The 68715-nt window shown below is 43.0% G+C and overlaps 1 protein-coding gene across 1 annotated transcript; it reads right to left on the bottom strand.

The window, feature by feature from the left end:
* Positions 1-20216: 20216 nt before the first annotated feature.
* Positions 20217-47611, bottom strand: LOC138752443 (alpha-1A adrenergic receptor-like). The gene is made up of 2 exons (XM_069915291.1): positions 46592-47611; positions 20217-21140 (listed from the first exon to the last, which is right to left on the bottom strand). Exons 1-2 carry the CDS (start codon positions 47502-47504, stop codon positions 20674-20676), a joined length of 1380 nt encoding a protein of 459 aa, XP_069771392.1. The 5' UTR covers positions 47505-47611; the 3' UTR covers positions 20217-20673.
* Positions 47612-68715: the final 21104 nt, after the last annotated feature.

Here is a 68715-nt window from a genome sequence, read left to right as displayed (position 1 = left end):
CTTTTTAGTTTAGGTCACATACAAACACTTCAAAACAGATCTCATTTAAAATAATGGAGTTCTGCTCAAGCCAGACAGGGCAGCTCCTGGGGGCCTTTGCAAAAAACTTTGGGGAGTGCCCAAGATACTTCACTAATGGATTGTTGTTTTGAAAAGCAACAAATGAAAGAGATCAGAGGAGTAGTTCAGAGCTGCAGGCTGTCTGAGGGCAGCTTTCTGTTCTAAAAGGGTCATGTGGTTTTGCAAGTAGAGAGAGTCAAACAGGCTTTTTCTCAGAGTGAGAGAGAAAGAGAGCAGTTCTGCAGTCAGCAGCAGTCTAGAACAGGACAAGCTGGAAAGCTTGTGGAAAACCCCATTTGGAAGACGGGTTGTGAGTGCTTAGTTCAGCCTGGCCAAAGCCCTTGTGGATCATGCAAGAGGAAAGGACTGGCTGCCTAATGTTTCATTTGAAATATGAGAAACAAAAAGGAACTCTGAAAGAAAGAGGTAATCATCTGGAAAACCCTGATGGGGCAAGTTTCTTCAGCAAGACACTTTTAGAAGGGATCAGTTTGTGTCCAGGAACAACAAATCTCCCTCTGAAAACTGACAAGAACCTTCCTAAGGGGTAACCATTTACCTTTCAAGCACCAAAGACTGGTGAATTTCATAAATGTTAAATTCTGTGCACAGAATAAGAATTGCCTGCAACCAATGAACTTGGAGGAATGAAAAGTGAGATTGGACTGTGAAAGAACTTTTCTAAACTTACACACACATCACATACACGTGTGCTTAGAATTAGAAGTTACGTTAGTTAAGTTAATAGTGATAAGTTAGTGTGATCCTGTTTTCATGTTTAAAGATAATTAAAAGCAACTTTTTTTAAAGTAACTATTTGTCTTGGTGAATATCTACTCCTGCTGAGTTTTGGGGTCGTTTGGGCTCATAAAACCACCCACTTAAGCTTTGGATCTTGATATTTCAATTCAGCATGTAATTTACTGTGAGAATATTGCTGGACTGAAGATCACATGATCTCAGAGATAAGGTTAAATTCCTGAGCTACTTTGCCCAAACGCTTAATGATTTATGTGAAACACAAATGCCTGCAGACACTGCAATTGTAGGAAACACAAAAATGCTGGAGGAACTCAGCCACTGCAGCAGCATCCTTAGGAGGTGAAGATAGATAACCAATATTTTGTGTCTGGCCTCTTCTTCAAGGTATGATGAATAAGTCAGCCTCTTCAAAAAAAAAGTGCCTATTACTTGATTCAGACTTACTCTGAGGTAATTGAGTTGAGCTTTAGAACAGTTTGTTTATTTGAATTTATTTATTTTCCTCAATTTTTATTTAACCAGTTGCTTGAGGCTGCCGGTCACTTGAGTTTTGGTTTTACTCTGTTTTGCTTTTGCATCCATTTAACCTGGGTGGATTGAACTTCAGCACTCGGTTGAACACCACTGGTTGGAGATGAGGGCAACTCCCTCACACAAGACTTGGGCTGAGGATGGCCTCAGTACCACACCCAGTGACAGAAGAAGGTAAAGCAGCCTTTGCTTTGAACCCAGTAAAACTAGGTCAGTCAGTTCCCACCCCCCGCCCCCCCCGCGCACAAAAACTGTCAACATCCCCCACTCCACTCTATTGAACATTCTTCCACCAGATAATTTCACAAGTAGTTTCTCCAGAAGGGTTTGTAAATAAAACTAATTAGTTGTAAGTTTCCTACTCACTGCATGAACTCCAGTCAATGATACCATCTCCATAGACTGCTGAACTGAAGTGAATTAACACCACGCTGTGTCACAAGACCACTTGATCTCTTTTTGCCCAATCAGTTTCCTGCTGATCTGAGCTTTTCAACACTAGTGCCTGAGTCCCCAAAGTCCAATTGCCAGGTGCAGCCTTCAGTTAAATTCTGCTGAAAGTTCAAGGCAACATAAAGTCATGATTTGCGTTTGCTTTTAGCTTTGTGCTAATATTGCAAATTTTGTGCTTTGTAATTAAATTAGCTGAAGGTATAACTGTTAACTGTACCGCTCCATTTACAAGGTGATTTGACCTAAGCTCCATTTTCTCGCCTAATCTCCATAATCACCTAAAATCAGACAACACCTGAGCTCAGGATTGAACCCAGGTCTATGGAGCTGTGAGACAGTGTCTCTTCCCCCGTCACCTTTCCCCTAGCTCTGTCTCTCTTCCCTTTTCCCTCTGTCTCCTATCTTCATAATACCTGTTATCTGTTGGCCTGGACTCCTTCCCCTGCCATTCTCATTCTCCAGTCTTAATTCAGATGCCTTCCTGCTTTTTGCTCACACCTTGAAGAGGGACTCAGGCCTGAAACGTCAGTAATGTATCTTGACTTTCGATGGTCGCTGTGAGACTGGCTGAGTTCCTCCACCATCTCTGTGTGTTTTTACTACAATCACAGCATCTGCAGACTTTCGTGATTCACTCCTGCAGAATCTTGTCAATGGAATCTCCGATGAATTCATTTGGCCCATTCAGCCAAATTCTGAATCTATACTTTCAAGTGTGGAAATCTGGACGTGCTGAATGATAGGTGGTGTTGCGTCTGTCACTGTGATGTGTTGGTGGACTCCTTGTGGAATTGCCTCTTGGATTCTGCTCCTGGCCAGGTCAAGCCCACTGTGGTAGGCTCACATCCTGCAGATTAGGAATTTAATTTAAAAAAAAATGTAGACATATAGCATTAGTAACAGGACAGTCAGGCCCGCCAGTGCTGCCCAATTTACTCCCAATTAACCTACAGCCTGGTACATTTCAAACAGTAGGAGGAAACCTTGATGATTGCTGACGCTCTCTGATGGTAGCGTTCCCTGTAGATGTTCTTGATGGTGGAGAGAGTTTTACCTTTGATGTGTGGGAGCACCATACAGCTGCATTCTTAGTCCCCTGCTCTACTCACTTTACACCTACGACCGTGTGGCTTGGTACGACAATAATATCATCTACAAATTTGCCGACGGTAGTGGATTGTGTAAAGGAAGGGGATGAGTCAGTGAACAGGATGGAGATTGAAAACTTGGCTGAATGGTGCACCAACAACAACCTCACACTCAATGGAGCTGATTGTTGACTTCAGGAAGGGAAAATGAGAGGTGTATGATCCAATGATCTTTGGGAGATCAGAGGTGGGGAGGGTGAGCAAATTTAAGTTCTTGGAAGTCACTATCTTGGAGGATCTTTCCTGGACTCAATGCACTGATGGCATCGTGAAGAAAACACGTCAGCACCTCCACTCCTTCAGGGGTTTGCGGAGGTTTGGTATGACATCAGAAGCCCCAGCAATTTTCGACAGTTGTGTGGCAGAAAGTGTGCTGACCGGCTGCATCACGGTTATACCTGAGGGTAAAGCCCTCCAAAAAGGTAGTGGACACAGCCCAGGACATCACAGGCAAAACCCTCCCCACTATCGAGAACATCTACAGGGAACACTGCTATTGGAGAGCAGCAGCGATCATCAAGGATCCACACCACCCAGGACACGCTCTGTTCTCGCTGCTGCCATCAGGAAGGAGGTATTGGTGCCACAAGTCTTGAACCACCAGGTTCAGGAACAGCTGCTCCCCCATCACCATCAGAATCCTCAACAACAAACTCAAACAGGGACTCATTTAAAGACTCTTATGTGCACTTTATTGTTTATTCCCTCTGTATTGCACAGTCATTTTTTCACATTTCTTTATTTGTTTACATGTGTACAGTGTGTTCAGTTTTTTTAGCACTACCAATAAGTGGGAGTTCTGCCTTGTCTGCAGGTAAAAGAATCTCAGGGTTGTATATGATGTTTTCTGACAATAAATTATTGATTAGGATTATAGCTTGCAAGTCAGCTGAATAGATCAAAATCAAATGTTTCATTGGGCCAAATGGCAATAACGAACTAATGGTGCCATTATCACACTGAGAATCATAGAATTGCTACAGCAACTGGAGATGATCGACTTAGCAGAGTGAAACATGCAAGCCTGCAGATTGTAGTAAAAACACACAGAAATGCTGGAGGAACTCAGCCAATCTCGCAGCATCCACAGGAGGTAAAGATAGATTACCGACGTTTCAGGCCTGAGCCCTTATTCAAGGTATAAGCAAAGAACAGGAAGGCATAAGAATAAAGACTGAAGGCTGGGAGGGGGAGGAGTCCAGACCAACTAAAGGTGTGGATTGGATCTGATAAGAGGAAAGGTGAGAATTGATTTTGGCTCTGTGAAAGGAGACAGAAGGAAAAGGGGATGGGGAGAGAGAGAGAGAGAGAGAGAGAGAGAGAGAGAGAGAGAGAGAGAGAGCTGGAAAAAGCTGACGGGGGATGAAGAAGGGGTAGGAGATTTAATGGGAACCAGAGAAGTCAATGTTAATCCATCAGGGTGGATGGTGCCCAGATGGAAGATAAGGTGTTGTTTCAATTTGCGAGTGGTCTCAGTTTGGCAGTGCATGAGTCTGTGGACCGACATGTCAGCAAGGAAATAGGATGGGGAATTGAAATGGGTGTTAGTAGGCAATTTCAATCCATTCAATTCTGTTTCTGACAAACCGTCTCTTTGGACCATCACGTTTGTACAGACGATCATGTATCTACCACATATTATCATGTAATAGTTGATCCCATGTAATAGTCGACTCCCCTCTTTTTTTTTGGCTCCGACCACCTGCCTATCTGAGCTCCTGATGCCCTGACCGTGGATCATTGACCTGGTTTTCCACTCACTGAATCTCCCGATGCCCTGAACGCAGACATACCACCCAGTCGTGGCCATCTGAGCTCCTGACACCTAGAACATCAAAGTACTAAGCAGAGTCAAAAGTATGACCCATGTAAAAGTCGACCCCTCAAATTTAACCTGAAAAATTGGTCCAAAAAAACTAGACTATTACACAAGTATATATGGTACATATTTATTTAATTTCCCAGTATGTGGCCCAGGTCCTGTCAACTCACCTGAGACCTTCTCATTTTTATGAAGTTCTTTTCTGAAAGCCTCAACAAACCTTGCCTGTGGCACTTCCTTGCAGGGCATTCTGGACCACAACTACCTGCTGTATGGGAAAGGTTCTTCCCTGCCTTTGCCCAGGCCCTTTACCACACAAGATGACAAGGGCTCAGCCACATCATTGACTGAAAGTATCCTGGTCTCAGAAGGGGGCGCTGGAAGTGATTGGCTTGGAGCCCCCAGCAGAAGTGTTGGGTCCACACCCGAAACAGTGACTGACCATTTCTCCCCATGGACATTCAGTTATTCTTTGTTTGCAGAAGCTTTAATCTGCTTTGCGTCTCTGCCCTACAGAGAGCATTTCTATTCAGGTTTAATGAATATACTATAATTTCCTCTCTAATATTTAAATAGCAGCAGGGATTTCTAGTTCCCTGGACTAGGTTTGTACCAACTAGCACCTTGAATACAAATAAACAGCCTTCTTCACTGCACATTCTTTTGTGGGGTTACTGTGCTAAGTTCACAGTAATTGTGAATGAAGTCATTTGCAAGTGAAGCCTCGAGATATATTTCTGGTTGGCAAAGCTGGCCCATCATCATATTGGTGTTCTGTCTCCTGCTCAATTGCTCATGTCAGTGATGATAAACGGTCAGCTTGTCACACAGAGCTCATCAAGCAGCTCACTTTTATTTCTGCTCCAAGTTCTAGTGCCTGCAGCCTCTTGTGTTGCCATGTCTCCTGCCCATTCTTTGATTGCTACATCTAATTCTTTTCTTATTTACTTTGGAGAATGCTTAGTGACGTGACGTGGGCACTAATGGAAGTGCGCTGATGCAATGGTGTCATTTTTTTCCTTTGCTTTGTGGCCTTTGACTGAACATTAACAACACAACCACGTTGGACAAGTATGAGACTTCTGTCAAAAATTGACATGAGCGGCACAGTTAGTGGAACGCTATTACAGCGCCAACAGCCTGGGTTCGAATCCGACGCGGTCTCTAAGGTGTTTGGACATTCTCCCCATGTCTGCATGGATTTCCTCCGTGGCTCTAGTTTTCTCCCACCTTTTAAAATGAACAGGGGTTGGAAGTCATATAGGAGCACAAGGAGGCTAATCAGCCCATCAAGTCTGCTCCACCATTCTGATCATGAGCTGATCCATCCTCTCACTCAGCCCCACTCCCCGGCTTTCTCCGTAATCCTTGATGCCCTGCCTCATCAAGTACCTGTCAATCTCTGCTTTAAATTCAATCAATGACCTAATTTCCTCAGCCACCTGTGGTAACAAGTTCCATAGACTCACGGCCCTCTGGCTAAAGAAATTTTTCTGCATCTCTGTTTCAAATTGACGTCCTTTTATCCTGAAGTTATGCCCACTTGTCCAAGAATCCCCTACCATGGGAAACAACCTTGCCATATCTACTCTGTCCAAGCCTTGTCCAATTTAAATTTTTAAACAAAAAGAATAAAATGGACAGGAGTGAGAAGGGACTTGAAGTGAAGATTTCTATAACAGGAGTCACAGTGTATCATCTATATCTCTACTTCCAAATGATATGACTTGACCTGTTGAGTTCCCTGGCAGGTTTGTGTGCTGCAGATGCTGGAATTCGTAGCTAAACACAAATTGCGCAATCGTCGTAAATCTTTTTTGAGCCCTTTCCAATTTTAGGCCTAATTCTTTGTCTTTTATGTTGTTTAACAGGAAGATTTCTGGATCTTTTGGTATCTTATTTTTTGTAATTCTATTTAATATTAAGTTTAAATCCTCCCAAAAAGTTTTCACTTTTGTACATGTCGTGTAACGTTTTTCCAATTTCTTGTATACAACGGAAACATTCGTCTGATATTGTTGGATTTTAACTTTTGTGGTGTCACATATAATCTATGTAGCCAATTGTATTGTATCATACGAAAATGGAGGCAACCTTAAAAATACAACAATGGTACATAGAAACGAACAGATGTATTCCATTGGAAAAAATTACCTACAATCTAAAAGACAAAGATACTTTATTTGAACAAATTTGGGAGCCATACATAGAGTATATTAGAAACCACTGATTTCAGACCCCCATCAATTAAAGTGATAATACAAATTTGAAAGTACTTAAATATGGAATTTTGGATGATAAGATTTCTATTTTTTTCTTTTGTGTTCTTTTATTGTTTATTTTTATTCTTACTATTATTCTTGCTTTATGTTATGGGGGTGGGGAGGATGAGGGGAAGGGGGGAAAATGTCACTGTGTATATTTTAATGATGAATGTTTGTATATATTGTTATTGACAAGGTTCTCGGTGAAGTATTAAATGGAAAATTATTAAAAAATAAACACAAGTTGTTGGAGGAACTCAATGGGTTAAACACCATTTGTGGGAGAACAAGATTGGTTGACGTATCAGGCTGGCACGTGAGATCTTTCCTTATTGCTATTTGCTGGGCCATCCGTTGAACAACAGAGGGGTGTGGTGGGAGGAGAAAGGAGGTGGTGCTGATGTGCATTCGGGTCACTACCAGAAAGTGACGTGGTTCCCGAGGATCATTGTGAGGATCATTGTGAGGGCCAAGGAGGGATGTTTGAGGATCGCAAAAGGAAGAGGAAGGATTGGAACTGGGCAAGGGCGGTCCCAGTAAAAATACAATGCTGGAGAAACTCAGCAGGCCAAAGTATGTACTTTATACAGCATAATCAACGTTTTGGGCTTGAGCTCTTCATCAAGGTTTGAGCCAAATGTGGGCAGGCACCTGAATAAGATGGTGGGGGGGGGGGGCAGAGGGAGGAGAACAGGCCCATAGGCAGGAGGTTATAGGTGGATAAGGGAGGGAGGGAACATCAGCAAACAGGGGGAGGGTCCAGTGAATGGAGAGAGAAGGGAGTGGAGAGCTGGAGAAAAAAAATAGAGGGATAGGGTAGAGAGAGAGAATGGGGAGTGGTGTACCAGAAACCAGAGAGGTCCTCCAATTTATGGGTGGTCTTGGTAGGACAGTACATGAGACCATGGACAGACATGCCAGTGTGGGAGTGGGGCACGGAGTTGAAATGGTTGCCCACTGAGAGATTCCTATCACTGACATGAACAGAATGAAGATGCTCAGTGAGACGAACTCCCAGTCTGAGTCCAGGGTCTCCGACTTAGAGAAGGCCACAACGCAAAAACCGGCTTAAGCCAGCCTAGTTACTGCCTGGAAATCACCAAGCCGTGGCAGGATTTGAACCAATTTCTCGGTGAATAGTCCAGACAGAGCTGGGGACAAATTCAATAACCTATCACAAAGAACAAATGACATAGCAGTGGGTACAAGAACGAGACTTTTTAAGTCTAGGTTTTTATCTCTAAGGGACAATGGTATTCCTGTCAGCCACTTAGTTGAAATGTGATATTTTCACATCCCTTGATATATTCCCAGTTAATAAAACCCATCCATCATCTCCACTGATGGCTGCATTTGGACCTTGTATCATTTTCACAGAAGTTTTTATATTAGTTGAAAATCCAGAAATTCACTTTTTTAAAAATCAAATGTGGAATGCAGTAGAAACACACTAAAACTCAAAAACTCCGAATGCCTGAAATTGGGACCACCAGAGAATTCGAAACTCTCAAACTTTTAAAATTTAGCGGGTTTTTGCTTGTGTGTGTGTGTGTGTGTGTGTGTGTGTGTGTGTGTGTGTGTGTGTGTGTGTGTGTGTGTGTGTGTGTGTGTGTGTGTGTGTGTGTGTGTGTGTGTGTGTGTGTGTGCGCGCGCGCGCGTGTTGTGTGTGTTGTGTGTGTGTGTGTGTAGATGCACCAAAGTCATGGAAATGAATGAATATTTTTTTTTGTACTCTCTTATTTTATCCAAAAAATGCTTTGTTAATAAACTATCAAAATTTAACTGCTCATCTCTTCTTTATTCTCCTCAAATTTGAATTTGCCCAAAAATCCATAAAATCAGTTCCAACCCAATCCGCAAGTTGTCCGGATTTTAGGACTTTTACTCTAGTAAAAGAAACATCCCCACATTCCAAACATAATCACTTAGGAAAGGGAGACAAGGTCAAAGTTACAATTTCTTTATATATTCCTGTGAAAATACCAGAAGAATCCATTAATTAAATAAAACCTTCTTTCCCAGTGGTAGCTGCCTCCAGTTGTCCTAAAATGTCAAAGTATAGTTCATGGGATCCTGCAGGCCTCTGAAGTTTCATCCTCCACCCACAGATGTCTTCAGTGAGCTGACATTCCCCACGTGATTTCATTCAGGAAGCGCCAGAGGGCATTAAATCAGAGATCAAATCTGGTATTCATTGCTGGGAAGCTGGCTTCAGAAGAGTGGGTGGGGGGGGGGGGGGGGCGAGAGAACACAGGGGTTTTGATGAAGAGTGAAGTCAAAGTCACCATAAAAGGCCCTCCAACTGAAAACCATTTACTGGTCCCAATGTACACGGTGGAGCCATTATTCAGCGCAGAAGAAGCCGTTCAGCCCACTGCCTTCATGCTGACCATGAAATACTACCCATACTGATTGTAGTTACCAGCATGTTGTCTGTAATCTTCTATCTCCTAGTGATTCAAATACTTTTCTGGATACTTTTTTAAATCTTGCAAGGAGGCAACTGGGGGCACCAACTTTTCAGGCAGTGTGTTCAAGATCACCTCTAAGAAGAATGCAGGCTCAAGTTCACACTGCTGAATGGAAATCCCTCACAGTGATAAACATCTAATAAGGTTACTTTGAAACCCATTAACGTTGCTAGAAAAACTGGGAACCATAGTAGAAATTGAATGCAACTATAATTATACTGGACAATGGGGATTTTTCTTCCTGAACACTTTTGGGTGTATTTTATGGATTTTGAGCTGCTAATCACAAAAAATCACCTTACAATTTTCCTATCACATACTGTTTTTTAGATGTAACCAAGTTGTGTGATTTCCTGTCATAATTTAGGTCTACTTCAAGCATACAGAACCACAAAGTGGAACATGCCATTGAAAATTCATGTTCTGCATTCGCACTTGGGCTTCTTCCCTGCTGATCCTGGTGGAGTCAGTGACGGACACGGTGAAGGGTTTCACCAGGACATTGTGACCATGGAAATGCAGGATCAGGGCCACTGGAATCCATCTTTGCTGGCAGACTATTTTTTTTTGAATATTTTATTTAATCAACATATACAAGATCAAATAATTACGAATAATATACCAAATTACCCAATAATGTTAACAAATATTTGTTGAAAAAAGAAACTAAAACTAAAACTAAAAGCTAAACCCCTCCCACACTCCCCCCAAAAACTACTATAATCCCAAAACTAAAATACCAAGTATTTAATTAAACAAACGATCACAGTTAATTAATTCGGATTGGATCAGTTGGCACTAAGAGACCTCAAATCATAATATTATTTCTTCTAGGAAAACTTCATGGAACAGGAAAAATATAAAAAATAAGTTTTATAATTTTAATTTCATAAATCTAGCATACGGACCCCAAAATTAGAAAAAAATAAAGAATATTTGTTCCTCAAATGATACATAATTTTCCCCAATGGAATACAACTTTGAATTTCAGCATGCCTCCTCTCTAAAGGTAATGAGACATCAGATTTCCATGTTCCAGTGACACATTTCCTTCCTATTACTAAAGCCAACTTAATACATTTCAGTTCAGAATCTGACGATGACATTTCAAGGGTGATACTTTCAAAGTTACCTAACACTGGCTCAAGAGGCATCAGATGCTGAGTACAAATGAAAATCAGTGCAGAATATTTTTAGGCCAGTTGAACTAACGCAATGTGTCAGCATCATTATGTGATTAAACACACTAAATTCAATCAAAGTTAATTTAATGTTTCTCCAACTTCCTATGTGATACAGAAAATCTGAAATAATCTTTGTGTTCAGCTTGAAGTTGCCTATCAAAATCCCCAATTTTTTTTCAGGAAGCAAACCTTTTGAAAAGCATTTGTTGTCCAGTTATGATGACCTACAACCAGAATTAAGTTTGGTGCAGATGCTGGAATCTGGAATAAAAGTCATATGCTAACCCTGTCATTCCTGGCAGTAAATCTTCTCTGAATCCCCTCCAATGCCAGCACATTTTTCGTCAAATAAGGTGTCCAAAACTGCACACAGTTCCCCAAGTGAGGCCTCACCAGTGCTTTATGGAGTCTCAGCATTACATGAAAAGGTGGGAAAGATCCAGCATTTAAGCCCACATTGTTGCTTTTCTCTCCCTCTACCCCCCCCCCCCCCCCCCACCCTCACTTTGGTCTCTCTATCTACTTGTTTCTACACTTTCACCCTCCCTACCTTTCTTTCCCCTTCATATAAATAATATCACCCCCATTTTACATAATGTGTTGGGTTCTGGGGCTTGATCTGAACTACTGACTTACCTTACCTGCCCATGGATGTTGTTTAACCCATGTCCCATTGCTTGCTGAAAGACACTGCCTGAGATCAGCCAGCAGAAGCCTGCCTTTCCCTGAGAAGGCGTGAAATACACACACAGGCAAGAAGAAAAGGGAAGGGTTAGCTTCCAGGGAGGATTCAGAGGCAGAACTTATAGATGCTTTTGGGTCTGATAAAAGATCGACATGTAAACAACTAGTAGCATGGTGAGGTGGATAGCCACTGATGTGATCTTGCATTGAAGGAGAAACAAATATTAAGCACATTGACAAAAGAAGATCAATTAATATTCAATTTCGCAGGTCAATTGCATTCAAAGACAAATCTTAAGCATGCTTTAGCAGTGGTTTTCCAACTGCCCTCCCCCCCCCCAACTCAAGTAATCCCTATGCCATCAGTCCTCTGTGATGAGTAAGGGATTGCTTAAGGTGGGATGTGAGTTGGAAGGGAAGGTTGAGAATCACTGCCCTAGACACAATCATTACTAAAATACTTTGCTTGAGAAACATTGTCATTGGAGTGATGAAACGGTGCACATAACGAGTCAATTAGGGACGATTAAAACAGAAGTTTTCAAACTTTTTCTTTCCACCCACATCCTACCTTAAGCAATCCCTTACTCATCACAGAGCACCTATGGCATAGGGAATACTTAAAGTGGAATGTGAGTTTAGGGGGGCAGTTTAAAAACCACTGCTTTATAGCAATAAGACTTGGTATCTTGTCCTTAGTAGACATAAGTACTCCATAAAATCTAAAATGTGCAAGTGGCTTCTTTCTGTTCCTCAGCCAAAAATAACCAGTATTACAACCCAGGCAAGTCATCCCATCACTTGTCAAAGTTCCGTAGAACATGCAAGCACTTCACCAGTCAAACCAATGCTCAGTTACAGGGATGCAATGTCATCATGGAAGGAATACAGGCACACTTTGGGCAGACTGGAACTTGCTGGTCATCCAGTGTAAGGGGCTGTCCACACAGCATGACTGACACAGTGCACGGTTAATGATAAAGGATGAGCTGAAGGCCTGTATGGAGGAAGGCCACATTTACGGTTGCCCTACCCTAGCACTGAGTGGGGCTGGACCCTGTGGTTCTTGCAACATATATAGGTGGCACAGTTAGTGTAGAGGTTACCGGAATGCTGTTATAGCACCAGTAACCTGTTCTGTCTGTAAGGGGTTTGTATGTTCTCCCTGTGTTTGCATGGCTTTCCTCCAGGTGCTCCAGTTTCCTCCCACCCTTCAAAACCTACCAAGGGTTGTCGATTGATTAGGTGGTATAGGTGCATGGACCAGAAGGGCCTATTACTGTTCTGTATGTCTAACTTAAATTTTTTAATTCCTTTAAAAAAATGAATTAGTTTTAATATTTTTTTGTATTTAAATATTTACGTATTTCCAGGGGTTGTAAACTGGGCGGCATGGACCTGTGGGCCAAAATGATCTGTTACCGTGGTGTATGTTTAAATTAAAATGAAATCACATTCTCCTAATGTTTTGATTAAAGTTTTGCAGCGAGGAAACGAGTACTTTGGGCGAGATTGTCTACCTACTGTAAGCTCATCTCATTTACCTGCATTCGGGCCTTTAGGACACAATACTCCAATACCCCTTCACTCTTTCCTCATCGTGCACCTGGAACAATACCAAATGTGCTAGAGTAGGTCAGGAAGCATACATGGAAAGAAAGAGATGGTCGACGTTTAGGGCTGGAACCTTTCATCAGGAATTGGAATGAATCTCGCAATGTAACTGACAGGCATTGGAGAACAGATTTGTTATCTATTTAGCATGTCTCAAAAAATTAATACGGCATTAATGAAAAAATCTCCAGTTATTCAGTGGCTCTAAATTATCAGGTGAATATTATTTCTATAGGACAGTTATTGTCATGGTTCAGAATAGCAAGCAGTGCAATGATGACATGTACTCTCCATGTAGCTGTCTCAATGCCTTTTAAATATAACCATATAACAGGCCATCTCGACCCTTCAAGTCCACGCCGGTTCAGTCAAACAACTCTGCTAGATTCCCCTGCCTATTCTCCGCCCAAAATCCTTCAACCCCCTCCTATCCATGTATATATTCAGCCTCCGCTTAAATGAAAGAATTGACTCTGCCTCGACTATTTCCTCCGGAAGATTATTCCATTCAGCCGCCACTCTCTGAATGAAGAACCATCCTCTAATGTTTCTCCTAAAATTTTGCCCCTTTTCCCTCAACTTGTGTCCTCTTGTTTGTTTCAAACTCCCCTGCTCTCAGGGGGAAGAGTCTACTTGCATCTCGTCTACCTATTCCCTTCATAATTTTAAACACCTCTATCAAATCCCCTTTCAACCGTCTGCGTTCCAATGAATAAAGTCCCAGTCTCCTTAATCTTTCTCTGTACTCTAGGTATTTTAAGCCAGGCAACATTTTTGTAAATCTTCTCTGCACCCTCTCCACCTTATCTGTATCCTTCCTATAATTTGGAGACCAGACTGAACACAATACTCAAAACTTGGTCTCACCATGCCTTAAACAGTTGCAGCATCACTTCCCAGCTCCAATACTCTATGCTATGATTTATGAAGGCTAACATATCAAATGCTTTCTTTACCACCCTGTCAATATGGGAATCCACCATCAAGGAACCCTGCACCATAAATCCAAGATCTCTTTGTACTTGTCCATTCCCCAATGTCCTCCCCTTTACTACACATGTCCTATTTTGATTATTTTTTTCCGAAATGAAGCACCTCACACTTCTCTACATTAAATTCCATTTGCCATCTTTCAGCCCAATTTTCCAGACACACCAAATCCCTCTGTAATCCCTGAAAACCTTCCTCGCTATCCACCACTCCCCCTATTTTTGTATCGTCTGCATATTTACTTACCCAGTTAACCACCCCATCATCCAAATCATTAATATAAATTATGAACAACAGGGGATCCTTGAGACATGCTGCTCACCACAGGCTTCCATCCTGACAGACAGTTGTCCACCATGACCCTCTTCTGTCTCTCCTCCAGCCACCTCTGGACCCATCTTACTATTTCTCTATTAATCCCTAGTGACTGAACTTTCCTTACTAACCTTTCATGTGGAACCTTATCAAAAGCTTTGCTAAAATCCAGATCGACTACATCAACTGCCCTACCTTCATCCACCTTTCTTGTCACTTATTCGAAAAACTCAACAAGGTTCGACAAACATGACTTCCCCTTCACAAACTCATGCTGGGTGCACCTGATCAATCCCTGCCTATCCAGATATTTATACACACCATCTCTAAGGATACCCTCCATAACTTTCCCTACCACCAAAGTCAAACTTACAGGCCTATAATTACTTGGCCGACACCTCGTGCCTTCTTTTTAAACAATGGAACTACATTAGCAACCCTCCAATCCCAAGGCACCATACCCTCATCCAGTGATCATTAAAAAATCACTGACAATGCCTTCGCTATTTGCTCCCTGACCTCCCTTAACATCCTGGGGAAAATCCCATCAGGACCAGGAGACATCCACTTTTACTGACTCTAGAAGCTCCAAAACCCTTTCTTTACTAATCCCTATCTTTTCCATAGCTAACCCATTTGCCTCACTTATCTCACATAGTCCAATGTCCTTTTTCTTTGTGAAAACAGATGAGAAAAAAATCATTTAATAACTCACTGGTTTTATTCCTGGTGAAGGCTGACCCCTTCAGCGCATTTCGAGGATCTGAACGAACACCGGGTCTGAGAGCTGGAATGAGGAGGTTGTCTCAGGAGTTCTTTATAGGCTAGCATAAGCATGATGGGCAGAATCTCCACCTCCTATGATCTACATTACTCTGAATCTACATTTTCCAGGGAAGAAGGCTGCACAGAGGGGCATCACTTGCCATGGCTCTAGAAGCCATTAAGTCATCCAGCGATGACTTAAGTGTATAAGTACCTGCTTTCGCTTCCCAATGTCCAGAATAAAATCATTTGATTTATGTCTCTTTTTTTCAGGAGTGATCCAAAAATTAATCCCATAAACCTGTCTCCCCTTACTTCCCTTTATCTCCTCTACTTCAAATATTTATGAAGTTTTAGCCACTTTAACCCGTATTTACATTTTGACTGTTGAGTGAATTGATATAAATATTTTCATCTGTTTCCTACTGAAGTTCAATTTTCTGCTGTGTATGACCTGTTGGGGAAAGCAATTTTATGTGGAGTTTCCACTTTTGCGATTGATATTTCAACCGGATCCTTCTCTGAACTTCAAATAAAAGAAACATTTGGCAGTGATTTATTCAGATCTGTTTCAGATCACGGTGGCATTGTCGGAAATCTGGCAGCCAGCGTGTGCACAGCAAGGAGCCACTAACGGTAATGTGATAATGAGCAGATACTTGCTTTACTGATGTAGAATAAGGGATAAATATTGGCCAGGACAATCTGTGTTTCTTCAAAACTTTTAGCTACACATGAAAGGGCAGATGATGCCTGGGCTGAACAACTTATTTGTAAACGACATCCCTGGTAGTGTCGCACAACTTCAGCACAGTCTAGATTTTTATACTTAATTCCCTTGATGTCAGACTTGAATCCACATCCTTTGGAAAAAAGCATCCATCACTATTTGATGATGGTTTGTCCATCCTGTTGATCAGAATTCTTAACGGTACAACACTTAAATGTCCGTCACCACAGTACACTAATTCAGGTGGAGCTTAACCCTTTGGACTCTGTGTCCTAGTTTTCAGGGACTACAACATTCACATATACTCCATGTCCCGGTTTCTGGGATTGGTTTTATACCCAACCACCAGCTGGCTCATACAGTGTTCATACTGTAGTTTACCCAGAGAAAATATTATGAAAGGTTAAAAATGGCCAGAGTCCAAAGGGTTAATGTAAAATACAAAATCTGAAGCCAGAACTTGTCTTACTTGACAATTACATAATTTTATAAACCTGAATACTTCTTTGTTGACCTCACATCTGCTGGCAATTTGATGCCCACCATTTCCTTGAGTGAGTTGTCCATTATTGAATGTCGTCTCCTCCCGGCCCACACATTTGACTCCTACTTGTTCCTTCTCCATCCCTCAGATAAGCTGATTGTTAGTTAATTGATTGTTTGTTGGCTGCTTCATCAGGGCACACAGTTAATGGTGCAGTTTTGTTCACACTGGAATTCCAAATTCATCTCATCAGGATCCCACTGAACCAGAAAATTTGCAATCCATTGCACTTGCACTGGTTCTGAGAGAGATTACCTTTGTTTAAGAAGGCTACCTCAACCTCTGGGACCTCTTTTAGAATCATTGCAGAGATAAATCATCAAGTGTGAAGCAATGCATAATAAGTTTGAGAAAAATAAATTTCAGTTGGATGTGTAGATTGGTGCTCCAGGGGGCAGGATATCACCTGAGTACTTCTTTAAATCGACTTCACATCTGCTGCTATTTTGATGTATCAATTGTCTCCATTTGGTAAACTAATAGTCTCAGGAGATGGCTGGTTTTGTTCTCTATTGATCCAGGAAACAATTCAATCAACCACTGTCCTGTTGGCTTCAGATTAAAGTTGGAACATCTCCATCACTGAGTTTCAAAACGCTCACTGACAAAGCAAATACCATTTAAAAAAAATCTTGAATGAGCATGTCAACTCCGCTTAATCATTCACGTTATTTTGACAGGATGAGCTGCAGGATCTCAGCCCATGGTGTGCCTAAAACCTTGGCCCAGAGAGCTTGAAGTGTGTTCCAGAAATAGAGGCAGACACAGAGGTTTGGGGATGGACCTGCAGTCCTTAGGATTTCAGAAGGAGCAAAAATGGTGACCAGCTAGAATGAGTAGAATACAGAGATTTCAGAAAACGAATGAAGCTGTGGAGGAATTGGCAATGATGTGTGGAAAAACTTTATAGTACTGCTTAACTGTCAGTCACTAATTCAGTGAGCATTACTCCCTACCGACGTTTTGCCTTCGATCTAGACCAATGTTTGGTTCCCACACTGCAATCTCTTGATCTCTGTTGCAAATGTAACTTTCTTTGACAAGGTTTATTTGTTCCCTTAGACGCCTGATGTGCACAATGCGATGAAGGTTTATTTTATAGACCTGTGGCATACCTGGCATTGCCGTATTTAAGACAGTGTGTAGTTACCTCCTTTCATTTTTCATCTGGCTCCAGTCATCAGTTATCCCTTAATCAGCTCACTCTTGGAATAAGGTGGGCAAAGCAACAAGGAATTGGCATGGGTAAAAAAAAAGCCCGACACACAATCTGCCAGAGGAGTTCAGAGGGTCAAGCAGCATGAGTGGGAGAAATAGAGTGGTCGATGTTGCATGTCAAAACCCTTCAGCGAGTCTCACTGAAAGGTTCCCACCAAAATTGTTGGCAATCAATGTGCGGCACAGGGTTGGAATGAAGAGGTGCTGCCTCACAGGATAGGCAACCTGACCTTGAGCACCATCTGTGGAGTTTGTATGCTTTCTACGTGACTCACTGTGTGGGTTTCCTCCCACTTTGCAAAGTCATGTGGATTGGTACATTAATTGGCCTTAGTGAGTGGTCCAGTGGCCATCATAAATCAAAGTATTGAGTAGAGGAGTTGGGATGTTATGGTAAAGTTGTGTAAAACATTGATGAGGTCAAATTTGGAGTTTTGGTCACCTGACTACAGGAAGGGTAGCAATAAGAGTGCAGAGAAGATTTACTAGGATGTTGCCCAGTCTTCAGGAACTGAGTTACAGGGAAAGATTAAACAAGTTAGGACTTTTTTCATTGGAGCGTAAAAGAATGAGGGGAGATGTTACAGAGGAGGTTAAAATTATGAAGGGTATAAACAGAGTAAATCTAGGTAGGTTTTTTTTCCACTGAAGGTAGGTAAGATACAAACCAGAGGACATGGGTTAAAGGTGAAAGGTTTAGAATAAACATTAGGGGGAATTTCTTCACACAAAGAATGGTTGGAGTATGGAATGAGCTACCAGCTGATGTGGTATATGTAGGCTCAGTTTTAACATTTTATGAAAAATGTGGACAGGTATGAGGATGGAGTGGGAGGAGGTCAGTGGGAATAGGCAGAATAATAGTTTGGCATAGACTAGATGGGCCAAAGGGCCTGCATCTATGATGCAATATTCTGTGTTTCTAATAATAGGGGAGATAACTGGATCATGGGCAGAAAAAAATGGATTTGTATTAAATAGGCTACCAGTGTGAACTCAATGGGCCAAAGGGCCTTTCCCTGTAGGAACTGTCTATGTGTGGGGCTCTGGACCGGATCTCAGTTTTCATGACACAAACATTAGAATTGATCAGCCAACCCCATGAGTGGGAGAAGTGGATTTCCATCTCTCTTTCAGCACTACTGAGGAGATTGCAGGGTGAGGGTTTCACCAAGCGAGAGGCTGCAGGACAGAAGGTCCTGGGCAACATTCAGATAAATGGTTAAAACCCGATTTGAGCTTTAACAGAAAGAGACAAATGAAATGATCAGTCACAGTTTGCATTATTGGCATTGCTCCTGTGGAATTTTCACAGGATCGGAGGGAGCTATTTCTGGAAGGATTTTGGAAACCCAAAGTTGAATCTTTTAAAGGTTCAGCACTTCTATTCAAATAGTAAAAGGTGGTGATTTTGGAGTGGGTGGGAGGAATGGAAGTGGATGTTTTGTCCATTTAGCAATCTTCTCTTGTTTTGCTGTATGAAAAATGCTCCTTTGAAATAAAAAAAATCAGTTAAATGCTTAAATATTATGTGTGGTTCATTGGTTTTTATTGACAATGAGTATCCACTGATTATTATGTTGGCTGCAGACACATTCAATTACTTTGCTGGACACAGTCCTTGATATACAATGAAGTCTGTTTCCGACAGTGAGCCAGTTGAAATTATTGAGGAATTTACAGTTACTTGATGCCAGGTTTCAGACTTTCAAATCTGTGTGGGGGAACCTTGAGGGACCCGAACTTGAGGAGTTGGGGGAGGGGTGGGGGTTGAGTTCTGGAAAGAGGGGTGAAGTGGAAAAGGGGAACAACTTGATCCAGAGAGTGACTTAGAACACCAGGCTCTGGTCAGTGGTTATTACTGATGCTCAGCATCTCCCAGATCAGTCCTGGACTTCAGTGGGTCACATGTATATTGGTGGTGTACCGTGTGGCAGCTAATGAGACATTCTGCTGTGTTGCTGCACCCAATGTAGTGCATTGTTTTGCACCAGGTAATCTGCTCTCATAAAACCTGCTCCGACTTTATTTTAATCTTAACAATTGGTATCATTCACCAATGGACCTTACTGTGGTTAATAGTGTTGTCTCTCTGCACTTGCCCATACGTGGCAGAGAAACGAGCAAGTTAATGATGGTAAAATTCCTCCCAATGAAGGGATATGCTGTTAACAAATTAAAAACGTACTCATCCTGAAAACTGATCAGAAAGCAGAGGCTCATCTGAAATTTACACATATTTCCTTCCTTTTAATCTGCAAATGATAAATTCTATTGGGATAGCAGGTTCAGGATGTCCTTAAAACCAAAATAACTAATAGCAATGTTGTAAAAATTGTGAATTGGCGTGATTAAAAGAAAGACAAAAGAAATTCCCACCAAAATGTTAAGATATTTTGGTCAATTCTTCGAACAGTTGAAGTTGAATTTATAGAGCAGTTTTAGCACTGCAGTGCATTGTGGGTAATAGAGCCACCATTGCATCTGGAAGTTGGCAGGTCATGAAACTCTAAAGTTAACCCTTCTCTTGAAATTTCTCCACTGGTTCAAGAAGTTGCAATATTAAACTTCACATGCAAGATTAGGAATTTTATGGATCTTCTGGACTTTATCACACTGCAGTGCTCAAGTTTGATTTAATTTACAGTAGAAATGCACGTTTCAAATAAAGCTTATAACAGACGATGGAAAATCAAAGTTACATCATTTAAATTAAGTACAGTGGATTCACTTTCCAAGTAAACCTGTATGCAATTGAGGAATTGTTCAAGATTAGAGATTAGTAAGTAGAGCTGGTTCATGCTTCAAGTAGATGTGTGTGCAACTGAAGAAACATCCTTGGTTGGAAAGCAACAAAGCGTTATCTCTCCAGATGCTGTTCCGCCAGGCTGGTGACCCTGTCATCTCCAGAAGCAGATTGCACATTATATTTTTAAAATCTTGTTTTAAATTTGCCGTATTGGTTATAAACACAGTTTGGATAAGTTTTGAGATGCATTTTTTTTTGTCAAACGAGCATGGAAATATTAGGGTTGGCAGTTATCTCACGTGTGAGCATCTGGCCCAGACTGGATTCCTGTAATTTCCGAATGAGTCAGTGTCCAGTTTCAAAATATATTTATTGAGCCTCTAAACGACTTTGTTCCCAATATATGGATGCACCCGTACTGGGGCTAGAAACAGCGCAGCAGGAATGTAGAATCGAGTTGCCTCCGCTGACCCGTGTTTGGCAGTTCGGATTGTGCTTCCTTTTCACGCCGGGATCCGAAAACAACATCCATTCACACACCCCGATTGGCTCTGAGACCTTGTAGAAAGCTCCCTGGGACTCCATGGAGAGGTGTCCCAATTCCCTGTCCCTTCCCTTTGAGTGGCCGCCGCTTGCTGAACCGTCACCCAAGGACTGTTTGGTGTATGAGCGTGTTCTGTGCCTGCAATGGCCCTTCAAAATATTCTGGAATGCCTTTTTAAATTCTTGATTTGAAGAGTGGTATATAATGGGGTTTAGGCAGCTGTTGAAATATCCGAGCCAAAATGTTATTTTGAAGACAGTCTCTGGGGGTTTGTAAGCTGGAAAAAAAGAACCTGTGAGGCAAAATGGGTAAAAAAAACTATTATTTAATTTTGAATCTCCCAGCACCTCAACTTTTTTTTCCCTCCTCTTCTGCCCTCCCAGGCATATCCTCCTCTGCTCCTCCCCCAGGCCCTTCTTTATTCCTCCCCCCATCTTTTTATTCAGACACCTGCCTGCTTTCTGCTTGTACCTTGATGAAGGGCTCAGGCCCGAAACATTGGTTATATATCTTTTCTTCCTATGATAGAAACGTATAAAATTCTTAAGGATTTAGACAGACTAGACGCAGGTAGGTTGTTTCCAATGCTGGGAAAAACCAGAACCAGGGGTCACAGTTTAAGAATAAGGGAGAAGTTTTTTAGGACTGAGATGAGGAAAAATTTCTTCTCTCAGAGGGTAGTGGATCTGTGGAATTCTTTGCCACAGGAAATAGTTTTAGGCAGGTTCCTTTCAATATTTGGCCCTTGTGGATAAGGGGATCAAGGGGTATGGGGAGAAGGCAGGAACCGGGTACTGATCAGCCATGATCATATTGAATGGCGGGGTAGGCTTGAAGGGCCAAATGGCCGACTCCTGCCCCTATGTTTCTATGATCACTGCGTGACCTGCTGAGTTGACTCCAGTACCTCCCTTCAACAAGGTTTCTTTAGTAATGGTAAATAAGAAATTGCGTGTCTCAAAACTGGCTATTTGTCAAAACTGTTATTTCTATTGTAGCTAAATATAATACATTTCTGGCCAGAGGTCACAAATAACTGAGATGGCGATGTTCTATATTTATTGGAAAGGAAGAGGGATTTAAAGCACTATTTTTGATAAGATAATTGGAAGCAGAATATTGCAAATGCCAACTCTTCTACATTTCCCCAGGTCTCAATTAAGGATTTCAGCTCGAATCATCATCAACTTTGAGTACACAACTGTGCTGGGAAGAAAACTTGGCAAGTCACGTGGCCAGAGTTTCTGCAGCACATTTGTGTATGGCACGCTCCCCCTGCATCTGCAGACCTTCTTGTTTAAAAGCATTCTCTTTCACCCACTGATGCTGCTTGACCCACTCAGTTCCTCCGGCAGATAGTCCTTACTAATATTTCATGAGCCTCGTTGGTTGAACTCATTTGCATCTGATTTAATTTACCTGACAAATGCACATTTGAACTCGTGTGGCTCAGTACAATGACACCAGCAAGTAACACCATCTACAAATCCACTGATGATACCATGGTAGTGGGGAGATTGAAAACTTGCCTGAATGGTGCACCTTGCACTTAACATCACCAAACTCAAGGAGCTGATAGTGGATTTTAGAAGGGGAATACCAGCGATGTATAATCCAGTGATCAATGGGGAAAATCAGAGGTAGAGAGGCTGAGCAAATTTAAATTCCTGGGAGTCACCATCTCCTGGGCCCAACACACTAATGTCATCATGAAGCAAACATGTCAGCATCTCTACTTCCTCAGGAGTTTCCAGAGGTTTGGTATGACATCGAAACCTTGGCAAACTTCTAGAGGTGTAGTGAAAAATGTGCTGACAGGCTGCATCATGGCCTGGTCAGGGGCACCAATACCTTTCAGTGGAAAATCCTGTAAAAGGTAAATTAATCTCTGATCGAAGCAATTTAGGAGTCTGATGGTGGAGGGAATAGCAACTGTTCCTGAACCTGGTGGTGTCAGGTTCCAGAGACTCTTTTAAGGACTATTAGTTTGCACACAGATTTTTTAATTACTAATTTTCTGTATTGAAGTTTGTTTACAATACCTTCTTGTTTACGTTTCTCTCTTTTGTATACACATCTTTTCTTGAGTACAGTTTTTTTGCACTACTGATCAGTAGAAATTCTGCTTCGCCCTCAGGAAAAAGAATCTCAGGGTTGTAAGTGATGTCATGTATGTACTCTGACAATGAATTTGAACTTTGTGTCCAGTGAGCCAATGATCTAGTGCCATGTCCAACGAGTTACCAAACCGCGGTAACTCAGGTTAGTTAAGCAGCAGTTCTGCAACTTGTTCAGAGAGCCCTGCCTTCTAGTGATTCTGTTTGCTGTGCTGAACAGTTCCAACATATCCTTATAACTGGGGTGGTGCAGTAGTGAGTGGGGCTCGGGTGAAATAATCCCAAAATATCTGTATATATTTATTTTAAATTATATATTTTTGTTCTTGTGATAGTGTGTGTGTCCACGCACGCACACTGTGGTCCGGAGAAACACTGTTTCTTCAGGTTGTGTATGTCCTCAGATAATAATAAACTTGAACTTGTCTTCAGGTTTAATCAGCATGGAATTGACATGGGTTCCCTCCGAACTCCCCCCAAACTCGTCCTCTGATTTCATCCCAGAGGAGAGCTGTAAATACCCTTCTCCCTGGAAACTTTGATTCCCTTCTCCATCAAGACCTCAGTCTTATATGTACCCAGTGAACTGGCCTCCACAATTGTCCCGTGTGAATAGGTATATGAGAAACAAATCATGTGGCAAGAATTCCAGGAGATAAGAGGGGGAGCTAGACAGAAGGGAGGAGACTGACACTATTCAAATCATTTGGTGCTTCACACTATAGGTAGCCTGTGCTGTAATGCAGAACAATAGGTGCAAAGCTTTCTTCAGCTTGAGAATCAATGTGCAGCACATTGACACAACTGCCTTGCAACTCCAGGAACCTGGGTTAATCTTGACCTTGGGTGCTGTCGGTGTGGAGTTTGCATGTCGTCATTTTTATTTATTTAATGTTTAAATGTTTTGTCTTGTATGAAGGAGACCTGAAAGGTAGGAGATGATGGTTGAGGTGGGTTTCAGTGGGAGGGACATGTGTTATTGTTTATAATGGTAATAATCCACACCCAATTCCCACAACAAGATATCGGTCCACGTCCTCATGCCCTGCCAAACCGAGGCTACCCATCAGTTGGATGAACAACACCTAATACAACATCTAATATTCTGTCTGGGTTCCAGATGGAATTAGCTATCAACTTCTGCAGTTTCCATTAAACCCCTCTCTCGAATCTCTCTTTCTCTAACCGTGTTTCTTTTCCTCCTGCTCTCCACCCCCTTCGATTTACATTCAGAGAGCTACCCTCCCCCATCGCTTTCTCTCTTCTACAGTTCCACCATTTCCTAAGGGCTGTAATTCCTCCCCGTCCCCCCCCTGCCCTGCCCCTTCCTCCTCTCTTCAGCCCCCTGACTTTTTACTCAGGAACCTGCTTTCTTCTTGCTTATACCTTGAGGAAAGGCTCAGGCCTGAAATATTGGTTACCCTTCCTATAGGTGCAAAAAGCTTTGGGAGTAAACCCTGAGGAAAAATCCAGAGACAGAGTCCCAAAGGCAGCTGACTGCTGTACTCAGTACCGGCACGCCAACTCCTGCTTTGCTGCTGGCACAAAACTGTATCGACCTTCGTCGTTCCTTTAGTCTTGTCATTAGCATGGGGGGTGGGGTTCCTCTTTGGCTTGGCTTCGCAGACGAAGATTTATGGAGGGGTAAAAGTCCACGTCAGCTGCAGGCTCGTTTGTGGCTGACAGTCCGATGCGGGACAGGCAGACACCGTTGCAGCGGTTGCAGGGGAAAATTGGTTGGTTGGGGTTTGGTGTTGGGTTTTTCCTCCTTTGTCTTTTGTCAGTGAGGTGGGCTCTGCGGTCTTCTTCAAAGGAGGTTGCTGCCCGCTGAACTGTGAGGTGCCAAGATGCATGATTTGAGGCGATATCAGCCCACTGGCGGTGGTCAATGTGGCAGGCACCAAGAGATTTCTTGAGGCAGTCCTTGTACCTCTTCTTTGGTGCACCTCTGTAATGGTGGCCAGTGGAGAGCTCGCCATATAACACGATCTTGGGAAGGCGATGGTCCTCCATTCTAGAGACGTGACCTACCCAGCGCAGTTGGATCTTCAGCAGCATGGATTCGATGCTGTCGGCCTCTGCCATCTTGAGTACTTCGATGTTAGGGATGAAGTCGCTCCAATGAATGTTGAGGATGGAGCGGAGACAATGCTGGTGGAAGCGTTCTAGGAGCCGTAGGTGATGCCGGTAGAGAACCCATGATTCGGAGCCGAACAGGAGTGTGGGTATGACAACGGCTCTGTATACGCTAATCTTTGTGAGGTTTTTCAGTTGGTTGTTTTTCCAGACTCTTTTGTGTAGTCTTCCAAAGGCGCTATTTGCCTTGGCGAGTCTGTTGTCTACCTCGTTGTCGATCCTTGCATCCGACGAAATGGTGCAGCCGAGATAGGTAAACTGGTTGACCGTTTTGAGTTTTGTGTGCCCGATGGAGATGTGGGGGGGCTGGTAGTCACGGTGGGGAGCTGGCTGATGGAGGACCTCAGTTTTCTTCAGGCTGACTTCCAGGCCAAACATTTTGGCAGTTTCCGCAAAACAGGACGTCAAGCGCTGAAGAGCTGGCTCTGAATGGGCAACTAAAGTGGCATCGTCTGCAAAGAGTAGTTCACGGACAAGTTTCTCTTGTGTCTTGGTGTGAGCTTGCAGGCGCCTCAGATTGAAGAGACTGCCATCCGTGCAGTACCGGATGTAAACAGCGTCTTCATTGTTGAGGTCTTTCATGTCTCGCAAACAGAGGAACTACTGACATGGTCTTTGCCCTCAGACAGCTCCAAGAAAAGTGCAGAGAACAAAACAAAGGACTCTACATCACCTTTGTTGACCTCACCAAAGCCTTCGACACCGTGAGCAGGAAAGGGCTTTGGTAAATACTAGAGTGCCTCGGATGCCCCCCAAAGTTCCTCAACATGGTTATCCAACTGCACGAAAACCAACAAGGTCGGGTCAGATACAGCAATGAGCTCTCTGAACCCTTCTCCATTAACAATGGCGTGAAGCAAGGTTGCGTTCTCGCACCAACCCTCTTTTCAATCTTCTTCAGCATGATGCTGAACCAAGCATGGGAGTTCCTACTGCATAGGCAATAGACGGATCTCCAAATCAACTCTGTCCTGGCTTACACCCTGGAGAAACCATTCCACAGTGACTACCAGAGGCGCAGTACCTATGGTCGACCATGACCGACGGAGTCCAAAAAAGATGCTGGGTGACCTGTTGAGCTTTTCCAGTACTTTTGTGTATTGCACTACCATCAGTGTCCACAGACCTTCCTGTTTTACTGATGGGTGTACATAGAACCACTACATATCGAATTCTTTCCACAGAATACTACATCAGAGAAAACAGGCTATTCGGCCCTTCTTGTCTGTGCCAAAAACAACATACTGCTAGTCCCATCGATCCATTCCATAACCCTCCAGTCCTCCCCCATTCATATATCTATCCAATTTATTTTTAAAGCTTAAGAGTATGCCTGTATTCACCATGTCAGATGGCAGCTTGGCTCCACTTTTAAATTTTTTTAACTATCACTATATTTCTGTGGATCTCTGGAATTCATATATTTCTCTCATCTTGGTTTAGTGCTTGACATTAAAAGAAGCCCCATTCATGTTACACACAACGTATACCTACTTACTTCAAGTACTGGGCAACTTCCTTGCCCCATTGATGTAATGAGCAGGCACGGGTATGACATACATAGGGAGAGAGGGGATATAGGAAATGGCAGAATAAACAATGAAAGTGGCAGAAAAGAATACGTTGGAAAGAGAAAGTGATGCAGCAGTTGTTGTGTTAGAGAAACAGGATCAAAGTTTCAAATTCTCTTTCATCAGAACCCGACAATGTTGGGAAGGAAGCATGTTTCTTCTCCAGTATTTTGAATAAGCATGATTTCACAAGGACTCCATAGTGATACACCACTAACCTACTGCAGAGGGCAACCAGTGTACCTGCAGGAAGAGCACCAGAGGACAAGACAACATTTGGCCAGCTGTCAACCAGCTGACCTAAATGGACCAAGCCCCACCCAATCAGCTCCCAACCATCCGCCGGGATACAAGCCACATCTTGCACCTCGAGGTCAGTCACTTGGAGCTACAGCTAACTGCACCAGGGACTTTAAGTGGAATAAAGCCTGTTGATCAGTCTTTAACTTTTGTGTCTGCTTTTCTGTACGACAGCGCACCATAAGATGATGGGTTTTGAATGTGTTTATCCAATCTTTTCAGGTAACCTATTAAAGTTAGCAAGGTGTTAAGTTGATGAATGGGAGTAATCTCGAGCTATAACTAATAATTTGCATATATGTAGTGAATCATTATGTTTTCAAGGTACTTTTAACAAATAAATAAAAATATAAATGTAGTGAAACACGAAATTCTGCAGACACTATGATTGTAGTAAAAATACAGAAATGCTGGAAGAATTTAGCTCATCTCGCAGCGTCCATAGGATGTATAGTTATATAACTGATGTTTTGGGCCTGAGACCTTCCTCAAGGTTTAAGCAAAAAAAAACAGGAAGGTGATTGAATAAAGACTAAAGCAATGATTCTCAATCTTTTTCTTTCCACTCATATCACTAATCCCTGTGCCACAAGTGGTCTGTGATTAGTAAGGGATTGTTTAAGGTGGGATGTGGATGGGAAGGGAAGGTTGAGAATCACTGCTCTGGACCCAATTGTTACTGAAATATTTCGCTTGAGAAAAATTGTCATTGGCCCATTTCCTTTGGAGTTCTGAAACTGTGCACATAATGAGTCAATGAGGGACAATTAAAACAGTGGTTTTCAAACTTTCTTTCCACCCACATCCCACCTTAAGCAATCTCTTACTAATCACAGAGCACCAATGACATAGGGAATACTTAAAGTGGGATGTCAGTGGAAAGAAGAAGGTTAAGAACCATTGGGCTAAAGGATGGGGGGGGGGTGAAGGAGTCCAAACCAACAGACAAAAGGTGTTAATTGGATACAAGAGGAAAGTTGAGAATTGATTTTGGCTCTGTGAAAGGAGACAGAGGGAAAAGGGATATGAGCGAGAGAGCTGAGAGGAAGGTAGGGGTATGTTCTAATGGATGTTAATGCCATCGGGTTGGAGGGTGCTCAGACAGAATATGTGGGTTTGTCCCTCCAGTTTGTGCTTGGTCGGAGTCTGGTAAATGTGCTGGTTCCCATTGGATATCATGTTCACTAGCCATGTTTTGAGTTCTGTAGAAGGGACATGCTGTTCTTTTTAATTAAAAAAAATGATATTTCCAGATGATCTGTTGGAAATGTAAAAACAATACAACCAAGGACATGGGAAGGGACACAGTCGGCTATCACTGACGATTACCAAGTGGTATTTGGGTGAATGGCAAGTGGCCACGTTTTCTCCTACTCAGTAAAATTCTGGAGTCGGTGTGAAAACCACTGAAACTAAGGGGCCTTCACTGACCTTGATAAGATCAAGTTTATTATCATCTGATTGCACGCTGCACCCTGATGAAACAGTCCTCTCTAGTCCTGGGTGCAAAACACGCAGACACAACCATGACATACATGCTCATGTAATTGTCAAATTTTTGCACCACTTTTACACAGGTCAACCCTTTGACCCCCCAGTAAGTACCTGCACTGTTCAATGCATCAGGAGCTCGGATGGCCGGGACATGCAGAACTCAGATGGCTGGGCAGCCTTGGCATTGGGAGCTCAGAGGGAGGACAGTCGGGATCCACAGTCGGGAGCTTGGATAGGTTGGTAGCAGGAGCCAAAATTAAGGGGTTGGGGGGGGGGGGGTCGTCGACTTTTACATAGTTCATACAATAACACCCAATTTTTGCTCCATAAAAAGTCCGGGGGGTGGGGGGGGGTTGACTAATACACAGAATCGACAATTACACAAGTACGGACTACAAAATAAATCTTGTTTAGTAATATGAGTCTCGTATGGTTGGTATGATAACCTCTCATTATCATTCCAGAATATGGCTGTAGTCTCCTTTATGGCAACTGTGTTTCATTGGGTAGAATCTTATCCCTATCACAAAGGCTTATGAAGTCGAGTCCCTCTCTAGTGATGTGTACAAAAATGAGGGTTGATGCTTGATTGCAGAACTAGGAAAGTTCTAGAAGATCTTCCTGATAAATGCAAGGTTAAGTCAAGAGTTAGGTTGCTCTCTTGGGTGGGCACAAAGGATTCTTTCCATCTGGTGTTGTCAGTAAGGAGTTTGTGTGAGTGACCTGGGTGAGTTTTCCCTGGGTACACCAGTTTTCTCCCACCCTCCAAAAGGGGTTGGTAAGTTATTAGGATGTAGTTGGGCAGCTCAGGTTTAAATTTTAAAATAAAAAAATGTAGACATACAGCACGGTAACAGGCCCTTTCAGTCCACAAGTCTGTGCTGCCCAATTTACACCCAATTGACCTACACCCCAGGTACATTTCAAATGGCGGGAGGAAACTGGAGCCCCCGGGGAAACCCCATGCAAACTCAGGGAGAACGTACAAACTCCTTAAAGACAGTGCGGGATTTGAACACCAGTCCCGATCGCTGGCGCTGTAAATGCGTTGCACTAACTGCTACACCAACCGTGTCACCCTTTCATAGGCTGGAATGGCCTTGTACTGTATTGATAAAATGGTTTTTTTTAAAAAAGCTACAGATTTATTATCCAGTGTGCCAGCTAATGTTAAACTTTGCTCAACAGATAGACTGACTCATTATTACCAGGATGCTTGTGGGATTTTCCCCAGTATGCACTGCTTGCCCAGTTCTCCTACATTATCAGAACATCAGAAGTAATTCATTGACTGTCCTCTCTGCTCTAGCTTCTCTCTCTGGATCCCCAGTCTTGATGAAGGGTTCTGGCCCAAAATGTTAACTGATCCTTTTCTCCCACTGATGCTGCCTGACCCGCTAAGTTCCTTCGGCATCTTGCGTTTAGATTCTAATCTGCAGGTGTTGTATTGCTGAGCGTTTAGTGACAGGACAGATCACATATCAATCAATATTAGAGATTTACAGTTTTCCTCCTCACCAGTTACTGCTCTGCTGGCTTTGATTAGAATGGCCCCTTTCTAAAAGGTCTGCTGTAGAGTGTTCTTTGTAGTTGTTGCCTCCCCATACTCTCATGCATTTCCTCTCTAAGTGCAATGTTTTTTCTGCCAACCCCTCCACATTGTAGCAAGAACCACATTCCCGGAGGAAAATTACAACCATCTTAGAAAATAGAACACTGCAGCACAGTTCAGGCCCTTCGGCCCACAATATTGCGCCGCCCTATACTTTCCCAAAAAATTCCTACCCCATAACCCTCTATTTTTCTTCCCTCCATGTGCCCATCTAAGATTAAATGCTCCTGATGTTTCAGCCTCCACCACCATCCCTGGCAAGGCATTCCAGGCCCCCACAACTCTGTGTAAAAAACCCAAAACTTACCCCTGACGTCTCCCCTAAACTTACCTCCCCTCACTTTGTACACAAGTCCTCTGGTGTTTGCTCTACTCCTTTGCTGTCCACCTTATCTATAATCTTGTCGACCTCTAAGTCACCTCTCATTCTTCTGCACTTCAAAGAAAATCTGAGATTGATTTTAATTTTATTTTAACTGACTGAATCTTAAAGAAATTATTTATTGTATAAATTCTTCCAAGTCTCAGTTCTGTTAAAAAAAATCCTGTTTTTCCTCCTGTGATTTGTATTCATTAATAGTCTTTGTGTGTCATAGAATGTAGATTAGCTTTTATCAGTTCAACTTTCCTTTGTCCATAATTGATGTGAACAGAAAGTTTCAATGCAATATGAAATTACTTAAAGGGCATGCTCACTGTTCCAATTAAACACACAATGGCTTTTATAGAGTAGACAATCTTAATCACACCTGCCACAGAATTGAGGAAGAAATAATTTGCTGAATTAATTTGACAGAATGTAGCACAGAAAGGTTACGATGAAGCCAAACACCTGTTACTTAATTTGAAGGGAAAGTAACATCCGTGGAATGAGTCAATTGTTCAGTTTTAGATTAGAAAATAACATGGACAAATGAGAATTTTCTCAGTTGAGCAGAGGACTGGCCCATTCCAGGCTTCCTGGAAAAGAAAGGATTCACTGAGGCGAATTCAAACTGACGTAGAACCAGAGAGTCCCGAGTAATCACCAACTGATGAACTGTCACCAATGTTGCAGTTGTATCAAACATTGCCTAGTCTCTGCATGCTCAGTCCCTCTGGGACTTCATCAGTCTCTGTATTTACTACAGCCCTGGGGTCACTGCCTTATTCTAACTCTGGGTGTGAGTTGCCAACTGCACTTTCAGCTGGATAGATGGCGCTCTATGAACCACCCTCCCTAAACTGAGGCGAATTCAAACTGACGTAGAACCAGAGAGTCCCGAGTACTCACCAACTGATGAACTGTCACCAATGTCGCAGTTGTATCAAACATTGCCTAGTCTCTGCATGCTCAGTCCCTCTGGGACTTCATCAGTCTCTGTATTTACTACAGCCCTGGGGTCACTGCCTTATTCTAACTCTGGGTGTGAGTTGCCAACTGCACTTTCAGCTGGATAGATGGCGCTCTATGAACCACCCTCCCTAAACACCTCCATCAGGTTGAGTCCCAGCTGTCCTCACTGGGACCCAACACACCTTCCTATAATTGGATTCTGGACTTCCTAACAGAAAGACCACAGGCAGCAGAATGTCGAGCACCGTCACGCTGAGCACTAGCGCACCGCTCCTGTTCATCTAGTGATCCACGACTGCATCGCCAAATCCAGCTCCAACAGCGTCATCAAGTTTGCAGATAACATAACAATAGATATTCTTATCAGCAACAACGATGAGTTGCACTACAGAGAAGAGGTGGAAAATCTCAGGTTGGTACTCTCGCACCATATCACGAGTCTCAACATGAACAGGATAAAAGAGATGATCATGGACTTCAAGAGGATCAAGGACCACCCCTCCACTACACGAAGTGGAGAAAGTGGAGAGAACCAAGTTCCTTGGAGTTCATTTAACTGTTGACCTATTGTGGACATGCAATATCTCCTCACTTGTCAGGAAGGTGCAACAGTGACTGAACATCCTGAGAAGACTGGAATGGCCAAAGCTATTGGCCATGATTATAACAATCATTTATAGGAACTAAATTGAGAGTATCCTGGCCGGCTGCATCACAGTGTGGTACGGTTCCTACAGAGAAATGGATTGGAGGTCAATCCACAGGACCAGAGTTGCAAAGAGGCTCATTGGAGTCTCCCTCCCTCTCCCCCCCATCCCCCCCCCATCAATGTGATCTGCCAGGATCGTTGACTGAAGAGGGTGTGGAAAATCATTGAGGACCCCTTCCACCCTGCACACAGGATCTTTCAGTTGCTCCCTTTGGGAAAAAGATACAGGAGTATCAGGGCCAACACCACCAAGCAGAGGAACAGTTTCTCCCCATGGGCAGTGAGAATGCTGAACGATCAAAGGAACTGCTCACATTAACTACCCAAGGCTCTCATATTCACAAAACAATATCTATTTGTATATATGAATACTTGTCCTGCATACAAATTATTCATCTGTGTGTTTTTCACCAAGGACCGGAGAACATGGTTTTAATCGGGTTGTACTTGTACAAATGACAAAAAACAACAATAATTCCTCATCCTCACACCTTCCTTTCCTTAGAGCTTACTTCCAAGACCAAGTTTCTGTTCATGTCCATATATCCCACATTCCAGCTAAACTGGGTTTATGGATAGCATTAGTGTTATATTTTGCAAACATATTCCCAATTTAACATAACCCTCTGTTTCTTTTAGAATGTACAGAGCTGAGCCAATGTGAATTTAAAAAAATTCTTACTGATAAAAACCAGGGAAGCTAACTTTGTCCAGAAGATTGGCTGGAGAACACCTGCCCTCCGTTGGTCCGATACCACAGTTGCTGCATCTGGCCATTTTGTGTGACAAAATCTGCTTCCTAGCAACAACCTCAGCAGAAGCGTTGCCCTCTGGGTCTGATGTTACATCTCTTCTCCACCAACCTTCTTCAATGGTCTCATGAAGAGGTCAAGATTTGTGGACCTCTGGTCTGAAGCCCTGAGCCTGAAGTTCATGGTGCTATGCCAATTCAAGTGATCAAATCAATAGTCGTGGATTCAGTTCCATCTGGCTAACTTTTCGTGGAGCGTCTGATTTTGTGCAAGCTCTGTCATTGCTAATTTAATGCATCTATAATCCAAATTAAAGGGTGCAATTAGCTTTTTGAACTCTGATGGATACAAAAGTGATGCTGATGCTTGGCTTTCATAGAAAATTCATTTGTAGGGCAACAGGGAATTTCAAGAAATCATATTGACCTGTTTTAATTAAACTGAAATTTCCTAAACGATTACTTGTTTTTTTCTTTGATTCTTGACTCTAGCATCTAGCCAAAAACTAACTGGATCCCAGCACAGCCTGTAAAGAGTTGGTACATTCTCTTCCCTCCCCCCCGCAACCCCGAGAGGACCAGTTTCCTCCCACCCTTTAAAATATAGGTTAATTGGATGCAATTGAGTGGCATGGGCTCATGGGCCAGAAGGGCTTGTCACCGTCCTGCCTACAGTTCCTTGCCTTTGATCTTTCTCCCTTCCTGAACAAGGGAGTCATATTTGGTATTGCCTAATCTTCTGGAGGGGACAGAGAAATCTTTTAATTTCAATTTTAAAATTTAGACATACAGCACAGTAACAGGCTCCTTTTGGCCCACGAGCTCATGCTGCCCAATTTACACCCAATCAACCGACAATCCCCAGTATGCTTTTGAATGGTGGGAGGAAACTGGAGACCCCCGGGGAAAATCCATGCAGACACAGGCAGAATCTACAAGCTCCTTACAGTGCAGGATTTGAACCCTGGTCCAGATAGCTGGCACTGTAAAAGCATTGTGCTGACCACCACACCATTTGTGCCTGTGGAAAATCTCATGAAATGGTGCAAATCTCATCAACATGGACAAGACAAAGGAGATGATCATGGACTTTAGAAGGACCAGGAAAGACCACCCTCCACTACAGGTCAACAACTCTGTGGTAGAGAGAGTGGAGAATACCATGTTCCTTGGAGTTCATTTAAAACAACATCTCACTTGTCAGGAAGGCACAACAGCACTTCTTGAGAAGACTGAAGTGGGCAAGGTTACCAGCCGCCATTATGTCAACCTTTGACAGGAGCGCTATCGAGAGTGTTCTGGCTTCTGCATCATGGTGTGATATGGTTACTGCAGATAAATGGATCGGAGGTCAATCCTCAAGACCATAAGAGTAGCAGAGAGGATCACAAAAGTCTCCCTCCTCCCACCCCCCCCCCCCCACCTTTGCTCCCATCTGGAGAGATCCAGGAGTATCAGAGCCAGCACCACCAGGCTGAGGAACAGCTTCTTCTCACGGGCAGTGAGAACACTGAACGACCAAAGGAACTGCTCGCACTAACCATCTAAGACTCTCATTATGAAACAATATTTATTTATATACATGAATACTTGTCCTACATATGTATTGTTTGTCTCTATGTGTGTTATGTCTGGTTGTGCATCTGTGTGTTTTGCCCCGAGGACTGGAGAACGACTTCTGTTGGCTTGTGCAATCAGATAATAAACTTGACTTGAGAAGAGGGCCATTGCATTGTGACAAGGAGCTGACCATTGTGGCTGAGATGAGATGCTTCTTTCAGGAGAGGGGTTCTCATTCAGAATTCTCTATCCTGAATGGCTCTGGAAACTCAGTCATGGAGACACAGAAACAGTCCTAACCTTATTGACTGGCCATGCTGGGTCACTGACCCTCACTGCTTCCCTTCTTATTGAGACACACAACACTGCAGGTGCCAAAGCCATCCTCCTGACCCATTTTCTTTTTCCATTCTCAGTCTACTTTTCATGAATGAGCCATTTTTGAGTGAATTATTTTTTATTATCATATAACTCCATTATGGTGATAGGAATTATGTCAGAAACTGAAAATATAACTTTCCCATACCATATTTGTGAAATCAATCTGGATGGGACTGAAATTAATAGTTGTAAACAACCTGAATGCTCCAGAAAATAATAAGCTGTATGCTTATACCTTGAAGAAGGGCTCAGGCCCGACACAATGGTAATATACCTTTATTTCCAATGGACGCTTCCAGACCAGCTGAGTTCCTCCAGCATTTCTGTGCTTTACCCAAAAGAACAGACATGCTGTTCTGTGCAATGCAAAGCAGGGTATATCATAAAGGGAGAGTCCTCCAAATGACCACATCTGGATTATTCTTCAGGAGTATATAAACCTAGTTGAAATCCTTGAATGGCAGGTCATTGACCTAAACGTTAACTCTGCTTTTCCCTTCATGGATGCTGCCCAACCTGCTGAGTTTTCTAACTGCTGGAGGAGCTCAGCAGATCATGCAGTGTTCTTCCTGGAAAAGATGCATAACCAATGTTTCGGCACTGCTCTTTGATGGTACCTGGTTGAAGGGATCAGAAAATGATAAGCTTCTATGCTCATACCTGCACCTTGAAGAAGGGTCAGGCTGAAATCATCAGTAACATATCTTTACCTCCTACGAGCACTACAGGGCAAGAGTGAGCTCCTCCAGCATTCACCGTGTGCGTTTTACGACAATCATAGCAACTGCAAGTTTATAAAAGAGTGGATCCCTAAGACCCTAGGATGTCCAGAACTACAGCATGAAATGGAAATAGAAAGGGCACATAGAGTATTGGCCTCTAAACCACAACCACAACAAAAACCAAGATCTATTGTAGTAAAATTCCTAAGATATACTACAAGAGAAAAGGTACTGGAGAAGACAATGGAAAAAGTAAGAGAGGGCAACAAACCACTGGAGTATAAAGGGCAAAAAATCTTCATTTATCCAGATATAAGTTTTGAACTCCTAAAGAAGAGAAAAGAGTTCAATACAGCAAAGGCGAGTTTATGGAAGAAAGGGTATAAATTTATACTAAAGCATCCAGCGGTATTGAAAATATTTATTCCAGGACAGCAAAACAGACTATTCTCGGATCCAGAAGAAGCACGAAAATTTGCAGAACAATTACAAAAATAGACTGAGGGAGGAAGACGGGTAATGAGAGTTAAAATGATCACGACTGATATGTATGTGGGTAAAGACAAAAATAGACTGAGGGATGAAGACGGGTAATGAGAGTAAAAATGATCACGATTGATATGTATGCAGGTAAAGAGGTATAAGAGTGAATAGAGACAATGAGCATACATGAATGTATCTGTACTTAGAGGAAAATATAGATAGTATAGACAAGAATTAATAAGGGAAGGTAATGGAATAGAGAGAATAAGGAGGGAATTAAAAGAGGGACCTTTGTGACATATGAAAAGTGAAATCTTTTCTGGGGGAGGCGGGGTGGGGGGAAATAGCGGTCACTGCACAATCAGTTGACGCTTGCGAGTGGATTCGCAAATCCAAATGGAGAGGGGAGATGTGGTTGTCCGACAAGGGATAAAGGACAACTCAGGAGGTGAAGGGGAGATTGGGGATAAATAAGATAGAAATAGGAGAATAAGGAAAATGTTAGATGTTGTAGGAATGTTGTCTTATGAAGAGTTGAAAATAAGAAAACAGAAATGGAAAAGGAGGAAAGGTAATGATGGAAAAACGGAAAGAGAAGATAAACAAAATATAAAAGGGCTACGCTGAACTATATGTCTTTAAATATTAATGGAATACATAACCAAATTAAAAGGAAGAAACTACCAAATTTAAATGAATAAATGTATTCCATTAGAAAAAATAACATATTGGTTAAGAAATAATATTGAAATATTCGAACAAGTATAGGAGCCTTACATTAAATACAATAGCGAAAACCTACCGGGGACAAACATTACCTAAGTTGATGGAAGGAGAAGGAAAGAAAAGAATGGACTCAGTAGAATTTCTGGTGTAATTTTGTTGAATGACAACATTGTCTGACTGGATTAATGCAACCTAGATTGTATACCTAAAATGGATGAGAGGGGGGGGTGGGGGGGTGGTTTGGGAGGAAAGCGGGGGGGGGGGAGAAAAAGTCACTGTATATGTGTGAAAAGAAATAGTGTATATCATGGCTAATGTGATTTATGGTGTGAAAAATAAAAAAATTAAAAAAAAAAAAAAAAAAAAAATCATAGCAACTGCAGAATTTTGTGTTTCACTCAGAAAATAATTACACAAGCTTTTCATTTCTTGTTTGTCTTGCAATAGATCTTGCTCGCTACCTGCCAGGTCAGATTAGCCTTCTAAACCATGAAAGTTTTATTGTCAACCATCCCCTCAAATTGACTGCAAGGGATATAGTTCACTTCCCCTCCACTTGGTGACTTTTGTAGAAGGATGAACTTCCTGTCCATTACAGATTCACTGAAATTACCCAGGAGGATCAATTGGTTTCCCTTTGGGATACGAGCTAGGTTTGTTTTTAAGATTGGAGAGAAAATCCCTGAGACATTCCTGCACTATTTATTTATTTTTGAAGTATAATTTATAGCAACGTGATGCTACCCTAAAACAACCAAATTTTGACATGTTCATGACGATAAATTCGGATTCTGAATCCGGACCAAAAAATAATCTGGTCCAGGAACCCAGCAGGTTGAGCAGCATCAGTGGGAGAAAAACAATTGCCAAAACCCTTCATCAGTTCTGAGAGTGCAGAGGGGACAGAGTCTGTATAATGCAGATGGAGTGAGAGGCATTTAACAGGGTGCAGTCAGGTACTGGTGAAGCAGAGAGGGGTGAAAGATGAGAGAGGTATCTCTTCAGTTTGTTGCAGAGCTCAGGAAGGCCATGAATAAACAGAGACTCTGCCCTGAGCTGCACGCTACAACGAGAGAGGGTGGAGAAATTGAAATCTGGAGTTCTCTGGATAAACATCACAATGGAGGCTAAAATAAAGCAGAGAAAATATGCATGAAGTTTGTCAATGAAGGAGAAGGAGAAACTGGCTGAGCACAGAAAGTTCAGAGGCGATGTCAAAAAGGAATAAAGAAAGAGCATGATAAAAGGGTAACTGCTGATATAAAAGGGAATCCAAAGCTATTCCCTGTGTGCGTGAACAGGAGTAAGGTTGTCAAAGGAGCGCAGGGCTAGTCACAATTAAGACGATCCTGGGGTAAGGGGCTATGAGAAGACTGGGGATCAGGCTCCATTGCATGGACATTTATGGATGTACACAAGCACACGTGCATACACACATGCTACATGTGTGCCTTTCCCATTCCCTCCTCCTCCCATTCTGTATAATTGACCTTCCTCCAACACTCTTGCACACTCTCTCTCTTTCCCGTCACAGCCTATGCTTCCTCTCCACCTTCCACAAACTCCTGGCCACTCTACTGCTTCCAAACCCACCCATTCTTCTGCACATTCATGTGGTAGCCAGTATATGCCACAGTCATCCCACATTAAAAGGCATGCACAATTCTCCATATCCTGGTCAGCTTCCTAATCGTATTGGAGGTTTGGAACTAGGAGCCCGAGTTCAGTGCTAGAACGGACAGGAGGCTATTCAGCTGTAGACATTGTGGGAGCCCAGGAGGTGAATCAATGGACAAGAAGTCTCTGAAAGGACTCCATGTTGCTTCTCCTATTGGTGAGGGTTCCCATCCTGTGTATTATTTTGTGCAACCTCAAATGTTTGTGCGCACATGTGCCTGTGTACACGTGCGTGAATGACCATGCAGCTGAGCCTGGTCTTCAGTGTATTATGGACCTAATAATAAAGAAGATAGAGTTCCATAATGACAATAAAGGAATCTTGACCTGGAATTTCAAGGCCCTTGTGGGAAAATCCAATAGTGAAAGACTTGAACATCACTCCACTATCATATCTGTTGATCTGAGGCTGTCAGGCCTGAAACGTTGGTTACTGTTTACTTGCTGTGGATGCTGCATGGTCCACTGAGTTTCTCCAGCACATTTATGAATGCTATCTTGAGGGATTTACTCCCCAACCTAGCTCGAATCTCAAAGGGAAACAAACTAATCCTCCTGGGTAATTTGAGTGAATCTGTGATAATGAACAGTAAGTTTATCCTTCCATGAAAATCACCAAAAAGAGGTGACGTGAACTGTATCCCTTGCAGTCAATTTGAGGAATGGTTGACGATAAAACTTTATGGTTTAGAAGAGTAATCTGACATGGCAGGTTGCAAGCAAGATTTATTGCAAGACAAACAAGAAATGAAAAGCTTGTGTAATTATAATCTGAGTGAAAAGTCTGCAGAAACATTGATTATGTATATTTATCTTTGGTGAAGAAAACTGAGGTCCTCCATCAGCCAGCTCCCCACCATGACTACCAGCCCCCCCACATCTCCATCGGGCACACAAAACTCAAAACGGTCAACCAGTTTACCTATCTCGGCTGCACCATTTCATCAGATGCAAGGATCGACAATGAGATAGACAACAGACTCGCCAAGGCAAATAGCGCCTTTGGAAGACTACACAAAAGAGTCTGGAAAAACAACCAACTGAAAAACCTCACAAAGATAAGCGTATACAGAGCCGTTGTCATACCCACACTCCTGTTCGGCTCCGAATCATGGGTCCTCTACCGGCACCACCTACGGCTCCTAGAACGCTTCCACCAGCGTTGTCTCCGCTCCATCCTCAACATCCATTGGAGCGCTCACACCCCTAACGTCGAGGTACTCGAGATGGCAGAGGTCGACAGCATCGAGTCCACGCTGCTGAAGATCCAGCTGCGCTGGATGGGTCACGTCTCCAGAATGGAGGACCATCGCCTTCCCAAGATCGTATTATATGGCGAGCTCTCCACTGGCCACCGTGACAGAGGTGCACCAAAGAAAAGGTACAAGGACTGCCTAAAGAAATCTCTTGGTGCCTGCCACATTGACCACCGCCAGTGGGCTGATAACGCCTCAAACCATGCATCTTGGCGCCTCACAGTTTGGCGGGCAGCAGCCTCCTTTGAAGAAGACCGCAGAGCCTACCTCACTGACAAAAGGCAAAGGAGGAAAAACCCAACACCCAACCCCAACCAACCAATTTTCCCTTGCAACCGCTGCAATCGTGTCTGCCTGTCCCGCATCGGACTGGTCAGCCACAAACGAGCCTGCAGCTGACGTGGACTTTTTACCCCCTCCATAAATCTTCGTCCGCGAAGCCAAGCCAAAGAAAGAAAGAATAAAGTACACTGTTTGACCTGCTGAGTTTCTCCAGCATTGTGTTTTTAATTCAACCATAGCCCCTGCAGACTTTCGTGTTTTACTATTACTGATCCTAATGTCGACCCTGGAGGTCACATTCTCATAAAGAATTGGGATTGGAAGAGATTGGGACCTTGGTGGAAATGGCCATTTCAGGTCCTGTTAATACCACCAATGGCAGTAAATGTTGAAGGACAACCCTGCTGGATACACTGAATAGACTGTAAAAGCAATATGGCCCCCCTAAAACATGAGAAATGTCCAACCAGATGGTCAGCCAGGCATGTGACAAACAATTTTAGAGGAAATATCAGGTCAGGAATCATAGGGAGATGAGAAATTTGAACTGGACATAATTTATAGTGGTCATTTTGATAAATGACCTCTGATGAGGACTGTGGGGCAGGATAGTCAACCGTATATTGCTTTGATCCAGCTTTTGATGTACTGTTTAATTGCCAATTTTATATAAAAAAAATAGTGTGAGATAATATGACAAGGAAGCCAGTCTGTAAATATCAGTGTCTTGGAGCAGTAGGTGGACTTCTTGCAGTAAAACTCTGTTAATACTTAAAATGGTTTTGCTTCTAAGAAAATTCCCAATTATAAAGTAATAAAATAGTGTTGAACCATTGATAAGGGGTCTGTTGCTTCATTGTGTCCTCTACACAGAACTTACTTTAACATGGCGACACAAGAGTGCAGATTCTTGTACTCAAGGATCAAAATGACTTGACACAAAGATAATGTATTTCTGTTCCTTCACCATCGCTGGGTCAAAATCTCGGGGGTTCCTGTCCTTGCAGCTTTCTGGGTTTACCCACATCTCAACTACTGAGGGCACTCAAGTAGGCAACTTCTCCAGGACAATCAGGGATTGACAATTAAAGGTTTGTTCAGGCTGCGAAGCCATTGAATGAATCTTTTTTTAAAAAAGTGACATTGTCACCTTCACCCCTGGCTTTTGTGAAGCTTCAATCACCTCCTGAATTTGTTCTTATTCCTCTTCAGTCTACTGCTCCCCTCACTCTCTACAGTTTCTACTCCCACCTTTTTTTTCCTGCAGAACCTCCACACTGAAATTTGTAGCGTTTTTTCTTCCACTTCACCAGTGTAGCACCGCATCCTGATGTGCCTGGTTTTTACATCATTCTAACCATGGTAACACTCCATAGACCTTGACCCATCTTAAATTGGTTTATTAATTTCAATCATCCCTGGATCTTAAATCACTTGGCTAAATAGTGCAATATCTTTTCAGACTGAGGTGCATTAAAGCAGTCTCTTCAGCTGTGACTTGCCTGTATAATGCTCATACTGGTTATCTGAAATTTCCAGATGGTCATTTTATTTTTTGAATGTTTCATTGAGAATTTTCAATCAACATGCAGTCAAAACAAAGAATAATCAAAAAGAAAAATATCAATAATAATAGCAAAATACAAATTTCGATCTGCATGTTGATATTAAAGTCAGAGCCAATATGTGATTCAAGTAATTATAAAGAAAAATTCCAATGATACTACAGAAATGCAAATTCAATGACCATGTTGAACCAATGGGAGAAAAAGATCAGAGAAAGATAATGGAGAGAACAAAATAAGAGGAACCTTTGCAGTCGGAATCAGGGGAATATATAATGGGGAATAAGGAAATGGCCGACCAATTAAATTCTTACTTTCATTCTGTTTTTACAAGGGAGGATACAAATAATTTCCTCAAGGATGTTGGGAAACATAGAGACTAATGCAAGGGAGGAACTGAAAGAAATCAGTATCTCTAAGGACATGGTCTTGGAGAAATTGATGGGATTGAAGGCCGATAAATCCCAAGGGCCTGATAATCTACATCCTAGGGTACTTAAGGAAGTGGCCTCTCAGATAGCAGATGCTTTAAGAATTATTTTCCAGAACTCGATAGACTCAGGATCAGTACCCATGGATTGGAGAGTAGCTAATGTGTTACCCCACTATTTAAAAAGGGGGGTAGAGAAAAAGCGGGGAATTATAGGCCGGTGAGCCTTACATCAGTAGTGGGCAAAATGATGGAATCCATTATTAAGGATGTAAGAGCGGAGCATATGACTAGCAGAAAAGGGATCGGACGGAGTCAACATGGATTTACAAAAGGTAAATCGTGCTTGACAAATCTATTGGAATTCTTTGAGATGGTGACAGGTAAAATAGATGTGGGAGAGCCAGTGGATGTGGTGTACCTGGACTTCCAAAAGGCCTTCGATAAGGTCCTGCATAAACGACTGGCTTACAAAATCAAGGCTTATGGGATTGGGGGCAAAGTATTGATGTGGATTGGGAACTGGCTGGCAGGTAGAAGACAGAGAGTTGGGATAAATGGCTCATTTTCTGAGTGGCAGGCGGTGACCATTGGGGAGCCACAGGGATCTGTCCTGGGACCCCAGCTGTTCACAATTTACATTAATGATCTGGATGAGGGGATTGGATGTAATATCTCCAAATTTGCAGATGACACTAAGTTAGGAGGGGTTGTGTGCACGGAAGAGGGGGTCAGGAAGCTCCAGTGTGATTTGGATAAATTGAGGGACTGGGCAGATACATGGCAAATGCACTACAATGTGGATAAATGTGAAGTTATCCACTTTGGTAATACAAACCGGAGGGCAGATTACTATTTGAATGGCAATAGATTAAGAGATGGGGAAGTGCAGAGAGACCTAGGGGTACTTGTACACCAGTCTCTGTAGGCGAGCATGCAGGTACAGCAGGCGGTTAAAAAGGCAAATGGTATGTTGGCCTTCATATCAAGAGGATTTGAGTCTAGGAACAAGGATACCTTACTGCAGCTGTATAGGGCCTTGGTGAGACCACACCTGGAGTATTGTGTGCAGTTTTGGTCACCTTATCTAAGGAAGGATGTTCTTGCAATGGAGGGAGTGCAGAGGCGATTCACCAGGCTGATACCTGGAATGGCAGGAATGACTTATGAGGAAAGATTGCGCAAATTGGGATTGTACTCGCTGGAGTTTAGAAGATTGAGAGAGGATCTCATAGAGACCTAGAAAATTCTGGCAGGACTGGACAGAATGGATGCAGATGGGATATTTCCAATGATGAGAAAATCCAGAACCCGGGGCTATGGTTTGAGGATAATAGGCAAACCATTTAGGACCGAGATGAGGAGGAATTTCTTTACCCAGAGGGTGGTGAATCTGTGGAATTCATTGCCTCAGAGGGCAGTAGAGGCAGGTTCATTAAATATATTTAAGAGGGAATTAGATCTATTTCTTCAGTATAAGGGTATTAAAGGTTATGGAGAGAAGGCGGGGACGGGGTACTGAACTTTAAGATCAGCCATGATCTCGTTGAATGGCGGAGCAGGCTCGAGGGGTCGAATGACCTACTCCTGCTCCTATCTTCTATGTTTCTATGTAAACTGCTCTCTGAAAGGCAAGTTCCTAGTTTTCCATCTGCTCCTGCAGCCGGCCTCAAGGCAGAGGCCTGACAATGAAATGGCCTCGAGTTGCAATCAGAGTGAGAAAGGGCCAGGGACAAAATGAGAGGCAGCAACATGAAAGGATGGGAAGAAGTTGGAAGTAAAGGCAGTTAGTACCAAGTTTAATGGGGCACACACTGTACCACTTTAGCTTTGGAAAGATCTTTGCTCTTTTAAAAAAAAAGATTTTTTGATTTGAATGAGGGACATCATGAAAATATGATTGGAAAAGGAAAAAAATATGGTTAAAAATGAAGGGAGGAAAGTTTAGGGGAGACAAGGGGTAATTTTTTTAACAAGTCGCATAAACCCCACCCCCATCAAGGGACAAATAACCTGACTTATTTTGGGTCCTTGGCACTGCCGGCAATAGGGGGAGGGGGGTGGTGGGGAAAGAGACAGTAGGGGATCCCTTAAAGATTTGCCCCAATGTACCTTGGGTATGAATTCCATATTCTTAAAAAAATGCATCATACTGGTCATTTTCTGTTAGAAGTGATCTTTTCCAGGGGAACACAATTATGTATTTCTATCTACCAGCGGGCTAAATCTAGTTGGGAATCACATTTCCAAGTAACTTCTATGCATTTCTTGGCCACTGCTAAAATGATCTTAATGAATTTTCATTGCGATTTCAACACCCTCATTTTGGGTCTTATGTCTTTTAAATTCCCCAATAAGTCAGGTGCCTGAGGGTATTGAATTTCAGTACTTCCCCCCCCCCCCCCCCCAGATTACCCAAATCTTTCCAGAAAGACCTCACTTTAGGGCATGACTGGGTTGAATGCAAGAAAGTACCCATTTCTTGACCACATTGAAAATATTGGACTGATATTTCTGATTTGAATTTGTGCAACTTTTGTGGAGTCAGGTAGAGCTGTTGCAAGAAGTTCTATTGCACCAGCCGATTCCTTACATTAATCGTGTTCATCATGCTTTCCAATACAAGTCGGACCAGCAAAATGGATCCATTTCTATACCTAAATCAGATTTATCAAGACAAGCCCTTGTTGAGGGATTCCTGTCTGAAGTAAGGAGTACATTTTTGAAATAAATGTGTATGTGCTCCCTGCTGGACCAAATTAAATCTGGGCATCACATCCCAGATATCTGCTATTGTTATTTAAAAGTGGAAGGAAATGAGCCTGGGCCTAGACAAATGAAAAGCAGATTGCAGGCAAAACCCAGCAAGTGTGAAAAAGGAAGAGGGCCATAGAACAATAAAGGCAATTTCAGGTAGACCAAACACTCCTTTGTAAAGGCGGAGGTTCTTTGCCTTTACAGCTAAAGACACACCTTCCTGAATGGGCCGTGGCCGACTCCGAGTCACTGATTCAAACCCTTCTCAGGGATGGATCATCAGTGGAGTGCTGCCTTCCGCCGCCTTACCTGAATGTACAGCCACTGCAAGAGGCTGGTTAGGGGCAGGATGATGGTGCCATCAGCCAACGACCCATCTCTTCACTCACTCCTCTCCCTCCAAAGCAGGGGTGGCAGGGCAGCGGGGGCCGCTCTCTGCGGCTCAAAACATGGCAGACCAATGGCTGTCTTCCCTCCCCATAATCCCCTATGTCTGAGTAGGGAAGACAGCCATTGCTCTGACAAGTGGTGCTATGGCACCAGTCGCCCCCCTCCTTCTTCGGATCCAGAGGGCGCTACAAGTTGCCTCTTGATATGAATGGGATGTTGGAGCAGGCTGCTGTCTGAAAGGCAAGTTCTTAGTTTTCCCATCTGCTCCTGCAGCCGGCCTCAAGGCAGGGGCCTGACAATGAAATGGCCTCGAGTTGCAACCAGAGTGAGATATGGCCAGGGACAAAATGAGAGGCAGCAACATGAAAGAAAGGATGGGAAGAACAGAAGTTGGAAGTAAAGGCAGTTAGTACAAAGTTTAATGGGGCACACACTGTACCACTTTAGTTTTGGAAAGATGTTTGCTCTTATAAAAAAAAGATTTTTTGATTTGAATGAGGGACATCATGAAAATATGATTGGAAAAGGAAAACTAGGATTAAAAAAAATGAAAGAAGGGAAGTTTAGGGGTAATTTTTTTAAAAAAAAAGAAAAGAAGTGGGTGGATAGAATGTCTTACCAAGATTGGTAGAAGAGGGGACATGTGGCACAAAGATGCAAGAAAAAACAGGGTTATAAGGTAGGGTGGGTTTAGTTTTTTTTTGGGGGGGGGAGGTACAGTATGCATTCAAGTCAGCACACCATGTAGGCTGTTCGGTGGCTTGGGAGGAGGGAGGGGGGAGGGAGAAAAAGTCACTGTAAATGTGTGGAAAAGAAAAAGTGTATATCATGGCTATTGTGATTTATGGTGTGAAAAATAAAAAATTTAATTAAAAAAAAAAAAAAAAAGTCTTCCACTTGAAACTTAATCTTGTTTTTCTCTCTCTAGGATGTTTTTTTCCCCAACTTTTTTAAAATTTCAGATCGAAGGATCTGTAGTTTAAAAAAAAAAGTGAATGGGTTGATGAAAAAACCCGGGACAGTTTCATTCATCGGGTATTGAAGGTGGTGCGATTTTCGAACTCAATTCCCTGCAGAATGAAACTGTCCCGGCTCTTTTTAGCCCCCGTCCCTGTCCTATTAACAGATGCGTTTAAAAGGCGCCTGAATAGTGCTGCCTCTCGACGGGCGAGAGTCCTTCTTCATTTGGCCCGGAGACAACTTTTCTAACTCTTGGCCCTGCAAGATTTGGTAAAACCTTGGCCCACGATGCTTTCGTGGGAATGGATTCACGGTGCTGATGGAGACGGCACCGTCTGATCACCGGGGGATGTGGAGTTTTTGGACACACAGTCTTGCCCCCCCCCCCACCCCCCCGCCTCAAGGTCAGAGGCGAAACCCGTGCAGTTTAACCAACAAGTCGCAGCAAGTGCGCTAACCGTTAACTTGCGTAAAACTACCCCCCAGAACTTCCCAATAGTTGCGGCGTTGAACAAAATCTGTCCTCACCTAGGGGTAGAACGACAAAGAACGGGAGCCAACAGAGTATGAAGCCGCCCACCACGATCGCCAAGGTCTTGGCCGCTTTCTTCTCCCTGGAGAATTTGAGAAGCAACACGGAGAAGTGCGTCTTCAGCTGGGTGCTTTTGCTCTTGCAGCCGGAGTCCGAGAGTCTGGGCGAGGCGTCGGGCTGGGTGTCTCTGCGGTGGATGCGGAGGGTGACCTGCTCCGCCCGCATCCTCTCTCGCTTGGTCCCGGCATCCAGACTCTTGGTTTCTCTCTTGGCCACGATGTAAACCCGACAGTACATGATCAGGATGATGGTCAGGGGAACGTAGAAGGACCCAAAGGCGGAGAACAAGACGTAGCCGGGCTCCTCGGTGATCCTGCAGATAGATTCGTCTTCTGGAGGGGGTTCCTTCCAACCAAACAACGGGCCGACCGATATAACCAGAGCCAGAACCCATACGGCCACCAAAGTCAGTAGGGCTCTCCTCTCCGTCATTATGGTGGGGTGCCTCAAGGGGTAGCTCACTCCAATATTCCTGTCTATGGAAATGACACACAGGCTCATGATGGACGCGGTGGAACATAACACATCCATCGCCGCCCACATGTTGCAGAAGATGCGTCCAAATGCCCAGTAGCCGAGGATCTCTAGGGTGGCAGAGAACGGCAACACGGAGCAGCTCAGGAGGAGGTCGGCGATGGCGAGGTTGATTATGAAGTAGTTGGTCACCGTTTGCAGGTGCCTGTGGCAGACCACAGACAGGACCACCAGGATGTTCCCCAGCATCGCGAACAGGATGAAGGAGCCCAGCACGGCGCCCAAAGCCACGGCTCGGATGGGGTCCACCGGCTGACGACAAGCCGTGCAGTTCAGGATGGACACCGAGGTCTTGTTTTCAGAGAGGAGCCCCATTTTAGGCGGAGACTCGCCTTTTCCCCCAAACTTGCAGTGAATCTTCAGGTCCAGTTGCCAACACTTCCCTACCACCTTATGGACTTGGGGAGGGTGCGCGCAAATCCATGGACTTGTCTCCCACACCGCGGCGTTTGCTCACGAGTCCGAACTGCCTGCAGTCAATCCCAGCCGACGCTTAAAGACTATTCTTCCAACAACTCCGCCCCCACCGCCTCATCCACATGCCCCACCCTCGCAAAAAAGAAAGCCAATATCAATTGAATTTCACAACCTCTTGCGTCTGTCCTTCCTCACTCGCGTCAATCGAGCAGAAGGACAGTCTTCATTCACAAGTGGTCAGTCAAAACGATACAGAGCCTGGGAGAATGGGAGGGAAAGGGTCAGAAAAGAATCGGAAATGTTGACATTTGATCCCTGAGTCATTTTCTGGTTAACGGGTTCAGTCTGCACTCCCTCTTTCAACAGAAGGCGACTGTTTTGTCTTCCCAGTCGGATTTGCCATTCTCTGCCCACTGACATGGAAGTATTGCATCGATGTCAGATGGTAACATCCCCTCTCCCCTCCTCTGAAAGCGGGACAGAAATGATCGCGGTTGGCAGATTTCCAGCTGGTAGGTGTTAGTCGGTCAGGATCCCGGTGGTGAGAGAGAAATAGAAAGATTAGAGAAAAAATTGGATGCTGGAATCCTGAACGAATCACGAGAAGTCGGAGGGACTCACCGCTGGCTGGGTATGGCCAGCGTACCCACCCGGGACCCTCCATGAGTCTTCATGACCCGAAACCATCCACTCGGCAGTCCGCCGAACCCCCGACTTATTTCAGGACAGAGTAAAACACGAACGTTTGCAGACGTTGCAGTTGAAGTAATGCTGGAGAAATTGTACTTTATGTAGCAAAGATAAAAATACAGAATCAATATTTTATCCTACCTACATTTTGCCTATACCTTGATAAAGAGCTCAAGCCCGAAACGCTGGTTATGTATCTTTGCTGTATAAAAAAACGCTGTTTGACCTGCTGAGTTTCTCCAACATTGTATGATTACTGATTTGAGAATAGGTTGGGGCGGGGGGGGGGGGGGGGGTGTTCCCTGGGCCAGAATAGGTTGTGGGGTGACTGAAGTGCACGATGGATTGGGAAGGCAATAAGTTGTTTCCCCGTTGGGTGTCTAAAATAAGAAGGGCGGAGGGAGAAGATGAGAGGTAGGAAGTGAAGTCTGATGGGGTGGAATGTGGGTTCCAGTGGGTGTTTGGAGTCTAATGGGGTGGAATGTAGGTTCCAGTGGGTGTTTGGAGTCTCTGATGGGGTGGAATGTGGGTTCCAGTGGGTGTTTGGAGTCTCTGATGGGGTGGAATGTGGGTTCCAGTGGGTGTTTGGAGTCTGATGGGGTGGAATGTGGGTTCCAGTGGGTGTTTGGAGTCTGATGGGGTGGAATGTGGGTTCCAGTGGGTGTTTGGAGTCTGATGGGGTGGAATGTGGGTTTCAGTGGGTGTTTGGAGTCTGATGGGGTGGAATGTGGGTTCCAGTGGGTGTTTGGAGTCTGATGGGGTGGAATGTGGGTTCCAGTGGGTGTTTGGAGTCTGATGGGGTGGAATGTGGGTTCCAGTGGGTGTTTGGAGTCTGATGGGGTGGAATGTGGGTTCCAGTGGGTGTTTGGAGTCTGATGGGGTGGAATGTGGGTTCCAGCGGGTGTTTGGAGTCTGATGGGGTGGAATGTGGGTTCCAGTGGGTGTTTGGAGTCTGATGGGGTGGAATGTGGGTTCCAGTGGGTGTTTGGAGTCTGGAACGCGCTGGGCGAGGAGGTGGACTCTCACAACATTGAAGAAACGAGCACTTAGATCGACGTGGGCAGAAGAGCCCTATTCTGTGTCCTATGACTCCAGGTCCCTTTGCCCTCACGTCTGGCTCCTGACACGCCTTGAATTCTTGTTTGACCTGCGTTAGCCTTATCCCCGATATTAAGGGCCCACGATTCCCAAGGACACGAGGTTCACAACAAGAATTGTGCTTGCACAGCCGGCTCCCCGTGGTCGGGAGGTACACGAACAGGAGGATGAAAGTCTCCAACGATTTGGAGAATTGGCTGTGTCCTTTACCCGGCCGCTTTTGCAGCCGACAATAACCGATGGTGGGGGCTCGCATACAGTCCGGGGGCAGAGAAGGACCGCAAAGGAACCTGTGTCACGATTTTCTCTGGGGATGCGGATTGGTAATGCCCTTGGAAGCGGCGGAGACGAGGCCAATCGTCACACAAAGTGCTTTAAGCACAGATTAGTTCACGGGCGCGAAGCTTCCTTCGATCTGATGAGAATGTTTATTGCCCTAGACATCGCACAACGTATAAATGCACCGAAATTCTTTCTTGCTGCAGCCGAGCAGCTCATTGTTCTGCTTTAATAGGTCATTAAAATGTGCGAATTACTTGCTATTTTCAGGAATTGCTGAATTTATCTTGAAATTTGTCTACAGATAGCATGAAGCAAAAACTCTTCGCTCCAAATGATAAACATTAGAACGAAGGCAAACTGCCTCAGGTTTGAATAGATCTGAATTTAAAGTGTCAGTTCGCATTTGCTGCATCTGGAGCCAAAATTAACTGAACGGACAAACAGTTGGAGGGAGAGTGTTGGTCTCACCGGTTAATAACAGTGTGTGAGGGCCACGTGTTGCTGAGCAGCAGACAAATGGTTTTTGTTACATGGTATCTGTATAAATATTGAAACATTTTTATATATTTATCTCCTGGAAAATTTAACCACGTTTGTATTTGGTAAGGATCCTGTCCATTAATGTCCAAATACTCTGGACATGGCAAAAGCAAGTGATTGTATTACTATGTGAAATATTTCCGAGTGTTCTTAAAAAGCAATAATGTCCTTTTGTTAAAGACCGTTATTCCTGAGGTTTTTGAGAGAAGAGTGGTGGGGTTTCAACTTGTGCCTTAAAAATAGCCATATTTCAGCTCATTAAGTCTGCACTTACCTTCAAGCACATTTACACTAATGGCAATATAATCTTTCCCATTTCCATCAACCTGGCCGGCTGCATCACAATGTGGTAGGGTTGCTGTAGAGCATTGTCTCTGCTTAGAGCAGAGATGTGGAGGAGGAATTTTTTTTCAGCTAGAAGATGCTGAATCTGTGAGGCCAGGCCATTGGGTGCATTTAAACCAGAGATTGATTAGCCAGGGCATCAAAGGTTATGGGAGTAGCCAGGGCATCAAAGGTTATGGGAGAAGGCTGGGCAGTGGGGCTGAGTGTGGAAATGGATCAGATCGTGATTGAACGGCGGAGCAGACTGCAAAAAGTTGGGCGACTATCTCATCTCCATTGCAGTCATCTTGATGACATCATGCCTTTTCTGTCATACAAGGATCTGACTGGGAAGGCTCCTCTTGGCATGATCCAGGCCAAGCCATGGTGCTCTAGCAATGAGGCAGGCATTCTGCCAGATGACTTGGACAGTCTGCTTAGGGAACTATTTTGTCCTTGTCTGTAGGATGTACTGTGCTGACCACTTGTGGTTAAAGGTGTGGGGGGGGGGGTGGTGGGGGAGGATCCACAAGAATAGGTGGTGTGGCAAGGTCCATCTGACTGGGACATTGCTGGGTAATGGGACCAGGCACATCCAGAGCAACACCTGGGACAGATAGAAGCTCAGTGCATAGTGTCACTTGTTACCCTCATACTTTGGTTCTATGCACAGCCTGATGCTGCCACACTCAGAGGTGGTCATCAGGATTAGGGCCATGCTAAGTATGCCCTTAACCCCACTGTAATAATCCAGGCATCCCATATGAGCAACTCAAGGCAAGGTGATACAAATCAATTTCCAATCACTACATATGTACTAAGTACCCTTTTGTCAAGATAACTCCTCCCATATGCATGGGAGGTCCAAATTAAAAAGTATTTAACAGTTTGGACAATGCTGCAGTTCAAAAAGAGCACTCCTAATTTTCTTAATCTCTCCTTGCAGCTGATGCACCAATTGCGGGAATCCTCTGTAAACTGAAAAATCATTGGTTTGAAACCTAAACCGTTTTTGATTGTCAGTGTGACCTGATGTGTAGAACGTCTCTGTAAATTGTTTTAGATTATTTTTGCCTGTTATATTTTTATAGGCAATATTTGCCAACTTAATGGAAAGAAAAGCACTGGGAATGCTTTGCAGGAAAGGAAGAATCTGTGTCAAAAGATGGAAAATTTACAGTTTGGATTGTAAACCCTTCATTTAAAAAGTCCAGGATTTTTTATTCAATGGCAACACTAAAATAGTTTAACTCATGGTTTTAGTTTTCTGATGTATGAGCAACCATTGCAGCGGACATAGGGAATATCACCAGGATTCTAGGGAGTTTACTCATGGACAAAATCTATAAAAAGCCAGCTATTTTGCTGCTTTATGTACCAAGATTTTCTGACTCTCCATTTCAGTCTGGATCTGTCTGAATCTGCAGGGAGCAAAATGAACTGGTTCAGCATATCAAATGTAAGAAAAAAAACTTTACATCAGCATCCCAAGGCAAATTAAAGAACCAAGCAGGAACAAAATTTGGCCATCTTGGTGGTCCAGTGAATCACTTTTTTTTCTTCCCACCCACCCCCCCCCACCCCGTGGAGAAACATGGGTGTGCTAATCAGATACGAGGATCTCCAATGGCTGGGGTGATTTAACTCTCTGTGCCACTATAGTATTTTGTGTGTGAGAGGGTGGGGGAAGAGTGATGGAAAGCAGAAAAGGGATTGAGGGATAAGAGAGAAAAAGGGTGGGAAGGGGTGGAAGATTCCGATTTATTGTCAGTACATACAGAGAGAGGGAGGGAGAGGGAGACAGAGACCTTAAATGATTCTGAGTTTGTTGTTGGAGTCTGGTGGAGGGGTAGCTGCTGTTCCTGAACCTGGGTGTGCAAGTCTTGTAGTGCCTACACCTCTTTCCTGATGGTAGCAGTGAGAACAGAGCATGGTCGGGGGTGGGGGTTGGGGGGGGGAGGAGGAGAAGGGGGGGAAAGAAAGATGAAGGATGTAAAGCACTGACAACAGGAAAAATCACAGATGAAGTTTGAGTTGCATTATTGCTGAGAAAACACAGATTGTAATGTAGCAATGAACCCATGCAAATGAACAGCTCACAGGATCCACCACGCACCTTATTTCCTACAGCAGGATGGGTCACGGGTTCCTGGTGGGTAGCAGATGATGCTAGTCTGGTTAACCGCATGCCCCAGCCATTGGAGATCCTCATATCTGATTAGCACACCCATGTTTCTCTACTGGAAAATCAATGATTCACTGGAGCACCAAGATAGCCATTTTGTTCCTGCTTGGTTCTTTCATTTGCCTTGGGATACTGATGTAGTTCTTTCTTACATTTGATGTGCTGAACCAGTTCATTTTGCTCTCTGCAGAAACATTGATTCAGACAGATCCAGACTGGAATAAAAAGGGTCAGAGCATCTTGGTGTATGAAGGAGCAAAGTAGCTGGATGTTGTTGATATTGTCCATGAGTAAACACTCCAGAATCCTGGTGATGCACCCTATGTCCGCTGCAGTGGTTTCTCATACATCATCACAGGTTAGGCAGCCAGCAGTTGGGTTGGGGTAGGGTTCGGTGGGCTGATGTGTTCCTAAAGAGGAAGAGTAAACCGTGAGCTGCAAGAGGGACTTAACAGGCCAGGCAGGAACCCTGGAGAGAAATGGCAGTTCAATGTTTCCAATTGGGACCCCTTATTGAGACTGAACTAAAAAAGGGACATTTTTATTTCTGCCTCGATAAAGGGTCCTGGCCCGTAAGTTGTAGCAGAGCTCAACAGTGTGGCGAAGAGAGCTGTTGGCTCTATCAGGAATGCCTAGCCACACTAATAGTGAATAAGTATTTTCCTCTGCCATTGGGAAAAGTTTAAAAAAAAACACCTCACAGATGCTGGAAATCTGAAACAAAAATAGATGTTTCTCTTTCCACGGATGCAGGCAGGCCTGATGAGCATTTCCAGCATTTTCTATGTGGCACTTCGAGTATCAATGGGGTGCACTCTACTCTGGGCAAACCTGCCCACACAGTCGTTATGTAAGGGAGATGGAGGTCTGGGTTAATGTGTAGCTGTTATATTTGGAGATTGTGGTAGTGTTGCATGGCAATTTATCCTGAACACCTGTCCATGGGATCAGTTAAGACTATTGATCTGGTACGATACTCATTAGAAAGTAGAGGCCTGTGTGCATTAGATGGAGGACAGTATTTGATGTGCTTGTCTTTGTGACATCAATAATACTCTGCTGGGTATGGATCGGAGACCAGAGCAGTGCAGAGTGAAGAATCGATTAAATTTCCTCCACTCTGGTGTTCCCCAAGCACAGCATGGATGTCCTTTGGAGTAACTTAATATACTCATTAGTGGGGCATAGAGATCACTGGAAGGCCTTGTTCATTAGCTGTCCCTATCGCACTGGCAAAGATCAACTGTCCAATGACCTTCTGCAGTCATCGAGTGAAGTGGAACTGTGGTGTACCTCTAAGTCAGGTCAGTGTGTGACTCGGGGAGAGCGCTTCTGATCACCATGGCCAAAAAAGTGCATCCTCTTTTCCCTAATGGTAAAGGGTACATGAAGTACTAGAGGACATGTGTTTAAGGTGGGGGGGGGGGGGTGGAGAGAAGCGGAGAAATTTGAGAGATGCACAGATCAAGTGTGGTTTCCGCGAAGCCAAGCCAAAGAGAGAAGTGCCTGCAACAGTCTGCCAGAGGTAGTGGTGGTAACAGACAGTGGTAGTGTTTGTGGTTTCCAGAAAGGCATATGAATATGGAGGAAATTGAATCACATCCTTTAATTTGACATCCTATTTGGTTCAGGCATTGTGGGCTGAAGAGCCTGTATCTGCTATTCTGTTCTATGTTCCATCTACTGTCAATATTGCAATGTTCCTCTGTTTCACAACATTGCCAATGGAGGCTGCAGAAGTACTGGAGGCGAATCCAGGTACACTGAGGGACACTTTTGCTTCTCTTATTGTTAGGGGCACCGGATAATGCTCATGGTGACTTTGTTTGCCTTATGGCAGACAAAAGGTAATGTATATAATGTATGTTATATTTTTATATTATTACATGGCCATAAAAGGAAACTTGAATATTGAACAGAGCAGTAAAGCTCTGATAATCAACAATCCTGTTGTTTGGTATCTGGCTCATCAAGATCCCATTCCCTCACTCACTTTGAACTCCCTGTTCCTTTACTTTAAATTCGCTATAGTGCCATTCCTCACTCATTTTGACAGGAATTCTGTTCCTGTGCTCCATTTAAACACAACTGGTTCACTGGAACATTCATTGCACTTCTATCTAACAACTAAAAAAAAATGCTTTAAAATTGTGATTAAAATTGTTTGCAAAATCTGGAGACATGAAGGTGTCCGAAAAGTCTGTCACTGGGCATTTTCAGGTGGCCAATTGCCCCATATGTAAAGCTGCATGTTTAGGCAATATGCGGCTGTTTTGAGGCCACCTGAATGTGCAGGAGGCACTCTTGTGGTGAGCTACGTAACACTCCTCCGAGAGGGATAATCGGCTCAGCTCGGTGGCTCCCCTAGCCACCTGAATGCACCTGGCTGAAAGGGTCAGGGTGCTGATCACAGCTGACACTGGACAGGAGCCAGCGTGTACTCAGAGCCACATCCTGTGCAGCTGTGTCCTTCAGGTGGCCAGCGTTACGCTTTAAACGCTGCCACCTGAACGGCAATTTAAAGGGCCGCTTGTGCTTCAGGCGCATTCTTAGTGTTGAATCCACCTGAAAAGACCTCTTGTGGCACCTTCATGATTGTAAAAGTTTCAGATTACACTGGACCACAAAGATTTTGCTTCTTAAATACTTTTGGGTGTATTTTATGGAGTTTGGGCTGCCTAATAGTGAAAAATCACAAAATTTGCCTACCATGTACTTTTTAAAAAAGATCTAACCTATTTTTGCAATTTCTGGTCATATTTTAAATCTACTTCAAAAACCATGAAGTGCAACATGTCGTTGAAAATTCATTTTCTGCGTTCGCACTTGGACGTCTTCCCAGCTGATCCTAGTGTAGTCGGTGTGACCAACATGATGAAAGGTTTCACCAGGACATTGTGACCATGGAAAAGCAGGATCAGGGCAACTAGAATCCATCAATGCTGCCGACAATTGTTGGACACTGACACAAGAAATCCTGACTACAAATAAAAATCAGCAAAACATTTTAGGTCAGTTGAACTAACGCAATGAGTTGGCATCATTACACGATTAAACATGTTAAATTCAATCAAAGTTAATTTAACGTTGCTTCAACTTCCGACGTGACACAGCAAATCTGAAATTACCTTTGTGTTCAGTTTGAAGTTGTCTATCGTAATCCCCAGTTTATCTTTCGGGAAGTAAACCTTTTGGGTGGGTGGGGGGGGGGGGGGTGGAGAGAAGGGGAGAGAGAATTGTTGTCCAGTATTGTTGGAGATTTACTGTGTTATCTCTCTGCTTTGTTATGAAGCTTCTGGTGCTCTGAAGGTTTGCTGTTCTTATTCAAGTTGCTGCTCACCATGAGTGAGGGATAGTCCTGCTTTGTAAACCAGGTGTCTCTTATGAGAATAAGAAGCAACTGTGAGTACTTTTTGTTCAAAGCAACACTCTTGATGAGCAACCAAATGATTGGAATCAATCACCAGTGTGTTCTTATTTACTGTAAAGCTGCATGCTGCTTTAGATTGATTGAACAATTGATTGCAGGTTTTGCTCTCAGTTACTCTTAGCCAGAATGAATTGGAATGACGGTGGCAGCATTAAGATAAAAGGTAGAGTGGACCGTTTCAACTGGCAAGGAGGAGCACTAGTGGGATTTGCTCATACTGACAGGAGGGAACAAGTTCTTTAGATCACATCACATCAAAATTAAAAGAAAGAGGTAAACAATGTGCAATGCTTATACAGTAAATGCTGAATGGTGCAGAGGGGTAGAGACAGACATGCAATAATATAATCTCTGCTCTCATTCATCAAACTGTTCCCTGTAAATCCAGGCCTTCCCATTTACCTTAGGAAGGGAAAACCAGAGGTGTGTACGATCTAGTGATCACTGGGGGAATCAGAGGTAGAGAGGGTGAGCAAATTTAAGTTCTTTGGAGTCACTATCTCAGGATGTTTCCTGGACCCAATACACTTATGGCATCATGAAGAAAGCACATCAGTGCCTTTACTTCCTGAGAGTTTCTGGAGGCTTGGTATGACATCAGAAACCCTGGCAAATTTCTACAGATGTGTGGTGGAAAGAGAGCTGACTGGCTGAATCATAGTCTGGTATGCTGCTAAAGGTAGTGGACACAGCCCACATCGCAGGTAAAACCCTCCCCACTTTCGAACATCTGCAGGGAATGCGGCTGTTGGAGAGCAGCAACGAACATTAAGGATCCACATCACCCAGCAAACGCTCTGCTCTCGCTGCTACCATCAGAAAAGAAGTATGGAGCCACAAGACACATGGCTGGTTCAGGAACAGCTGTTAACACTCTACCATCAGACTCCTCAACAACAAACTCAATTAGGGACTCGTTTAAGGACTCTGACCTTTGGCACTTTTTTGATTTTTCTCTGTATTGCACAGTCAGATTATTTACATGTATGGTGAGCCAGGTTTGTAGCACTACCAATAAGTGGTGATCCTGCCTCGCCCGCAGGAAAAAGAATCTCAGGGTTGTATGTGATGTCATGTATGGACTCTGACAATAAATCTGAAATCGTATGTCATACAAATTCAATTTCTTGGCTTTACTTTCAAGGAAATTTGAAGAAAAAAAACTTAATTTCTCCTCCTCCCCCTTGAAAGCAATGGACAGCATTGTCACACAGTGAATCAAGCTGCTGTCTCACCATGATCTAGATTCAGGTCTGACCTCCTGCACTGTTTGTGTGGAGTCTGCATGCTCGGCCTTGAAATAATGTCTGTGTTTTCTCACTGCTTAATAGGCTACTGAAATTTACCCTAAACAGTGTAGGTAGAACAGTAAAATCTGTGATGGGGGTGGAAGTGTTTAGGAATGAGATGTTCCAATTTGCTGTCATCTGAAAGCACAAGTACAACCCAATGGAACAACATTGTTCCAGTGTGAAACACATAACCAGAGCTAGGGCCTGACACTGCACATAACGCATAGAAAATCAATACATAGGATAAATATATATTAAAAAATACATTAATATTGTTAAATATTAGTCTTGGATGGTTAGTGTAGAAAAGGAAAAAAATTAGTGGGGAAATTGACTTGTTCTGCGAGGTGTAATTGCCTTGATGGATTGAGTGACCTCATTGTATGTAATGAGGAAATATAAAAGAAATGTTTAGATTGAGTTTGCCTTCAATGTCACCCAGCACCCATCTTCATCGTTTTTCCCCTCAACAAACGGAATGTGAAATATTGACTTGGTGTTTGGAGATGCTCCACCTTGAGGCCAAAAATAATGTATCTAAACAAATGTACTGCACCTGGGACCCGGGTGCATTTAATGGGTCTAAGATTCTCCCAGCACTTTTTAACCTGCAGGGGGATTGCCCCATTAAATCACCAACCTGGCGATTTAAGGGGGAATCCCACCCCCTGCGATGAGCGACGTGCCACGCACTCACCAGATGAATTGAAGTAAAAGATTTGAACCTTGCTCTTTCTGAGAAGCAGGTTTAAACCATGTTATAATATTCCCCCTTCCTGACTTTCTACATTAGAACTTGGTGCCAATGTGCTGTCTGGTCACACACGGAATAACTGGGTTGGCCATTTTAGTTTTCAAGCCATGGTGGACGTGACCTTGGCCAGTTTAACTGGGTTCCCTGATGACCTCTGAGGTAGGGCAGGGACCCGGATGATTTGGGAGCTTGCTGACCGGGTTAGATCTTTTCAAGCTGCCTTATGAGTGGGCACTAACCGGGAAAATTGCCCAGTTAACTCCATTTTACATGGCGCCTGCTGGTTATATATCTTTACCTTTTATGGAGATTGTGAGACCTGCTGAGTTCTTTCTGCAGCCTTTCTGATGTTTCTTATCTTACAATAAACAAACTTGGGTTATTTTTTAAAACAACTAGATGTATTAACAAAGCAAACAGCACGAAGGACAGAACATGCACATGCCTAACCTCGTGGAGGCATCCATCTTGAATCTACCCAAGATGCAACAGCATTCTCCAGATGTCTTGCACTCTGTTCTCTGACACCTGGTGGTAGCACTTGATCACTGGACTTGTTTCACATCATTGGTCCAGGCCCCTCCAGTCTCGTCCAATCACGTAGACACCCAGTTTACCAGTGGCTTCTGCTGGCCCTTCAGCCAGGGCTGCTCCGTGGGCATCGCTGCCGGCAGACCACCTACTGCCAGCTCCCTGCAGGTTTTAAATGGCCTGTTAAAGGAGCCGGTGGTGGTCTAATTTCAAAACGCAGCAAAAAGGGGACTGGGTCCAAGATGGCAGGTCCTGCGATTGGCAATGGCCTCGAGGGGCAGTGTGGTTAGCTGTTACAGTGCCTGCTGCCGGGTTCAAATCCGGCGCTGTTCTCACCATGCCTGCGTGAGTTTTCTCCGGCTTCCTCCCACCATTTGAAACGTACCAGGAGTGTAGGTTAATTGGGTGTAAATGGACGGCACTGACTCGTAGGCCGAAATGGCCTGCTATTGTGCTGCTTGTCTCAATTTAATTTAAAAAAAAAGAGGGTTGCAGACTCTAGAAAAGCAGAGGACTGGCACGCCCCCTGTTTGCGGAGGAGATGACTCTATGACTCGGTGACCATGGCAGCAGACCAGGGAGGGGCTCTGAGGCTGAAGAGGCAAAGAACCTACACAGACTGTTGACTGCTGTCCACTGCAGTCAAAAGGCTCAAGCTGGGCTATGGACTGCCATAGACTGATGACGCTGGCTGAAGGGCTACCAGATATTGGAACTGGGATGCGAGAGGATGCCGAGGGCTATAAGTCTTCCTGATAGTGTTGGAATTTCTGATCTAAAGCTCGGGTTGCCAGTGAATTGAACTGGAGTCTGTGTGGCTGCGAAGGGTGCGGAAACGCTGGAGGTGAATCACGGACGCTCTGACTCTGGGGATCCTCTGACTGCAAGGGGTGCTCGTAAATTTCTGCTGATGGTGGAATTTCTGGAATATTACACCTGCTTTATTACATGACAGTGGAGGGATCTTGAAAATTACTGCAGTGGTACCAAACCCACAACTGTTAAAAATTAAAAAAAAAATTTTCACACTATGAACCATATTAACCAAAATACACACAAACATTTCCCTCTTGAATATACACAGTGTCATTTTCTCCCCTTTTTTCCTCCCTCCTTCCCACCCCCCTCCCCATCCACTAAATGTTCAGCATATACAATACATTAAACCCATTAAACAATGTCATCACACAATGAAAATAAACAAGAAAATTGTGTCATCTACCTTTACACACTGGGTCAGTTCATTTTGTCTTCTTCTCATTCTGTCATTTTAGGGGGTGGAGGTCTGCAGTAGGCCCTCTCTGTTGTGTTCCTTGTACAGTTCCCAAATTTGTTCGAATACTGTGATGTTATTTCTTAAATTGTATGTTATTTTTTCCAATGGAACAGATTTATTCATTTCTATGTATCATTGCTGTACTCTCAGGCTCTCTTCTGATTTCCAGGTTGACACTATACATTTTTTTGCTACAGCTAAGGCTATCATAATAAATCTTTTTTGTGCTTCATCCAAATCGAGGCCAATTTCTTTACTTCTTATATTACTTAGAAGAAAGATCTCTGGATTTTTTTGGTATGTTGCTTTTCGTGATTTAAATTAATACCTGACTTAGATCTTCCCAAAACTTTTCCACTTTCTCACATGCCAAAATTGCATGTATTGTTGTTCCCGTTTCCTTCTTGCAGTGAAAACATCCATCTGATACTGTTGGGTCCCATTTATTTAACTTTTGGGGCGTGGTGTATAACCTGTGTAACCAATTATATTGTATCATGCATAACCTCGTGTTTATTGTATTTCTCACAGTTCCGGAGCATAGCTTTTCCCATTTTTCATTCTTTATCTTTATGTTTAGATCTTGTTCCTACTTTTGTTTGGGTTTACAGCTTATTTCATCGTTCTCTTTCTCTTGCAGTTTGATGTACATGTTTGTAATAAATCTTTTAATTATCATTGTGTCTGTAATCACATATTCAAAATTGCTTCCTTCTGGTAACCTCAGCCTGCTTCCCAATTTGTTCTTCAAGTAGGTTTTCAGTTGGTGGTATGCAAACACTGTACAGTGAGTTATACCATATTTGTACTTCATTTGTTCAAAAGATAATAAATTATTTCCCAAAAAACAATTTTCTATTCTTTTGATCCCTTTTCTCTCCCATTCTCTAAAGGAAAGGTTATCTATTGTGAAAGGGATTAGTTGATTTTGCGTCAATAATAATTTTGGTAGTTGGTAATTTGTTTTTTTCTTTCTACGTGAATCTTCTTCCAAATGTTGAGCAGATGGTGCAGTACTGGTGAATTTCTATGTTGCACCAGCGTTTCATCCCACTTGTATAGTACATGTTCTAGTACCTTCTCCCCTATTTTATCTAGCTTTAACTTGGTCCAATCTGGTTTTTCCCTTGTTTTTTTTAAAAAGTTTTATTTTTCGCACCATAAACCACATTGACCAAGATACATACATTTTCCTTTTCAAATGTATACAGTGTCATTTTCTCCCCCCCCTCCTCCCATCCCACCCTCCCTACCTCCCCCCCATTCATTTAAAGTACAGAATCTAAGATACATTAAACCAGTCAAACAATGTTGTCATTCAATAAAAATAAACAAGAAATTCCACTGAGTCAATTCTTTTCATTCTCTTCTCCTTCTGTCATTTTAGATGGTAGATGTCCCCGGTAGGTTTTCTCTATTATGTTTCATGTATGGCTCCGATATTTGTTCAAATATTGTAATATTATTTCTTAAATTATATGTTATTTTTTCTAATGGAATACATTTATTCATTTCTATATACCATTGTTGTATTCTCAAGTTATCTTCTAATTTCCAAGTTGACATAATACATTATTTTGCTACGGCTAGAGCTATCATAACAAATCTTTTTTGTGCACCATCCAAATCAAGTCCAAATTCTTTGTTTTTTATGTTACTTAGGAGCAAGATCTCTGGGTTTTTTGGAATATTGTTTTCTGTAATTTTATTTAATATCTGGTTTAGATCTTCCCAAAATTTTTTCACTTTCTCACACGTCCAGATTGCATGAATTGTTGTTCCCATTTCCTTTTTACAACGAAAACATCTGTCAGACACTGTTGGGTCCCATTTATTTAACTTTTGAGGTGTAATGTACAACCTGTGTATCCAGTTATATTGTATCATACGTAACCTCGTGTTTATTGTATTTCTCATAGTTCCAGAGCATAACTTCTCCCATGTTTCCTTTATCTTTATGTTTAAATCTTGTTCCCATTTTTGTTTAGTTTTACCATTTGTTTCCTCATTCTCCTTTTCTTGCAGTTTAATATACATATTTGTTATAAATTTTTTGATTATCATTGTATCTGTAATCACATATTCAAAGTTACTTACCTCTGGTAACCTCAGACTGCTTCCCAATTTGTCCTTCAAGTAGGATCTCAGTTGGTAGTATGCCAACACTGTATCTTGAGTTATATTATATTTATCCTTTATTTGTTCAAAGGATAGTAATTTATTACCTGAAAAACAATTTTCTATTCTTTTGATCCCTTTTTTCTCCCATTCTTCAAAGCACACATGTCAAACTCTGGCCCGCGGGCCAAATTTGGCCCGCGATATAATTATATTTGGCCTGCAAGATCATATCAAAAATGTATTAGAGGTGGCCCGCTGGCCGCCGTGCCAGTATAGCGCATGCACAGTAACCGCTGTGTCCCAGGGTGAGAGAGAGAGAGAAAAATCCTGGTCCTTGAAAAGTAGTGGTGGGTGGTTTTATAAACACGCTGTTGTGTCCCCCCGCCCACCCCCCCACCGCAGCGCGGCCTGGCCGGTGTCAGGGGAAGCCAAGGCCGCTTCCCAGCACCCGGAACCCCAGTGGCACAGCATTTCTTGGTGCTGCAGATGGAGTCGGGACGCCAGAGGGAAGATTGGGGCTCCCCGCTGGGCGATGGGGGCGCCGGCCGCCGGCCACCCTGCGCCTTCCCACCGGACCAGCGCCGGGTGCCCGGAGTACACGTGGAGAGCGAGGCTAGTCGGGCAGGTAGGGTGGAACCCCCCACCAATCTCAGGAGTGGCGTGAGCTGGATCGGGATTAGCCGCACTCACCTGCTCTTCCACCGCTGACCGGGATCCCAGCGCGGTCCTGAGCGCGGAGACTGCCCTGGAAAGGTCCTGGGACACTGGCACGGAAAAAAGAGCAGGGTCCGCAGAACATTATAGATCAGAAACAGGCCCTTCGGCCCTTTGATTCTACCTCGTGAAAACCCAACACTGGAGAAACTCAGCGGGTTAAACCGTATCCTTTATCCAGCAGAGAGGTACCTGACAATGTTTGGCCCTTGATCCCCCTCATCAATGTCTGAGCGAAAGTCTGTGGTTCTCGTAAAAACACCAGAAGGGAGAAACTCAGCAGGTCAAAGGGGGGTCCGGGAGAAACTCAGCAGGTCAAGGGAGGTCCGGGAGAAACTCAGCAGGTCAAGGGGGGTCCGGGAGAAACTCAGCAGGTCCAGGGGTGTCCGGCAGAAACTCAGCAGATCAAGGGGGGTCCGGGAGAAACTTAGCAGATCAAGGGGGGTCTGGCAGAAACTCAGGGGGGCCTGACCTCGCCAGGACCGTTGCCCTCTCCACCTCCCTGCCGCAGGCCGACCCGCGACTCACGGTGATGGGGCCGCTGATCTGCTGAGATGCCGCCCTGCAGCGAGAGCCAATGCCCCCGCACTGTCGTTGTCCAACCCGATCGCCCGCAAACCCCGCCCTCCCGCACAGAGGCCTGAGTAAGTATTATGAACTTTAATCTCAGAATAAAACGATCTTCCAATAGTTTCATGTCACAGTGATAAATATATTCCTGGTTAAAAATGGTCCTGCACCTGGATACAAGCTCATTAGGCATAAAACTTGAAAAGTGTGTAAATCAAAGGATATCTGTACCAATGGAAAAAGGGCATGGCAAATAACCCTGCTAGAGTTCATGCCCACAATCAGTCACCCATTTGATTGTTTCAGGAATCATGTTATTCTCCCACATTCTCAATAGCCCTCAGATTTTACTATTCGACAGCACACTAGCAACATTTGACAAATCCTCTATAGAGAAATATTATTTATTGAATATTTTATTTCTCATTTGTTAATGCTTCTGGAAAGAGTTTATCCAAAACTATTATTAAACATTTATTTTAATAAGAAAAAGTTTAACATTACATATGTTGAAAGAAGAGAAAACATGCAGATGTTGTTGAAAATTTTCAATAAATATTTAGTTCGGCCCTCGACTTAGTCCAAGTTTTTAATTTTGGCCCTCCGTGAATTTGAGTTTGACACCTCTGCTCTAAAGGAAAGGTTATCTATTGTAAAAGGGATTAACTGATTTTGCATCAGTATTAGTTTTGGTAATTGGTAATTTGTTTTATTCCTTTCTACATGAATCTTCTTCCAAATATGGAGCAGATGATGTAATACTGGAGAATTCCTACGTTGTACCAATTTTTCATCCCATTTATATAATATTTGTTCAGGTATCTTCTCCCCTATTTTATCTAGTTCTAATCTAGTCCAATCTGGCTTTTCCCTTGTTTGATAAAAATCTGATAGGTATCTTAATTGTGCGGCTATATAATAATTTTTAAAGTTTGGCAGTTGTAAGCCTCCTTGTTTATACCATTCTGTTAATTTATCTAGTACTATCCTCGGTTTCCCCCCTTTCCATAAGAATTTCCTTATTATTTTCTTTAACTCCTTGAAGAATTTCTCTGTCAAATGTATGAAACAGGTATTGTATCCTTGGGAAAATGTTCATTTTAATACAGTTTATCCTTCCTATTAGTGTTAGTGGTAAATCTTTCCAATGCTCTAAATCGTCTTGTAATTTTTTCATTAGTGGATAATAATTGAGTTTATATAGATGGCCGAGGTTTTTATTTATTTGTATACCTAGGTATCTTATTGCTTGGATTTGCCATCTGAATGGTGATTCCTTCTTAAATTTTGAGAAATCCACATTATTCATTGGCATTGCTTCACTTTTATTTGCGTTAATCTTGTAACCCAACACTTCTCCATATTCCTTCAATTTCTTATTTAATTCTTTTATTGATAATTCTGGTTCTGTTAAGTATACTATAACATCATCTGCAAATAAACTGATTTTATATTCCTTGTCTTTTATTTTTATCCCTTTTATTTTATTTTCTGTTCTTATCAATTCTGCTAGTGGTTCTATAGCTAACGTGAACAATAAGGGTGATAGTGGGCATCCCTGCCTTGTTGATCTGCTTAAATTAAATTGCTTTGATATATATCCATTTACTGTCACTTTCGCCAATGGCCCCTTATATAATGCCTTAATCCAATTAATATACTTCTCTGGTAAACTGAATTTTTGCAATACTTTGAATAAATAATTCCATTCTACTCTGTCATAGGCCTTCTCTGCGTCTAAAGCAACTGCTACTGTTGGCGCTTTACTCCCTTCTACTGCATGAATTAAGTTAATAAATTTACAAATATTGTCTGTTGTCCGTCTTTTTTTAGTAAATCCAGTTTGGTCTAGATTATCCAAATTAAGGTTGAAATCCCCTCCTATTTATATGTTCCCTTGCGTGTCTGCTATCTTCAAAAAAATATCTTGCATAAACTTTTGACCTTCTTCGTTAGGTGAATATACATTGAGTAGATTCCAAAACTCCAGATATATCTGATATTTTATCATTACATATCTCCCTGCTGGATCTATTATTTCCTCTTCTATTTTAATTGGTACATTTTTACTGATTAATATAGCTACTCCTCTAGCTTTTGAATTATATGACGCTGCTGTTACATGTCCTATCCAATCTCTCTTTAATTTATTGTGCTCCACTTCAGTTAAGTGTGTTTCTTGCACGAATGCTATATCAATTTTTTCTTTTTTCAGTAAATTTAGCAGTTTTTTCCTTTTGATTTGGTTATGTATTCCATTAATATTTAAAGTCATATAGTTCAACGTAGCCATTTCATACTTTGTTTATCTTTCCTTTCCGTTTCCTCATCATCACCTTTCCTTCTTATCCATTTCTGCTTTTTTGTTTTGAACACTTTATAAGACAACATTTCTAAAACATCAAACATTTTCCTTATTCTCCTATCTAAAACTTCTTTAACCCCATTCTCCCCTCCCCCTCTTGAGTTGCCCTTTATCCCTTGTCGGGCAACCACATCTCCCCTCTCCATTTGGATTTGCGAATTCACTCGCAAGCGTCAACTGATTTTGCAGTGACCGTAACTCCTCCCCACCCAGCCCCCCCCCGGAAAAGATTTCAATTTTCATATATAACAAAGGTCACTCTTTTAATTCCCTCCTTATTTCCTCTATTCCCTTTCATTCCCTTATTAATTCTTATCTATACTCTATATATTTTCCTCTAAATACGGATACACTCATGTACATACATATATACATACACATCAATATATATATATATAATATATATATATATTCTTCTTTGGCTTGGCTTCGCGGACGAAGATTTATGGAGGGGGTAAAAAGTCCACGTCAGCTGCAGGCTCGTTTGTGGCTGACCAGTCCGATGCGGGACAGGCAGACACGATTGCAGCGGTTGCAAGGGAAAATTGGTTGGTTGGGGTTGGGTGTTGGGTTTTTCCTCCTTTGCCTTTTGTCAGTGAGGTGGGCTCTGCGGTCTTCTTCAAAGGAGGCTGCTGCCCGCCAAACTGTGAGGCGCCAAGATGCACGGTTTGAGGCGTTATCAGCCCACTGGCGGTGGTCAATGTGGCAGGCACCAAGAGATTTCTTTAGGCAGTCCTTGTACCTTTTCTTTGGTGCACCTCTGTCACGGTGGCCAGTGGAGAGCTCGCCATATAATACGATCTTGGGAAGGCGATGGTCCTCCATTCTGGAGACGTGACCCATCCAGCGCAGCTGGATCTTCAGCAGCGTGGACTCGATGCTGTCGACCTCTGCCATCTCGAGTACCTCGACGTTAGGGGTGTGAGCGCTCCAATGGATGTTGAGGATGGAGCGGAGACAACGCTGGTGGAAGCGTTCTAGGAGCCGTAGGTGGTGCCGGTAGAGGACCCATGATTCGGAGCCGAACAGGAGTGTGGGTATGACAACGGCTCTGTATACGCTTATCTTTGTGAGGTTTTTCAGTTGGTTGTTTTTCCAGACTCTTTTGTGTAGTCTTCCAAAGGCGCTATTTGCCTTGGCGAGTCTGTTGTCTATCTCATTGTCGATCCTTGCATCTGATGAAATGGTGCAGCCGAGATAGGTAAACTGGTTGACCGTTTTGAGTTTTGTGTGCCCGATGGAGATGTGGGGGGGCTGGTAGTCATGGTGGGGAGCTGGCTGATGGAGGACCTCAGTTTTCTTCAGGCTGACTTCCAGGCCAAACATTTTGGCAGTTTCCGCAAAGCAGGACGTCAAGCGCTGAAGAGCTGGCTCTGAATGGGCAACTAAAGCGGCATCACACACAAAGGTCACTCTTTTAATTCCCTCCTTATTTCCTCTATTCCCTTTCATTCCCTTATTAATTCTTATTTATACTCTATATATTTTCCTCTAAATACGGATACACTCATGTACACACATATATACATACACATCTATATATATATATATATATATATATATATATTATATATATACCCATATACACACATACATATAGTTCATGGTCATTTTTACTCTCATTACATGTCTTCATCTCTCTGCTTGTTTTGTAGTTCTGCAAATTTTCGTGCTTCCTCCGGATCCGAGAATAGTCTGTTTTGTTGCCCTGGAATAACTATTTTAAGTACCGCTGGGTACTTTAACATAAATTTATATCCTTTTATCCATAGGATCGTTTTTGCTGTATTGAACTCCTTCGTCTTCTTCAGGAGATCAAAACTTATGTCTGGATAGAAAAATTTTTTTTGACCTTTGTATTCCAGTGGCTTTTTGTCTTCTCTTATTTTCTTCATTGCTTTCTCCAATATATTTTCTCTTGTTGTATATCTTAAGAATTTTACTAAAATGGATCTTGGTTTTTGCGCGGTTGTGGTTTCGAGGCTAGTGTTCTATGTGCCCTCTCTATTTCCATTTATTCCTGTAATTCTGGTCTTCCTAGGACCCTGGGGATCCAATCTTTTATAAATTTTTCCCTTGTTTGATAAAAATCTGATAGGTATCTTAATTGTGCTGCTCTATAATAATTCTTAAAGTTTGGTAGCTGTAAGCCCCTGTTTGTACCATTCTGTTAATTTATCTAGCGCTATCCTTGGTTTCCCTCCTTTTCATAAGAATTTCCTTATTATTTTCTTTAGCTTATTGAAGAATTTCTCTGTTAAGGGAATTGGTAATGATTGAAATAGGTATTGTATCCTTGGGAAGATATTCATTTTAATGCAATTTACCCTTCCTATCAGTGTTAGTGGTAAATCTTTCCAATGTTCTGTCATCTGTAATTTCTTCATTAATGGCTGATAATTTAGTTTGTATAGATGGCCTAGATTATTATCTGTTCTAATACCTAGGTATCAGATTGCTTGTGTTTGCCATTTAAATGGTGATTCTTTCTTAAACTTTGTGAAATCCGTATTATTCATTTTCATCGCTTCACTTTTATTTGCATTGATCTTGTACCCTGATACTTCTCCATATTCCTTCAATTTCTTATGTAATTCTTTTATTGATAATTCTGGTTCTGTTAAGTATACTATGATGTCATCTGCAAAATACTGATTTTAATTTCCTTCTCTTTTGTTTTTATCCCTTTTGTTTTATTTTCTGTTCTTATCAGTTCTGCCAAGGGTTCTATAGCTAACGTGAACAGTTAGGGAGATAGTGGGCATCCCTGCCTAGTTGACCTGCTTAATTTAAATTGGTTTTATATATATCCATTTACTGTCACCTTCGCCAATGGTCCCTTATATAATGCTTTAATCATTAATATATTTCTCTGGTAGGTTGAACTTCTGTAGTACTTTGAATAAATAATTCCATTCTACTCCGTCAAAGGCTTTC

The sequence above is a fragment of the Narcine bancroftii genome, chromosome 2 (assembly GCF_036971445.1).
Source record: "Narcine bancroftii isolate sNarBan1 chromosome 2, sNarBan1.hap1, whole genome shotgun sequence".
Taxonomy (NCBI): domain Eukaryota; kingdom Metazoa; phylum Chordata; class Chondrichthyes; order Torpediniformes; family Narcinidae; genus Narcine; species Narcine bancroftii.
Note: the sequence above shows the minus strand (reverse complement) of the source record. Positions and strands in the feature narration are given on the sequence as shown.

Coding starts and splice junctions, on each gene's coding strand:
- LOC138752443 (XM_069915291.1), bottom strand. CDS start 47,504: ATGGGGCTCCTCTCTGAAAACAAGACCTCGGTGTCCATCCTGAACTGC. Junction 21,141..46,591: donor CTTTGTCGTTCTACCCCTAG/GTGAGGACAGAT, acceptor TTTGCCTCACAG/GTTCTTTTTTTCCAGCTTAC.